Source organism: Chiloscyllium plagiosum, unplaced genomic scaffold (assembly GCF_037043375.1).
Source record: "Chiloscyllium plagiosum isolate Xiang-an unplaced genomic scaffold, Cpla_swu_hap1 HiC_scaffold_22, whole genome shotgun sequence".
Lineage (NCBI taxonomy): Eukaryota > Metazoa > Chordata > Chondrichthyes > Orectolobiformes > Hemiscylliidae > Chiloscyllium > Chiloscyllium plagiosum.
In genome coordinates, this window is record NW_028270160.1 from 58,108,015 (window position 1) to 58,180,103 (window position 72,089).

Here is a 72,089-nt window from a genome sequence, read left to right on the forward strand (position 1 = left end):
ACAGTGTTCACTCACTCTGAGCCTCCCTTCATTTTTTGTAGTTTGGCTGCTCGGCCAGAGATACCAGGCTCACAGTACTGCTGTATTGACATGCTGTTAAGCGTGCAGACTCACAGCCAAGGATCTTGTCATGGTTGTCAGCAGTCCTCAGTCAAGTTAGGACAGCCTTTAGTCAGAGGTTCCTGGCACCGGGGCCAGTACAATGGCTGCTCATTGCTTTCTTTTAAGGTGTGAGGAGCTGAATGTCGGATAGCCCACTTCTGATCTTGACTCTTTATGTCCTACTGGGGAATGAGAAAGAGGCAGGTATTAAGAGAGATGAAGGTGAATGGCACAGCTGTTACTGGGAAAGTGTCTTAAGTTATTGAGTAGGCAGTACAGAGGGCATGCAGGATTTGTGGTGTCGAGGTTTGGGTGAGTGAGATTGACTGAGGGAAGATGTAACCAGACAATTGAGAGTGATAGAACATGAACCTTGGTGGGAAGTGGGTGAGTAGCAGAGATAGAGTATGAGGTGGGTGAGTAGCAGGGATTGAGTATGTATGAGATAGCAGAGAGAAGAGTGAGGCAATTAGGCTGGTAGATTGGAGAAGATCATTCTTCCTATACTGATGGGTATTTCTCCTGATGGCTGAGACTGGCTGGCAAACTAAGACCAGCAAACATGTTTTGGTGCCATGGCCTATCTTGGGGGAAGAGGATGTCACTCCTCAGTGCCACCCCATCCATCAGGACTTCCACATTGCTATTGTTAAAGCAAGGCCACAATTTCCCCTTGTTTACCATGTTCGGGAAAAATGTAAGGAAAGGTGCTGGTCAGCTCTGGACTGACCGTGCTGTTTCAGGTGCCCAATGACCATTTAGAGATTGGCACCAGTTGAAGGGATGCTGGTCCATTCCGTGAAACCTCAGCAATGGCAAGATGTTACGGCTCGGACAATAGTAGAATGGAACTAGAATCGGACTTAAAAGGTCACCATAGTGAGGGGTAGGTAGTTAATGAGGTGGATTTGGTAAGCTATGCTGAAACCCCTTGCTAGGCCTCATGGAGAGAAACCCTCCATGAAAATCGACAAAGTTAATGGTCAAAAAAAAATAAGAGCCAACACTTTATATCTATTCCAATCTGTTCAGACTGAGTACTCAACTGTTAACAATTGATATCTATAGTGTTGTTTTAATCTTTTTATTTGTTTGCAATTATACAGTGTAGATAAACCCATTTGGCTCACTGTGCTGGTGTCAAATCTGTGAAAGAGCTATCAAATTAGTCACTCTCTCACCCCCCACAACCCTACCCCAAAGCCATGAAATTGATCTCTTTTTCAAATATTATTCCACACCATCTTTAGGCATCACATTCCAGATCACAACAGTTTTCATAAAAAATATTTTCTTTATTTTCCTCCTGGTCTTTTGGTCATTTATCTTAAATCTGTCTCCTCTGTTTTTGCCAGTGGAAGTCGTTTCTACTCATCTATTCTATTCACATCAATTTCAAACACTTCCAGTCAATTCTCTTTAAACCCCCTCAACTCTAAGGCGAACACACACGTACACATATACAGTAAAATCCTTAGATACAGGCTTCTTTACAAAGAGGGGTCTGTTAAAATGCTTTAAAACTCTGTCATTGATAAGAATCATTGCTGACCATTGGCCAACTTCTGACTTTAAAATTAGTTATGCAAATTTGAGTAAATCATTGACTGTATCCATTTCCTTCTTTCACTTACTGCCAAGTCTTCTGTGCCAGCTCAAAGGTCAAGTATCATTGAACAGGTACCTCACCCTAGACTGTTTAAGTTCCAATCTGAACATTATTTTTTAAATCAGTGACATAGGCAAATTGTTGGCTTAAATAGTGAGTGGCTGATAGATGTTGCAGAACTTTAATTTTTCCAGTACCGAGTGCCTCTGCACACACACCCTAATATTTACTGATTAATGAGCTGGAATTTTTACTTGGCAATGCATTGGGTGTACTGGAATCCAGTCCTGTGTGGGAAACCCAAATGTTTTAGAAATGCCTTGGTTATTGGCTTTTAACCCAGTCACATTAATAACATCTGACTTTTCAGTTTCCAGACCAATTAATATGAATTGGCCTTTTTTGGATTCGCATTTGTTTACTTCAATTGAAGTATTCAAAAGAGACTCACATAGGATAAAAAGTGAAAGGTTTCCCAGGTGTTTAAACAGACTGAGAAATGGCAGCACAAGTCAGTACTCATATCACTGTTCCAGCCTGAGAGTTGATGCAGAGATGTGAGGGTTTGCAGGAAGGTTCTGTTCCCTGCTCACATTAGAAAGAAAGTTCCCAAAAAACAAGAAAGTGGATCTGGGAATTTACAATGCTGGAAAAGGTTTAATGACCTAATCAGGACAAGATAGGTAAGTGGCAATGGCACATTCAAGTATATCCTGATATCCTGCTTTACCCAACCCCATTCACTCTTTGCTTTCTCAAGTCTATTCTTGTACTTCATTCTCAAACTAATTTACCTTGCAGGAGCACCCATCATTTTCTGTCCATGCACTTCCTCATATCCCTGTCTGTCCATCCACTATCAGTGTACTATAATGTCACACCTCTCTTCCACAGTGCCTCTCAAGAAATATTGTCCATCCATCCACTCAAGGCATTCCATTATTCTCACTTATGGATCTCTTGTCTCCTTGATGTTTGGGGAAGAAATATAACTTATGTTGCAAACACCGTAGAAGGTCTCATGCTTCACTGGAAACAACTAGAATAATTCAGTTTTAAAAGGACTCAAATTTCCAAAAATCCTCCCGTTGAAAAGAAAATATTCTTATTGACTCATCATAATCTAATTCTTAACTACCTTTTATAAAACTAATTTGTTTAGTTTTTGGACCAGACATTGGAGAAGATCCTGCTTTAAACAAAGAAAACTGTGTAAGAAGTTGTTTACAATCTTAAAAACAAGTTATTTGAACACCTCATGAATTGTATCCACGACAGTGTCTTGTTCAAAAGCACTTCCTGTTATGTCTGGGAAAATTTGCCCAAAAACAGTCTTTTGATGAATTTTTAAAGAGGGTCCAGTTGTTGTGGCTTCAGGAGTGCTAAGCATAGCAACAACTACTTTATTGGGTCCTGGACAAATAGCTACAATCTTGAGTGTAACAATACAATAGACATGTCCAGCCAACAAAGAGAAATCATCCTCTCTCTCTCTCTTTCTCTCCCCCCACCCCCCGCCCGTTTCTGTGAAGAGGCAAAAGTAGTTAGCTACTCTCCCTCACCTTTCTCTATAACTTGTATTCTCTATTAATCCCCCATTGAAAACAACCTATTTCTCCCCACCCCCAATATTTGTGCCTTTTCTGCTTGTGTATAGGTATTTTAAGAAAGGGCTGAAAATGTGTTGCTGGAAAAGCGCAGCAGGTCAGGCAGCATCCAAGGAGCAGGAGAATCGACGTTTCGGGCATGAGCTCTTCTTCAGGAAGGAATTATTCCTGAAGAAGGGCTCATGCCCGAAACGTCGATTCTCCTGCTCCTTGGATGCTGCCTGACCGGCTGCACTTTTCCAGCAACACATTTTCAGCTACAGTCCTCACTTTCTCCTCGAAGATTTTAAGAAAGGGATAGAGTTTAAGTTATAGAATTATGGCTTAGCAATTCAACTTTTCTAATGTTATCACTGGTTAAAAGAAAACTGTTTGATTACAATAAATAGTTATTTTCTTGTTAATGGAAAGAAAACACTGATGTGCATACTGTTTTAATCTGACAGTAGGGTAAAATTGGGCAATTTAGTAGCTTGATCAAAGTTTCACATTGTGATAACTCCAAACACAACTAGATGTGATTTCCAGTGCATTGCCCCAGTGAGAGATGAAACTGTCAATTTGTAAAGCACAGGTTAAGATCTTTAAATTCTTAATTATATAGTATGGATAACATACTAAAGCTATTAGAACTATTAGTATCAAGCTCCATGCAGCTACTAACACAATGCTGATGTCTTCATATAAAGTTAAAAATCACACAACACCAGGTTATATTCCAACAAGTTTATTTAGAAGCACTAGCTTTCAGAGTGCTGCTCCTTCAAGAATCTGATGAATGTTATGTACCATGTTATACCAACTTTTATCATAAGATCCAACTTTATGAATACTGAAGAACTAACTCTTTTTCTAATCCATTTAAGGGACCAGGAGGCAATGACCTGGTAGCCTTCACAGCTATTATGGTTAATTTATCTTTTATCCTTGTTTGGTGAAGGGATGTAACTGCTGTAGCATTCACTACATGAAGTCTCTTGCTACACAGGAAATAAGTAGAAAAACACAGTTTTAAAGGAACTCCAATTTCCAATGAGGTATAATTGACATGGGTACTTTATTAATATTTAAATTGCTTCATGTTGGGTGATGGCGTGGAGGTAATTGGGTTAGGTTCTATGCACTGCTTTGATGTAACTATGCACTGCTTTGATGCACTGGTTTAATCTAATTGATTTTGAGTCCTGTTCCAGAATCTTCAGGATTCAGATGCCAATAGTGAACAAAATCTGATACTAAGCCACTTGAAAGTTGTTTCCTACACTTTGGAAACCATTAATAGTCTTTCATAAACCACTTCAAAATCCCAGGGTGCAGTGAAATGAAACTATTTGTGAATGACATAGAAGGAGGTTATATCATGTTGGGACAAACTGGGGACATTGGGTTTGTGGTTAAAATCCTTTTAATTAAAATATGCAAATCCCAAATCTCAATTTATAACATGGGTCCTCATGTTGTCCTGTGACTTGCAAGGTACAAATGACCAATATCTCTGAACAAGTGGAGAGTAAATATACTTTACAAAAAGCATGAAAATGGAGTGATCAATTCTTATCCCTGGATAGCACAGGTTTCATTAAGTCCTATCAGCACAGGTAATGTCAGTTGTTCTTTTATTATGTCTTCAAACCATTTCTAGGACTGTGTCTTTTAAAGCATGGCCTTCAAAGAACCTGTACTAGATGAAACTTATTATTCACTGCAGGTGATAAATAGGAGGCAATGTATATGCCATGTATTCCAGACATGGCATGATTTTCTTTTCAATTAATGGTGTATTTTATCCCCCAAATTTCAAATATTAAAATCATCCTTCTATTCCTCAACTTAGTATGTTTTTGTTTAATAAAAGAATGTTGCATGAGTTCAGAATCCAGACATACAGATTATAGTTTACAATACTCAGCAACATCCTAGACTGTGTCTGGGATAAAAGGAGGGAGATCAAAGGCCGAAGGCCAGTTGTTTTCTTGGCCAAAATGTATGCCTTAACCAAAATCCCTGAAACAGATCATCTATTCAGGAAGAAATCTGAGGACAGTCTACTGATGTTTAAGAAAATAGTGGCAGTGTGAAGAAACTTTTGACAGTGGCAAGAGAATCAGAATATTGTTGTCAGCTGTGGCTCAGTGAGTACCAATCTTGGCTCTGAGTTGCAGAATAATTGATTCAATTCCCACTCCAATGACTTGTGCCCAAAATAGACAGAGTATGCTGCCCTGTCAGGGTGCTTTCTTTCAGATTTGAGGTCAATCTAAGGACCCTGACTACTGTCTCAGATGAGCATAAAAGAAATCCCAAGTTCTATTCAAGGAATAGCAGAGGAGCTCTCCCTAGTGTTTTGAGGGATAACAATTCTTCATTAATATGATCAAATAAATGATTTGGTTGCTACCACATTGTTATTTATGGGAGCTTGCTGTGCACAAATTATCTACCATGTTTCCTACATCACAATAATGATTGTACTTCATAGATAGTTCATTGGCTTGAAGTATTTAGCAATGTTCAGCAGTAGTGAATGGCGCTATATAAATGCAAATCCTTTCTTTCATATTGGATTCCCTACAATGTGGAAACAGGCCCTTCAGCCTAACAAGTCCAAACCAACTCTCCGAAGAGTGACCCACCCAGACCCGTTTCTCTCTGATTAATGCACCTAACGCTATGGACAATTTCACATGGCCAGTTCACCTGACCTACACATCTTTCAACTGTGGGAAGAAATCGGAGCACCTGGAGGAAACCCCTGCAGACATGGGGAAAATGTGCAAACTCCACACAGACAGTCACTCGAGGTTGGAATCGAACTCGGGTCCCTGGCAAATGAGGCAGCAGTGCTAACCACTGAGCCCGTGTTCTCTTTTATGTAGGAAGATTTACTGAAACATTTCTTTTCACCCGATAGAATGTGCACTTATATCGTATGCTAATCACATCTTTCAGCCACCCCAAACCATTTTGCATCGAAGCAACTAAATTGCTTTTAAAATGCAGTTACTGTTGTTACATAGGTAAACATGACAATTCACACACAAACAAGCAATCAGACAAATACTCTGCTAATTTGTTTTTGACTATGTTGATTGAGAGTGAAATGTTTAAACAGGAGATTTGAATGCAGTGGAGTTTTTTCGATAACGTGAACTACCCAAACAGACATGTATGACTTCAGTTTATCATCTGAAAGAAGGCAGCTCTAACAGTGTAACAGTCTCTCAGAACCATACTGGACTGTCAGCCTAGGTTGCCCCAGCAGATTCTCCAGTTGAATTTGAGCCAAAGTTTTCAAACCGAAGGCCACAAATTCTATACTTTGGATCTGAGCTAACTGACCTACCCTTTCCCGAGCTACCTTCTTGCTCCTTAGCACTTGGAAATTTCCCTTAACCCTGCTTGCCAAAGACATTTCATGGCCTCTTTTAGCCCTCCTAATTCCTTATTTGAGTTCTTCCCTGTTACCTTTGCATTCTTTGTGGAGGTTTGTCTGTCTTCAGTTTCCTAAACCTTAGATATAGAACATAGAACATTACAGCGCAGTACAGGCCCTTTGGCCCTCGATGTTGCGCCAACCTATCATACCAATCTGAAGCCCATCTAACCTACACTATTCCATGTACATCCATATCCTTGTCCAATGACAACTTAAATGCACTTAAAGTTGGCGAATCTACTACCGTTGCAGGCAAAGCATTCCATACCCTTATTACTCTCTGAGTAAAGAAACTACCTCTGACATCTGTCCTATATCTATCACCTCCTTATTCTTTTGGATTAAGCTCTCAATTTCTCATTATCGTCCAAGGTACCCAAATTTTGCCATCCTTCATGTTTCTCGGGAACATACTGGTACTGAACTCGAAACAACTGACTTTTAAAAGATTCCCACATGTCAGATGTGGATTTGCTCTCAAACCAGCAGCCCCAAATCTACTCTCCCCAGTTCCTATCTATTATTGTGTACAAAGTTAAAAATCACACAACACCAGGTCATAGTCCAACAGGTTTAATTGGAAGCACACTAGCTTTCGGAAGCGATGCTCCTTCATCAGGTGATTGTGGAGGGCTCGATCGTAACACAGAATTTATAGCAAAAATTTGCAGTGTGATATAACTGAAATTTCAGTTACATCACACTGCAAATTTTTGCTATAAATTCTGTGTTACGATCGAGCCCTCCACAATCACCTGATGAAGGAGCGTCGCTCCGAAAGCTAGTGTGCTTCCAATTAAACCTGTTGGACTATAACCTGGCGTTGTGTGATTTTTAACTTTGTACACCGAAGTCCAACACCGGCATCTCCGAATCATGACTATTATTGTGTAGTTAGCCTTCCTCGAGTTTAGTTCCTGAGGGGAGTTGCAGGAAGATAGGATAGTGAACAAGGCATTTGGTATGCTTTCCTTTATTGGAAGAGTATTGGGGGGGGTGGGGGGGGGGACTGAGAGGAGGAGTCCAGAGACCATAGGTTTAGGGTAAGAGGGGAAAGATGTAAAAGAGACCTAAGGGACAATCTTTTCATGCAGAGATTGGTACGTGTATGGAATGAGCTGCCAGAGGAAGTGGTGGAGGCTAGTACAATTGCAACATTTAAAAGGCATCTGGATGGGTATATGAATAGGAAGGGTTTGGAGGGAAATGGGCCGGGTGCTGGCAGGTGTGACTAGATTGGATTGGGATATTTGGTCGGCATGGACAAGTTGAACCAATGGGTCTGTTTCCATGCTGTACATCTCTATGACTCCATGACTACTCTTCTCCTTATCCATAAATAACTTGAAGCTTATAGAATTATGGCCACTGTTCCCAAAATGCTTCCCCACTGAAACTTCAATTACCTGGTTAGGCTCACATCCTAATCAAGGTCTAGTACGGCTCCTTCCTGAATTGGTCTATTTATGTATTGTTTCAAAAACCCATCCAGGACTAACCTAACTAATTCTACTCTTGCCCAAGCCCCTGGCATTAAATGAGTGCCTATTAATATAATGAAAGTTAAAACAAACCACCACAACAACCCTAATGTTTTTACATTTCTTCATAATGAGTCCACGTAAGTGTTGCTCTACACCAGCTGGCTGTTGTGTGGCCTGTAGTAAATCCCAAAATGATTGCACTCTTCCCAAGGAAGAGAATGCTGGGCCCCTTGCTGAGATATTTGTATCATCGAAAACCACGGGTGAGGTGTTAGAAGAATGGAGGTTGGTTAACGTGGTGCCATTATTTAAGAACGATGGTAAGGAAAAGCCAGGGAACTATAGACTGGTGAGCCTGACATCAGTGGTGAGTAAGTTGTTAGAAAGGATTCTGAGGGGCAGGATTTACATGCATTTGGAAAGGCAAGGATTGATTAAGGATAGTTAGCATGGCTTTGTGTGTGAGAAACCTTGTCTCACTAACTTGAATGAATTTTTTGAAGAAGTAACTAAGAGGATTGATGAAGGCAGAATGGTAGATGTTGTCAATGTAGACTTGAGCAAGCTGTTCTACAAGATTCTAAATGGTAGACTGATTAATAAGGTTAGATCACATGGAATCCAGGGGGAGCTAGCCAAATGGATACAAAATGGCTTGAAGGTAAGAGACAGAGGGTAGTGGAGGAGGATTGTTTTTCTGAGTTGAGGCCTGTGACCAGTGGCGTGGTGCAAGGATCAGTGCGAGGTCCACTGCTTTTTGTCTTTTATATAAATGATTTGGATGTGAATATAGGAGGTATGGGTTGGTAAGTTTGCAGGTGACACCAAAATTGGTGGTGTTGTGGACAGTGAAGAAGGTTATCTCAAAGTACAACACGATCTTGATCAGATGGGCCAGTGGGCTGAGAAGTGGCAGATGGACTTTAAATTAGATGAATGTGAGTATTGCGTTTTGGAAAGGCAAATCAGGGCAGTACGTGTACAGTTAATGGTGGGGCCCTGAGTAGTGTTGTTAAACAAAGAAACCGAGGTGTGCAGCTGCATAGTTCCTTGAAAGTAAAGTCGCAGGTGGCAAGAATGGTAAAGAAGGCATTTGGCACGCTTGCTTTCATTGGTGAGTGCATTGAGTACAGAAGTTGGAATATCGTGTTGCACCTTTACAGGACATTTGTGAGGCCACTTTTAGAACATTGCATTCAATTTTGGTCTCCCTGCTATAGGCAAGGTATTATTAAACTTGAAAGGATTTGCTGGGATTGGAGGGTTTGGGCTATAGAGAGAGGCTGAATAAACTGGGACTTTTTTCTCTGGAGCTTCGAAGACTTTATGGTGGCTTATAAAATCATTAGGAGCATGGATAAGATGACAGCCAACGTTCTTTTTTCTCCATGATAGGTGAGCCCAAAACAAGAATGCATAGGTTTAAAGTGAGAGAGGAAAGTTTTCTAAGGGACCTGAGGGGCAATGTTTTCATGCAGAGGATGGTGCATGTATGGAATGAGCTGCTCAGAGGAGGTGGTGGAGTCTGGTACAATAACAATATTTAAAAGGCATCTGAATGGGTACGAATAGGAAGGATTTAGAGGCATATGGGCCGAATGCCGGCAAATGGAGCTAGATAAGTTTAGGGTATCTGGTCAGCATGGATGAGTTAGACCAAACAGTGTTTCTATGCTGTATAACTCAATGACTTAATGACTCTACCTAGGAGCTCTACCCATATGGCCTTGCTGGATGAGCCCTCCAAGATTTCCTCCCTCAGTACAGCTGTAATATTCTTCCTAATCAGTAATGCAACTCCCCCACAACTTTTACATCCCTCTCAATTTCACCTGAAACATCTAAATCCAAGAATGTTAAGCTGTTAGTCTTTCCATCTTTTAACCAAGTCTCTGTAATAGCTACTATATCATAGTTACATGTATTAACCCAAGCTCTAAGTTCATTTACTATACCTTTCATTCTCATTATGTTGGAACAAACACACCTCAGACTGCCAGTCTTGCTATGTTCAGCAACCTCTCCCTGTCAATTCTTCTGCTTAGTCCTACTGGTCTTAGTCTCGGATTCCTCCTCAATCATTTTATTCACTGATGTACTGCTCTAGTTCCCACCCCCTGCCACACTAATTTAAACTGTCCCAAGTGTCACTAGCAAGCCTCCCTGCCAGGATATTGTTGTCCCTCCCATTTAGGTGCAACCTGTCCTTCTTGTACAGGTCCCACCTGCTCCAGAAGACATCCCAATGATCCATATACTTGAATCTTTCCCTCCTCCACCAGATCTTTAGCCATGTATTTAACTGTACTATCTTCCATCCCTAGCCTCACTGGTATGTGGCACAGGAAGTACTCCCAAGATTACAACCCTTGAGGTCCTGCTTTTCAATTTTCTACGTAACTCCCTGAACTCCCTTTGCAGGATCTTATCTCCCTTTGCATGTATTGTTACTACCAATATTGACAGAAGCTCTGGTTAACTGATGCCACCCGCCCCCCCCCCCCCCCCCCCCCACTCCCTCTTTCAGAATACCATGTGCTTGCTCAAAGACATCCTTGATCCTGGCATCAGGGAGGCAACACACCATCTTGAGTGAACACTTGCAGTACCCAAAACTGCCCAGACAGACCTATTGTTTCTGCCTGCTGCTGCTCCATAGAACTCATCTCTTTCTACCTCAACTTTTTTTTCCTCCCCTTATCCAGTCCCTTCCCCATTGCATGTGTAATTCCTCTGAGACTTTACTTCAGTTTCAGAATTTACAGTTCGTGGGCTCCAGCGACTCCTCTTTACCATGGATATGCAATCCCTTCATACATCAATCCCTCATCAGGATGGTCTCAGGGCTATCTGCTTCTTCCTAAAGGCCTGAGCCATCCCCGTTCACCACCACCCTCCTCTGTCTATCCAAGCTCGTCTTCACTCTGAACAACTTCTCTTTTAACTCCTCTTACTTCCTTCAGGTCAAAGGGTTGGCCATGGGTACACACATGGACTCCAGTTATGCCAGCAAATTTGTCGGGTATGTGGAACATTCCTTCTTCCAGTCCTACTCCAGTGCCCAGCCACAACTACTTCTCTGATATATCGATGATATCATTGGTATTGCTTCCCTCTCTCGTCGGAATTGGCAAAATTGATCAATTTTGCTTCCAAATCCACCACTTTACTCTCACGTTCACCTGGTCCATCTCTGACTCCTCTCTTCCCTTCCTTGACATCTCTGTTTCCATTTCTGGGTATATGCTGGCCACCAATATCCATTACAAACCAACCGACTCTCACAGTAACGTGGACCATGCATCTCAAACGCTGCTTCCTGTAAAGACTCTATTCTGTTCTCTTAGCTTCTCCGACTCCTTTGCAACTGTTCTGATGATGCCAACTTTGACAACGGGGCCTATAAAATGTCCACCTTCTTCCTCAACCAAGAATTGCCCAGCACTGTTGTTGACAGAGCCCTCAGCTGGGTCCAACCTATCTCCAGCACTTCAACGCTCAAGCCCTCTCTTCCGTTCTTTTCCACACCTACATCCCACCAGCATCCTCACCCAGAGGATCATTAACCATTATTTCTGCCACCTCCAGTGAGATGCTACCACCAGACACATATTGCCCTCCCCTCCCTTGTCAGCCTTCCATAAGGACTGTTCCTCAGGGACACCCTAGTCCCCCTTCTCCTTCACTCCCAACAACCCCCCCTCAGCCCCATGGCACCTTCCGCTGCAACCACAGATGGTGTAACACCTGCCTGTTTGCTTCTTCCCTCCTCAGTGTCCGAGGCCCTAGACACACCTTCCAAGTGAAGCAGCGCTTTACCTGCACTTCACTCAACCTAGTCTACTACATTTGCTATTCACAATATGGTCTTCTCTATCTTGGGGAAACGAAGCGTAGACAGGGTGACCACTTCACAGAACACCTACGTTTTGTCTGTAAAAGAGATCCTGAGCTTACAGTTGCCGACTACTTCAATACACCACCATGTTCCCTGGCCAATCTCTCTGTCTCAGGCTTACTGCAGTGGTCCAGTGAAGCTCAGTGCAAGCTGGAAGAACAGCACCGCATTTAACATTTGGGAACTCTACAGCATTCTGGACTCAATATCGAGTTCAAAATTTTAGGGTTTGAAGCACCTTCTCCCATGTCCTCTCCCCAAGCTCCACTCACCAGGCTTTGTTATCACATGCTGGATCAGTGGTGCTGGAAGAGCACAGCAATTCAGGCAGCATCCGAGGACAGGCAAAATCGACGTTTCGGGCAAAAGCCCTTCATCAGGAATAAAGGCAGAGAGCCTAAAGCGTGGAGAGATAAGCTAGAGGAGGGTGGGGGTGGGGAGAGAGTAGCATAGAGTACAATAGGTCAGTGGGGAAGGAGATGAAGGTGATAGGTCAGAGAGGAGAGGGTGGAGTGGATAGGTGGAAAAGGAGCTGGGCAGGTCGGACAAGTCAGGGGATCGAGTTGCTGGAGGTTAGAAACTAGGATGAGGTGGGGGAAGGGGATCTCCCACCCACAGCTTCCAACCACCTCAGGAGATCTCCCACCCACAGCTTCCAACCACCTCAGGAGATCTCCCACCCACAGCTTCCAACCACCTCAGGAGATCTCCCACCCACAGCTTCCAACCACCTCAGGAGATCTCCCACCCACAGCTTCCAACCACCTCAGGAGATCTCCCACCCACAGCTTCCAACCTCATAGTCCGGGAACCCCACACTGCCCGGTTCTACCTCCTTCCCAAGATCCACAAGCCTGACCACCCTGGCCGACCCATTGTCTCAGCATGCTCCTACCCCACTGAACTCATCTCTACCTACCTCGACACTGTCCTATCCCCCCTAGTCCAGGAACTCCCCACATACGTTCGAGACACCACCCACGCCCTCCACCTCCTCCAAGACTTCCGTTTCCCCGGCCCCCAACACCTCATCTTCACCATGGATATCCAATCCCTCTACACCTCCATCCGCCATGACCAGGGCCTCCAAGCCCTCCGTTTTTTCCTCTCCAGACGTTCCCAACAGTACCCCTCCACCGACACTCTCATTCGTTTGGCCGAACTGGTCCTCACCCTTAACAATTTCTCCTTTGAATCCTCCCACTTCCTCCAGACCAAAGGGGTAGCCATGGGCACACGTATGGGCCCCAGCTATGCCTGTCTCTTTGTTGGCTACGTAGAACAGTTGATCTTCCGTAATTACACCGGCACCACTCCCCACCTCTTCCTCCACTACATTGATGACTGCATTGGCGCCACCTCGTGCTCCCGCGAGGAGGTTGAGCAATTCATCAACTTCACCAACACATTCCACCCTGACCTTAAATTTACCTGGACCATCTCTGACACCTCCGTCCCCTTCCTGGACCTCTCCATCTCCATCAGTGACGACCAACTTGACACTGACATCTTCTACAAACCCACCGACTCCCACAGCTACCTGGATTACACCTCTTCCCACCCTACCTCTTGCAAAAATGCCATCCCGTATTCCCAATTCCTCCGCCTCCGCCGTATCTGCTCCCAGGAGGAGCGGTTCCACCATAGAACACACCAGATGGCCTCCTTCTTTAGAGACCGCAATTTCCCTTCCCACGTGGTTAAAGATGCCCTCCAACGCATCTCATCCACATCCCGCACCTTTGCCCTCAGACCCAACCCCTCCAACCGCAACAAGGACAGAACGCCCCTGGTGCTCACCTTCCACCCTACCAACCTTCGCATAAACCAAATCATCCGCCGACATTTCCGCCACCTCCAAACAGACCCCACCACCAGGGATATATTTCCCTCCCCACCCCTCTCCGCCTTCCGCAAAGACCGTTCCCTCCGTGACTACCTGGTCAGGTCCACGCCCCCCTACGACCCACCCTCCCATCCTGGCACTTTCCCCTGCCACCGCAGGAACTGTAAAACCTGTGCCCACACCTCCTCCCTCACCTCCATCCAAGGCCCTAAAGGAGCCTTCCACATCCATCAAAGTTTTACCTGCACATCCACTAATATCATCTATTGTATCCGTTGCTCCCGATGCGGTCTCCTCTACATTGGGGAGACTGGGCGCCTCCTAGCAGAGCGCTTTAGGGAACATCTCCGGGACACCCGCACCAATCAACCAAATTGCCCCGTGGCTCAACATTCCAACTCCCACTCCCACTCTGCCGAGGATATGGAGGTGCTGGGCCTCCTCCACCGCCGCTCCCTCACCACCAGACGCCTAGCGGAAGAACGCCTCATCTTCCGCCTCGGAACACTTCAACCCCAGGGCATCAATGTGGATTTCAACAGTTTCCTCATTTCCCCTTCCCCCACCTCATCCTAGTTTCTAACCTCCAGCAACTCGATCCCCTGACTTGTCCGGACTTGTCCGACCTGCCCAGCTCCTTTTCCACCTATCCACTCCACCCTCTCCTCCCTGACCTATCACCTTCATCTCCTTCCCCACTGACCTATTGTACTCTATGCTACTCTCTCCCCACCCCCACCCTCCTCTAGCTTATCTCTCCACGATTCAGGCTCTCTGCCTTTATTCCTGATGAAGGGCTTTTGCCCGAAACGTCGATTTTGCCTGTCCTCGGATGCTGCCTGAATTGCTGTGCTCTTCCAGCACCACTGATCCAGAATCTGGTTTCCAGCATCTGCAGTCATTGTTTTTACTTTGTTATCACATGGTCTGCTAGTACACAATCCATTGTTAGCCACAAATGGTCCCCATTAGCAGCTATTCATTCTCCCAGGCTGACCATTAATCCACACATTATCTGTCCAACTTCTCTTTCTTTGGACCCATCGTTTACTCCTTACTCCCTCGTCCATCCTATCTTCTGTGTAATAAACAACTTTTTCCTAGCTACCATTAGTTCTGAGAAAGGGTCACTGGACCTGAAACATTATCTCTGATTTCCCTCTACTGATGCTGTCAGATCTGCTGACTTTTTCCAGCAATTTCTGTTTTTGTATTGATTTTTGAGAGGGGAATTGCCACAAGGGACTCCTGCCCACGCTTACCCGTCTTCTTGGAGGACACCCAACTCTTCTCCATCTGTATAGCCCTTCTGGTGGTGTGGCCAGCTCACCAAACATGTGATCCATGACATTCTCATTCTCATGGATGCTCCATAGTGAGTATATCTGTAGCTTCAGTGTTCCATGTTGCAAACCAGGAGTTGCAGCTGAACCGACTTCCTGCATACTAGTCACCATGGAGACTGCAATTATCCCTGATTACTCACATATTGTAGGAGGACCATTTCACACGGCCAGTTCTGCCATTTCAAACCTTATTGACTAAATCAATCTTATTAACTGCAGACATTAATCTAGGAACTGATTCCATCCTTAATCACTTATCACCAAACTTAGGTCTCCCTCTCCTGCTCTCTATTTCTAGCAAACTACAATTATGAAAAGTATGTACTTTACCTCTCTCCAGATACTACTCACTCAAGCGGCAAAGCTGCTTCCTGAGCAGCCAAGCCTAGGTCACTTTTTGAATTTTGATGTCACCTCCAGAGCTCTGTTCTCAGATTCAGCTCCGCATTCTCTCTGATCAACCCCATTCCTCAGGTATTTATCATTGAAATCAAGGCCAGGTTCACTGTGACTGACCCCACTCCTCAGGTATTTATCGTTGTATTCAACTCCAGGTTCACTGTATTTATCCTGCTGTTGCTGCTCACACCTAGATTCGCTCTAACTGACCCTGCTCCTCAGGTATTTATCCTGCTGTCTTTATTCACCCCCATATTGGATCTGACTGATCTGCTGTTCAAATATTTATCCTGCTTTTCACCTCCAGGTTCACTGTGACTGACCCCACTTCCCAGGTATTTATCCTGCTGCCACTGTTCTCACCCAGCTTTCCTTTCCTTTGCTTTGTTGCTGCTGCTGCTGTCTCTCTTCAGATTGACCTCAAGGATTTCAGTGGTTTAAGACGGCAGCTTAGTTCTACCTTCTCCATGGTAAATAAACTCTGGCCTTGCCAGTTGTGCCCACATTCTGTGAATGAATAAGAAAGTCTATGTAATGGAGTGACACTCACATGGAGGGGGTTATGGGATTTTGACATGGTGGCGATGTAGGAACAGTGGAGCTTTCCATGTGAAGCAGAATACTGGTGACCAGAAGGGAATTTGGAGCTGATTGTGTTCTCATGCACCAGGATTCCTCGTTCCTCTAGCAATGGAGACAACCAATTTGGTACAGTTGACTTGGTAGAAGCACATTTGGAAAGCTTAAAATGTGGAATTTTTAAATGGAACTGTGGAAAACAAAGCTCAGATGAGAAACAAGTGATTTTTTTTTTTGTAATTTTAATGACTCAAGATGAACTACAATGAATACTGGAAAATTAAAATGAAGTCAGTGGGTCATTAATACCTGATTTATCGCTATTTCTTTAAGGCCCCAATGAAGTGTCCCCCAAAGCCCCACTGATCTGCCCACTGCTCACAATCTATTTAGTGACAATCCGTTCAATAAATCTTTGTGTGCAGATAAATTCAAATGTTTACTACAGAGACCAAATTGGTGTGGGTGTTTTCAATAATCCATCACAGCACTTAAAGAGAGACATTCTCTTCCAGGAATGTGTGTGAAATCCACTGGAGGTGTAGTTGAATAAGGGGTCGAAATAGAGAAGTGAGGTTGACATTGAAATAAAATAAAGAACTGCAGATGCTGGAAATCTGAAACAAAAACAAATAGCTGGAGAAACTCAGCATCTATGGTGAGAAAGCAGAGTTAATGTTTTGAGTCCACTGGGGGGTTAACTTTAATTTCTCTCCACAGATGCTGCCAGACTTGCTGAGTTTCTCCAGCAATTTCTGTTTTTGTTTGAGGCTGCCATTGACATCCCTACCAGAACATCCCTTTGTCCTCATCATGGTGTACCAGTATCAAGAACATTTTACCTCTGTGTTTGAAGAGGTCCATCCCGAGTCATTCCCATGGTTGTGATAAGAAGGAAGATGACATCAACAATCTTCATCTCTGATGATAAATAGCACAACTAATACAACTTGACATCATCCGTTCCAATGAGATAGAGAGTCCTGACCACTATTAGAATAGTGATCTGACAATTTGTGAAACCCAGATGTCCTTGGAGTCTCAGGGCTTTCACATTGACCAGTTTCATATCGTAAACAAGTAAATAATCCAATATGCAGAGCTGTCTTCTCTGTTCGTAGTACACTCTAAGAATGAGATTATGAGGCTTGTGCACTGACCATTCTTTGACGCAGTATTCTAATCTGAGCATATTTTTTGTTAACTGTCTTGTGCATCTCTGATTTCATTCATTCACCAAGTAGTTGCTCGGTCATAACTGTGTTGTAGTATTGTGGTAGGTATCAATGTAAAGGTTTCTACTTCTTCAGCCAAAGTTGCCTCAACCTTGTTTGGGCCTTATCACTAAGATCTGCAGTAGTCTGCTATTTTCCCAGAAAATACCCAGTTTTACATCAAACATCAGTATCCTCAGACTGAACTCTTTAGAATTGTGTGTGATACAGAGTGAGTGTGAGTGCAAATTAATGTGTGTAACAGAGTAAGTGAATGAGTGAATGCAAGTGAGTGAGTGAGTGTGAAAGTGGGAATGTGAATGAGTATGAGAGAGTAAGTAAGTATCTGTGATAAAATGCAAGTGACAGAGTATGAGTAAGTGAATGAGTGGCAGTGTGTATGATAGTGTATGTATTTCACAGAATGAAAGACAGAAAGTGTTAGTGAGTGTCATGCAGAGTAAGTGAACATGTGTGATAGATTTTAAGAGAAAGTGTGAGTGTGACAGAAGAGTGAGTGAGTGTGTATGACAAACTGTGGGAGACATTACAAATATGTGATTGAAGGAAGTGATGCAGAGCACGAGCAACTGAGTATCTTGACAGACAGTGAGTGTGTGTGAGAGAGTAACAGACAGGATGCAAGTAACTGAATGCTGCATGATGGCAACATCTGCTCACAAACTCAACTGCATCCTCAACAACCCCAGTCCCTCACTCTCACATGTCTGACTTAGGGTCCCAACAACTTTCAATCAGTGGTCACAGGGGCATAAAGTTTGAGAAGTGCTGTTAAAAGATGAACGTCAACTGCTTTGTTCAGCTGTAAGAGTGATGCAGATTCGCAATATTCCCAGGCAACAGGTTACTGGTTCTATGACAAATGAAATAACCTGTTGCTTCTACATAGAGTCAATTTCTTTCTTTACTTTTGCCAAGAGTGGATGAGGAATGTTTCTGGGTGTAAACAATTTCATTGTCTTTATTTCAGGATGTAAAGTGATGTAGTACACTGTATTCACCTTCCCTCGTCTCCTCAGATTTCCAGTACCTCTACTGTATGGATCAAATGTAAGATTGTATAATCTTCCCAGTTTAAAAGTGAACAACTCAGCTTTGGAATCACATATAATATTTCAGTGATTTTTCCCTTTTAATATTGAAGGGTTGAATTAAGTTGTTCTATGACTTTGAGTTCTGTATTTTTTGGATTGTATAGACTTTTGCATGATAGCTAAAGAGAACTTTTCTCTAACCACTGTTCAGCATCAGAAAGTGGGCGGCACGGTGGCACTGTGGTTAGCACTGCTGCCTCACAGCGCCAGAGACCCAGGTTCAATTCCCGCCTCAGGCGACTGACTGTGTGGAGTTTGCACATTCTCCCCGTGTCTGCGTGGGTTTCCTCCGGGTGCTCCGGTTTCCTCCCACAGTCCAAAGATGTGCAGGTCAGGTGAATTGGCCATGCTAAATTTCCCGCAGTGTTAGGTAAGGGGTAGATGTAGGAGTATGGATGGGTTGCGCTTCGGCGGGGCAGTGTGGACTTGTTGGGCCGAAGGGCCTGTTTCCACACTGTAAGTAATCTAAAGCATCAGAAAGAATCCAAATGGCTGTGTTGTACTTAAGTGTCTAACTTAAGGCATGTCTTTTTGTCCCTCTGCCATGATAACAACACTCCTGCAGCTGCCTCTTAGTTCCTTGATCTCACTAAGGAAAGAGTTAAAAATCACACAACACCAGGTTGTAGTCCAACAAGTTTATTTGGAGGCACTAGCTTTTGGAGCGGGGCTCCTTCAACAGCTTCCAAATAAACCTGTTGAACTGTGGCCTGGTGATGTGTGATTTTTAACTTTGTCCATCCCAGTCCAACACTGGCTCCTCCTCCACATCATCACTAAGGAAAGACATCCCAAATCATTGATATGTTTTATTCCATGAACTACCGCTGCCTGACAAAACCAGGTTCAGTTCCAGCATTGGGCAACTGGCTTTGTGGAGTTTGCACTTTCTCCCCATGTATGTGTGGATTCCTCCAGGGGCTCCAGTTTCTTCCCTCAATCCAAAGATGTGAAGGTTAGGGGGATTGGCCATGTTAAATTGTGCCATAGTGTCCAGGGACATAAGGGTTAGCCATGGGTAATGGAGGGTTGTGGGCTGGAGTGAGTCAGGTGGGATACTCTTCATAGGGTAGGTGTGGACTCGATGGGCTGAATGGCCTGCTCCCACATTGTAGGGATTTTATGATTCTATAATCTTGAGGCTTTCTTCTTTGCTAATTCTGTACGGACTTCTAGCTGTGACACATAGCTTAGGAGTGATCCTTCTTCCTTCAAAAACAGTGTTTGTCTTCTTTGATGGACAGTTTTCATGCCTGTGTTTTTTTTCCTCTCCATATTCAAAACAGATGGCTGGGGCAATTGATGTAAACACTTCCTGTTTCCCCGGTTTTGTGCTGTCACCATTCTGGTTTTTAAACTTAACGTACTCCTACTGAGTCAGTCATTTTTAGCATACGGCTCTTCCTATCACCCCCAAATCACCAATCATGTTTGCTTCTTGACCTCAGCTTGCCTGCTCAGTTGACATGACTTTGTTCAGGTTTCTCAACAGTAAGTGGTCAGACAAATGCTTTATCCGAAGCTCGGAGTACAATTCGTCCCTGATTAGTTCTTGTTTTAAGCTGCTGTAGTCACAGATTTCTGTAATAACTTTATGAAACTTTGGCACTCACTCAGCCATGATTCTGCTGGAAACCTGTGACCTGCCTGAAGCTTTCCAAAAATGGCAGAGACTTTTCTGTATTTGTCCCTTCATTCGCTGCCACCATAAAATATTCTTGGTCTTATTGTACTGCTAAGGAATATTTATGGAGGCTGCTGAGATAAGAAAACATTGACAATATTTAAGAAGCATCTTACTATGATTTTATCTTGCATGAGGCCGTAAGACAGTGTGAAATCATGGGACTTTGCATCACTTCCTGTAATGATGTACACTGTGTTTCTTTAGTATCACACAGTCAGATTTACCTTCTTATGGCACAGTTATCACATTGCAGTTTGTGATAATCTGCTGCTAGTAAATGTGTTTCCTACTTTACAGCAGGGATTTGCTTCAAAGTACTTAATTGGATGTAAAGTACTTTGGGTGACCCCATGGTTATGAAAGGCACTATATAAGTGCAAATCTTTCTTTCAGCAGAGATGTCAATTGACCTTCTGTGCATTCGCAGCAGTTTCTCTTTTTGTTCCAAATTTGAACTCAGCTGCTTTAAAATTCCTTTCTCTCAATAATTAGCAAAGGAAAGAGTGAGCTGGCTGTTTTAGAAATCTCAGATGCTTTGCTTCTGTCTTATCAGTCCAGATTCACTGCATATAGTCTATGTAATAAGAGTTGCCACACTAAATCCTGGTGATTCTGAAACTAAGCAATTCTTAAAAAAAAAAGATAGGTACCAGATGTTAATTAACAACTGAAGCCAGAGATAGCTGATTATTTTACAGTCACTGATTGAGTCCAGATTCTTGTTGCAGTATAACACCCTTGGAGCTCCAGACCATTCACTGTACTGACATGTGAAGTTCTACGCTGCTTGTGAATGATATTTTCAAACATTCAGGCTAGGGTTTGTTACGATGACATGAAGAATCTTCATCAAGGAGCACATTCACTTTGAGAAATAAATAAAAGGGTGGTAAGGAAGGTATACAGGATGCTTGATTTCATTAGCCAGAGTATAGAATATAGAAGCAAGGAAGTTTTGTTACAACTTTATTAAACATTGGTGTGGCCACAATGTGCAGTTCTGGTCTCTACGTTATCAGAAAGATGTGATGAACTGGAATGGGTGTTGAGGAGATTCACTAAGATGCTGCCTGGGATGAGCAGTCTCAGTTATGAGGACTGACTGGATAGGCTGGGTTCTGGATTAGTGGTGCTGGAAGAGCACAGCAGTTCAGGCAGCATCCAAGGAGCAGCGAAATCGACGTTTCGGGCAAAAGCCCTTCATCAGTAATAAAGGCAGAGAGCCTGAAGCATGGAGAGATAAGCTAGAGGAGGGTGGGGGTGGGGAGAAAGTAGCATAGAGTACAATAGGTGAGTGGGGGAGGGGATGAAGGTGATAGGTCAGGGAGGAGAGGGTGGAGTGGATAGGTGGAAAAGGAGATAGGCAGGTAGGACAAGTCCGGACAAGTCTCCTCCCTGACCTATCACCTTCATCCCCTCCCCCACTCATCCATTGTACTCTATGCTACTTTCTCCCCACCCCCACCCTCCTCTATTTTATCTATCCATGCTCCAGGCTCACTGCCTTTATTCCTGATGAAGGGCTTTTGCCCTAAACGTTGATTTCGCTGCTCCTTGGATGCTGCCTGAACTGCTGTGCTCTTCCAGCACCACTAATCCAGAATCTGGTTTCCAGCATCTGCAGTCATTGTTTTTACCTGGATAGGCTGGGTTTGTTTCCTTGGAGCAGAGGAGGCTGAGGGAGGATCGGATTGAGGTTTACTAAACAATGAAACATAACAGGGTCAATTGTGAGAATCTTTTCCCAATGGATGACGTGTCTAAAACTAAAAATCATAAGATTAAGACAAGGGATAAATTGTTTAGAGGAGATCTGAGAAAAAAATTTGTTTCACCCTTTAGGTGGTAGAAATATGGAATATGTACCTGAGAGGATGGTGATTAAGCCTCTGGGTGAGCACTTAAAATGTCAGGGCACGGTAGGCTATAGACCAAGTGCAAGTACATGGGATTAGTGTAATTTGGTGCTCATTAGTTGGCATAGACAGTGACCCTTCTTCAGAACTGATGGTAGCTACGAAAGCATTGGTATATCTGCTGAAGATGGGATGGGGAGTAATGAAGCCTAGAGAGAGAACAACAGTTGGACAGACAAAGGAATAAATAATGGGAGAATCAATAGTTGCTAATTGGGACCATTAGTAAGATCATTGGGACTAGAGTAAGGATGTATGAGAAGGTGCTCAGGTCCTAAAATTATTGAATTCAATATTGAGTCCAGAGGCTGCAGGGCCCCAAAGGATCATTGAAGAGTCTGTAAGATGAAGAGTCACTGGACCTGAAATGTTAACTCTGCTTTCTCTTCACAGATACTACCTAACTTGCTGAATTTTTGCAGCAATTTCTGTTTTTCTTTCTGATTACCAGTATCTGTAGTTCTTTGGGTTTTTAAAAAATATTTCCTAGAATTTGGAAGGGTCAGATTCACTTGAATGAATTTCTCAACATATTAAGGTGAACAGATAGGGTCAAAAATGTGAAACAATTTCTGCTGCAGTCAATTTGGAAAACTTTGTGCTCTCTACCACAGTGAATTTGGTGGCAGGGTGGGCATTTAATTAGGTTAGAGTAAGGTGGGTGAGGACCCTGCTATCTTACCACCTGATCAAGCCAATGGTGGCTTCCTTAGCGTAGTCACCAATGGAGCCCTCAACCCACTCCTGTTGGAGTCCACCCTGTAGCAGGCAGGAGACTTGCCATGCACAGCATGTTTGCTTGTAGGTTCTTGGAGCAACTGGGTTAGGAAGTTAATTCCTTGTTTGAAGGCATTTAGTGCTGGGTTGAGAGACTAGTATCAGGAAAGAGGTAGTCTGCTGGCCTCCAACCTTCTACCCTTGCTGCAGGCAGGCCTCAATGGGTGGAGCATCTATTCCCTGTGGTCCTTGATCTTCAGGGTAAGCCTGCAACTGGCAGGATGCAAGAATGATGCAAGATTCTACAGTTTTTTTCCTTAAAAGAGTCAACTTGGGGCTCTTGGGCACTCTTCAGCTGATGGTCAAAACTCTATTGCCTCCACAAGATTCCAGCCCACTTCTCTGTGTTACCTTTCACCCAATATTAAGGTGAAATAATTGAGAAGATTGTCTCTCCTTGTTCCCTTGGTTTGGAATGTGTTTAGGGTTCTGCTATGCCTATATCTCTAACAAGTGGCTTCCTCATGATCTCCCATGTTGTTGAGTGCTTTGACTCAAAGCACAAGTGACATGGCAAGGCCGAGTTCCAGGACAGCAGACGTGGATTGATGCCTATCGGGGGCTTTGTAACTGTGTAGAGTGCTCCCCGGCCCTGAGTTTTCTTATTACCAGAAATCAGCAATGATAATGAATGCCTCTGTAGTTCAGTCACAGAGCTATGGATCATTTGACTCTTAACCACAATACTGGGGAGTCAAATGCCAAAGCTATCTGCCATTCAAATCAATCTGTTTGAGGTTTTAGTCAGGCCATTTGATGGAAAGTTGTATAACAGTTGTCCTGTTTTCCAAGAATTACTCCATTTAAAGGAGACTAGTGTTGTCAATTGACCCGTGAGAATAAATTGGAGAAAATATGTAACAAACTGTTTTACTAGTACACCTCCAATAACCACATTTTTTAAATCAAAAATTTTAGCAATCATATTGAGATGATCTCAATACTGTCCCTGTCCTCAAGGTGCCTCTCCTTTGAATGGATCTGCAGTTCCTTTTTTATAATGATCCCAGTGGGATAATTACTGAGAAGAATTACTGTATTTCTTCCCACACATTTCTTGGAAGGATTTTGCCAGACGTGCATCCAACATCCCAGATTTGGATAAAAATGAGTCTGTTACTGCCAGATTTTTCCTTTCTTTACAGGAAAGGCCATGTTGAAACGTCTGCCCAGCTGTTAATAGCCAATGGAGAGAGCTTGAATCAACTTTAGGGTTTATTACAGGCCTGTCTGAGAGAGGGAGTGAAGGGAGATTGAGGAGGTGGGGGAGGTGGAGGGATAGAAAGAGGAGGGAGGCTGATGGGGGAGGAGCATGGCTGGGGGGAACAGAGGGAGGGAGAGTGAAAGAGGAGAAAAGATGAAGGGGAAGAGAGAAAGGGAAGATAGGAGGGGATAACAAGAGAGAATGAAGTTGTAGGGAGCTATAGAATCTCAGAGGCTGACTCACATTGGAGAATCAGTTAAAACATAGTAATACTTGGAAATGGGTGTACTAGTTGTACTGGGGATCAAGATGAGCCAGACCAGTCTGTCACATTCACCATTTTTACTGATTTTTTTTTTTGTTCAAGACTGATGATGGAGTGGGAGAAAGGGAAAAGGAGAAATGATTGCAGGGAGGGAGGGGGGAAGGAGGGAAGGGTAGGATTAGGTAAGGATCCCAGAATTAGAGCACTTCATTATGTTAAATACAGAGCTGGCTTAATCTTGTGTGAATCTATTATCACATTTGTTGAACAGAGGAGGACTGTGGGGATTAATATTCCTTCATTCAATCAGAACAATTTTCCATTCACTGCACCACAGTCACAACACAGGCCAACTCCAACAGGGTAAAGGACAAATACCTGGCCACATTTACAACCCTTTTCCAGATGTGCAAGACACTCTTACAGTTAAGCTTCATAGTTTTCTAGCTAAACTGGTGAGTGTTGCTGTGTTGCAAGGGTGAAAGGAGGTGGGGGGGCGGTGTGAGGAAATGGTTGTAGGATCATGTAGATTGATCAAATTCTAGTTCTCGGAAAACAGGAACTACTGGCAGTGGTTCGCAAACTGAGAACTGAATGGGCAACCATTCTCCCTGGCTTTAAAAACTTCACCAATCATGCATGTTTTTTTGTCCAGTTTTTTCTCGAGCTCTTAAAGTGCTAGGATCCAATCACTTCTTTGTGTTAGAAGTAAAGGGTACTGATAGGGCTAAGATTAGGCTGGGGTAGAGTCTCCTATGGAACATTAGCACTAGCAATGACCAGTTGGGCTGTATGGTCTGTAATGTGATGTAACTCTATGGTCTGAAATTATGAAAATCTCAATGTAATTGCAAGTGGATTAAAATATCCAGTAGATGGCAATCCAATGTAAATATGCAAGCAAACATTCAGAACTAGGTTGCAATTCTTTCCTGTATTATAATCACCTTGTATAGTAATCCATTAACAAAAAACAGTTATAATGTCATCATTAATATACTGGGATAAAGTTAACCCCAAGTCCACTTGCTTTGTCCAAAATGTTACCACAGCATCTAACTCTTCAAAGCATTAAATCCTATATTTAAAGGAATGAAAATACAGTGAGCAGTGATTAACTATTGCATTGTATCTTGTAATCAATTCAGCCTAGTTATCATCATTGCGGTTTCTGCTAAAGCTCAGCTATCATCATTTTGCGATAGAAACAGCCTGTGTTTGAGGTATCTCTATTACTGTGTGAGACAGAAAGGAAAAAGAGCATTAAAAAATGAAAATTAATTTCATCCAGAAATAGCTATTTAAATGATAGTGATTTTAGCACAGTTTTTAATTCATAGCTCTACTGACCGTTATTGGAATAACCGTACTTCATTCAAAAACAATAGGTTAAGTTAATTTTGTGCCTATTAAGTACTATGTCCCTTTCTGGTATTTAACAGCCCAATATACAGTACAGCAGCCCAATATACAGTACAGCAGCATGATAGAATACACCCTGCTGCTGTTAAAGAGCAGACCCAACCCACAACTGCTCAGAATGATATTTAAGGACATACTGTATGCAATGACACTGAATTCCTGCTGGTTTCTCCTGATCTTCTGTGATCAGTAGTCGGTGCAAATCTGGAGAAAAACCATAATGAACCACTTTTAATTGTTTATAGAAGTTTGTTACAAAAGCTTTACTAGAGAACCACCATGACAATTCCAAGCAAACAAAACTATGCCCTGGTGAGAAGCCCTACTTGTGGGACAGACACATTAGAGTAAAATTACAAGTTGATTCTATAATTGTCTGGTGAGAGCCAGAACTGGCAAATCAGCTTCTCTAAGTGAACCTTATACCCTTCAGCCTTTCATCTCTTAATGTTTGAGATGGGTTTATAGATTTAGATCTGAGGCCACAATAACTTGCATTTCTATAGCACCTTTAATGTAGTAAAGTATTCCAAGGCACTTCACAGATCAGTAACCAGCCAAATTTGACTCCAAGCTAAACCATTTGAAGAGATATTAGACAGATGACCAAAGGTTTGATCAAACAGATAGGTCTTAAGGTCGTCCTAAAGGAGGAGAGAGAGAAAGAGAAATGGGAAAGAAAAGGGAAGGAATTTCAGAGCTCAGGGTCAAGACCCCTCTCAACCTGTCCAAATGATGAGTTCAACTTTCACTATTTAGAATTGCCATTGCTTTAACAGGAGGTAGATGCAAAGGAGATTTACTAGAATGGCATCAAGGAGGATGAGGGACTTAAGGAACATTGAAATGCTATAGAGGTTGGCATTGTTTTCCTTAGAACAGAAATAGGGAGATTTACTTCATTTGTTTAAAATTAATAGGGTAATAATTGTTTCACCTGGTAGGAAGGTTGTTAGCAGAGGATACAAATTTAAGATAATTAGCAAAAGAACTAGTGGAGAGATGAGGACATTTTTTCAATGCAGTGATTGGTTCTGAGCTGGCAGGATAACCAACCAGCCCAAACATATAGGGGCAGGCCCTTTCTTGATGTGATGGTCTCAACAGGACAGCCTTCGCCTGTCACCCATACACACTGTTGTGATAGCCCTCCACCACAGAACACGCTTCCACACCCAAATCACTCACACACTCTGGATAGCACTGTTTCTCTGTACTTCCATAGGCTGAACAGCACTCTCTCACTACTCTGTGGCTCCACTCCCATGATTTGGACAAAACACCATGATCCCCACCACCCTCCACCCTCCTCCTCTATTTGTACGGTCGTTGCCACATTATCTGTTATTTCCAGCCTCCAATCTCTGAGAGTTAGTCATTCTGGATCTGAGTTGCATTGACTGAAAAGGTGGTGGAATCTTACATATTCAACTGTCATGATTTGGAGGTGCCAATGTTGGACTGGGGTGTACAAAGTTAAAAATCACACAACACCAGGTTATAGTCCTGGTGTTAGTTGGACTATAACCTGGTGTTGTGTGATTTTTAACTATATTCAACTGTAACCTTCAAAACATAAGTGGACATACGTATATGTTCAAAAAGGAACTTACTTGTATGGGAATAAAGCAAGTGATAGGATTAATTTCAAAGAGCCAACATGATGAACTGAATGGTTGTATATTTCCATGACTTAATGAATCTAGTTTGAAACGCCCTTACCTCTGAGATAAAAAGTTCGGGGCTCAACTCTAGAGCTTGGGTAAAATCAAGACACTCCAGTGGAGTGCTGCATTGCCAGAGATGCTGGGTTGACTTTACCCATTCTGTGGTGGTGCTTTCTCATGAAATTCAGGCAGATATCTGCCATAGCTCATGCCAACTTTTCTCATGCAATTCTCTGCTGTACAGCTCATTAACCATGAACACAAATCATGGAATTGTGTGGCACGACAGGCCAAGTTAAAAGAAATGCCCAGCAGTGCAGAGGAAGGTGACTGGTCTTCAGCACTCCACAAGGTTAAGTGGCACCATCTTCTTCCGTAACCCACAGAGTCGCCACTGTACACTCTAACTCTGCTACTGTGCACACCTCTCACCAAGCCTCATGGATTACATTACTTACTATTGCATACAGCATGTCCACTCAATGGTGCTCGGCTATCTCATCATCCCAAAAACTACTGATCCTTCCTCTTTTTGGTGCTTAGTCACTCAATGGAATCATCTTGACACTTGTTTTGATCCTGCATTAACACTAACAGCTTTCCCATCCACTTCCTTCATTCAACCTTCCCTTTGGTTCATTAAGAATAGGCTCATGACTGTACAGAGAGGGCAATGCTGAGATATCATATACTAAGTGAAGCCTTAAATGCCATCCAACCTCAGTACCATGTGATGTGAGTGTCCTGTCTCACTGACTGCTGCTTTCTCCTTGTAATGGTAGGGACAGACTCTAAGATGGGATCAGCCAAAGGTCCCATACATATAATCATATGAATAAGTAAACACTTATTCATCAACAACATAGTTCAAGGAGTGCAGAAATGAACAGGTGCAATAAAATATTATTCTGGATTACTGGTGCTGGAAGAGCACAGCAGTTCAGGCAGCATCCAAGGAGCAGCAAAATCGACATTTCGGGCAAAAGCCCTTCATCAGGAATAAAGGCAGTGAGCCTGAAGCGTGGAGAGATAATCTAGAGGAGGGTGGGGGTGGGGAGAAAGTAGCATAGAGTACAATGGGTGAGTGGGGGAGGGGATGAAGGTGATAGGTCAGGGAGGAGAGAGTGGAGTGGATAGGTGGAAAAGGAGATAGGCAGGTAGGACAAGTCCGGACAAGTCATGGGGACAGTGCTGAGCTGGAAGTTTGGAACGAGGGTGAGGTGGGAGAAGGGGAAATGAGGAAACTGTTGAAGTCCACATTGATGCCCTGTGGTTGAAGTATTCCGAGGCGGAAGATGAGGCGTTCTTCCTCCAGTCATCTGGTGGTGAGGGAGCAGCGGTGAAGGAGGCCCAGGACCTCCATGTCCTCGGCAGAGTGGGAGGGAGAGTTGAAATGTTGGGCCACGGGGCGGTGTGGTTGATTGGTGCGGGTGTCCCAGAGATGTTCCCTAAAGCACTCTGCTAGGAGGCGTCCAGTCTCCCCAATGTAGAGGAGACCGCATCGCGAGCAACAGATACAATAAATGATATTAGTGGATGTGCAGGTAAAACGTTGATGGATGTGGAAGGCTCCTTTAGGGCCTTGGATAGAGGTGAGTGGGGAGGTGTGGGCGCAGGTTTTACAGTTCCTGCACTGACAGGGGAAAGTGCCAGGATGGGACCGTGGGTTGTAGGGGGGCGTGGACCTGACCAGGTAGTCACGGAGGGAATGGTCTTTGCGGAAGGTGGAAAGGGGTGGGGAGGGAAATATATCCTTGGTGGTGGGGTCTTTTTGGAGGTGGCGGAAATGTCGGTGGATGATTTGGTTTATGTGAAGGTTGGTAGGGTGGAAGGTGAGCACCAGGGGCATTCTGTCCTTGTTATGGTTGAAGGGGTGGGGTCTGAGGGCAGAGGTGCGGGATGTGGACGAGATGCGTTGGAGGGCATCTTTAACCACGTGGGAAGGGAAATTGCGCTCTCTAAAGAAGGAGACCATCTGGTGTGTTCTGTGGTGGAACTGGTCCTCCTGGGAGCAGATATGGCGGAGGCGGAGGAATTGGGAATATTTTTGCAAGAGGTAGGGTGGGAAGAGGTGTAATCCAGGTAGCTGTGGGAGTCGGTGGGTTTGTAGAAAATGTCAGTGTCAAGTCGGTCGTCAATAATGGAGATGGAGAGGTCCAGGAAGGGGAGGGAGGTGTCAGAGATGATCCAGGTAAATTTACCGTTCCCTCCGTGACTATATGGTCAGGTCCATGCCCCCCTACAACCCACCCTCCATCCTGGCATTTTCCCCTGCCAGTGCAGGAACTGTAAAACCTGCGCCCACACCTCTCCCCTCACCTCTATCCAAGGCCCTAAAGGAGCCTTCCACATCCATCAACGTTTTACCTGCACATCCACTAATATCATTTATTGTATCCGTTGCTCGCGATGCGGTCTCCTCTACATTGGGGAGACTGGGCGCCTCCTAGCCGAGCGCTTTAGGGAACATCTCTGGGACACCCACACCGCCCCGTGGCCCAACATTTCAACTCCCCCTCCCACTCTGCAGAGGACATGGAGGTCCTGGGCCTCCTTCACCGCCGCTCCCTCACCACCAGATGCCTGGAGGAAGAACGCCTCATCTTCCGCCTCGGAACACTTCAACCCCAGGGCATCAAAGTGGACTTCAACAGTTTCCTCATTACCCCTTCTCCCACCTCACCCTAGTTCCAAACTTACAGCTCAGCACTGTCCCCATGACTTGTCCGGACTTGTCCTACCTGCCTATCTCCTTTTCCACCTATCCACTCCACCCTCTCCTCCCTGACCTATCATCTTCATCCCCTCCCCCACTCACCCATTGTACTCTATGCTACTTTCTCCCCACCCCCACCCTCCTCTAGATTATCTCTCCATGCTTCAGGCTCACTGCCTTTATTCCTGATGAAGGGCTTTTGCCCGAAACGTCAATTTCGCTGCTCCTTGGATGCTGCCTGAGCTGCTGTGCTCTTCCAGCATCTCTAATCCAGAATCTGGTTTCCAGCATCTGCAGTCATTGTTTTTACCGCAACAAAATATTACACAATGAATGAATGGCCAAAATCTGTTCATTCCTCTGGAGCACGGGTCGCAATGAATTTCAGTCTGGCCTCTCACAGTTATGGTGTATTGTCCTGACATGGTCTCTTGTGTATCCCTCCCTGTCAATGCCCTTGATCCTCATCGTCATGAGAATTGTTCTTAATCCCTATTTCCTCTGTATTCAGAAGTTCCTCCCTGACCTCATTAAGTCCAGTTGTAGCGGAAGAAACATGCTCCGGTGATGTGGCACACCCTTTCTGGGCTATCCTACAAGGCTCGAACAGTGTAGTCCAGGCATCGAGACATCATCTAAAGGCAATTTAAGGTCCATTTCACTATGGTCCTAGTAGAAGCATGAGCAACATTGTATCTTTGTTCAGCATTATTCTGAGAGTTTTGTAAAGGAGGTTTTAGCTGTTGTCTCCCTATTTGGCCTGAAGAACCTTGGAAAGAAGCAGGAACCTGTGAACATTATACTATGTACACAACATGTCAGCTCCAATCATGGCTGATGGAGACCTCCAAAATGTGGCATTGATGGTAAAGATGAGCAGGATATTGATGGAATGGAAGCCTTTTTTGTTGTTGAAGTTTGCAGGTTGGGAATGGGGTTCTTTTAAAGCCATGTAACTGTCGTCTACAGCAGCCTGCAGCTGGAGAAAGGCAATGATGTTGGATAATCCAATTGTCTAATCCTTGACCCTCCTCATCACAGTGTAGGACATAAACTGGTGTAGTCTGGAGAAGATGCATTTGTCAGTGAAGGATTGGGAGATACCATACTGGTCCTTGGAATGAGCTGCTGGCATATTTAGAGCTTGTCGCCTTGTGAGGCAGAGATTACTTCCAAGTACGTGTCCTGCTCCAGTTTGGTGAAAATGGCCCAGGACATTTTGGTCTCAGGCTACGCTTGGTTTTTGAGAAGTATAGATAATGACAACAAAACCATAGATTCAGGGTCTGATGAATTCCCTCTGCCTCCCTGGAACATATTCACTTCACTGCTTTCCACTCTGAAAGCTGTGTGACAGCTGCTAGAAGTTAGTGTTCAGGTTAGGTATCACATTTCCAACGCCCCTCCTCCAAGTCCCTCCTCCCTACCTTTTATCTTCTCCTGCTGAACACTCTCTGCTCATTCCTGAAGAAGGGCCTGTGCCCGAAACGTCGAATCTCCTGTTCCCTGGATGCTGCCTGACCTGCTGTGCTGTTCCAGCAATAAAGTTTCAACTTTGATCTCCAGCATCTGCAGACCTCACTTTCTCCTATTGTCTATTAGCTATTGTGGCTGTCAGATGATAAAATTTCTACTGAAAATATACACCTTCTATTTCTTTGCTTGTTTATCTGATATTCCATAGATTCATGTGATAACAAGAAAGACTTGCACGTACAGTGTATATGGTGTCTTGCATGACCAGATGTCTCAAAGTGCTTTAAAGTTATTGAAGTTTGTAAGTGTAGTTACTGTTGGGATGTAGGAAACTTAACCACCAATATGTGATCAGCAAACTGTCATAGACTGCAATGGTACAAGGAGCAGACATTCTGTTTTTTTTGTGATAATTTGACTGAGGGGTATATGTTAGCCAGGGCATAAAAAGTAAGTCTCCTTCAAAACAATGTCATGGGATTTTCTGCATGCACTCGAGAAGGCAGACTGGCCTCAGTTTTAACATCTCATCCAAAAGATTACAGTCAGAATTTTCCACTGCCTTGAATCGCATGGGAATTAGCAAGAAAGTTTAGAAAATATAAGAATGGAAAAATCATATTCTCAATATTGAGAAAAAAATTTCAATTTTTCCTTTGACAGTTGAATGAGTAATCTTAATTCCATGTATTTGCATCTCATTATTAGCTAACCTAAGTTTTACGTAGCACCTCATTTTTTCTTCCCTCTCCCCAAAAAACTAATTGGTGCCAAGTCCCAATCTGATACTGTCTTCACCACAATGTCCCTCCATGCTAGATGGAAACCGGCCCCTTCAGCACACAATTGGACATCAGCAAACTGCCAGTTTCATCATGGCTGCTTTCAGACCAACAAACAAATCACTTAAGTCCTGCCAGACCTCATTTTAGAGCTGAGGGCTACTTATATCTAGCACACTTATGTCAGGTCATTGAGCAAGCAGGGCCACATGCATCTCATGTAGCTACACAGGATGCATCTTCTGGCTCTTAGCTTACTTTCTTAGTGCTCACATTTTGCACTCTTTTGCATTGATTTTCATGGCATAGATTCTTCAGTCCTAACTCTCAACTTTTGGGCTTGCATCGATGTTCAGTGCACACATGGAGACAGATAGCTTGTCACAGTTCAGAGCACTGAACAGTCAAGGAAATGTTTCTCCATACAGCATCATGCTACATCAATGCCAGACCTTCAGCATGTGCCAGTAGCTTACGCAGTAAAAGCGTTCTATGTGCTTCAACCAACTGATCACGTCTGAACGTCCTCAGTGGAGTAAAGGGAAACTATGTTCAGCAGGGGGTGCTGCCTCAATCAGTGAAGGAGTTTGTCCGATTATATTCCAGGGGTTGGCAACAGTCAATCAGATGCTGGTCTGACTGTAATCCAGGAATCAGTGTCCTTGCAGCATGGGGTGTGGGATAAATCCTGTAAGTTAAGCTAATCTGTCTGGGGATACAAAGCAGGTCAGTCAGGAACTGTGGAAATATCTGCTTGGTGGCTGGGCAGTGCTCAGCTGAGGCTGTTCTTCCAATCAGTCAAGGGGATAGGTATTAACAATCAGGGGAAGTGGTATCAGGAGCAGGGGAAGGGTGTGGGGGGAGGGGGTTTGTGATTTAACTCAGTCAGCTGGATGGCTTGCTTGCGATGCAGAGTGGCATCAACAGTGTAGATTCAATTCCCACAATGGCTGAAGTTACCAAGAAGAATCTTCAGCCTTTCCCCTTACCTGAGGCATGCTGATCCTTAGGTTAAATCACTACCAGTCATCCCTCTAGTAAGAGACCAGCCCTATGGTCTGGTAGGACCATGGCGACTTTATCTAATGGGGGTAGTCAAGAGAGTTCTGGAAAAGTGGGATGCTCACTCCTGTGGTTAGGGTTCATTGGACTGGATCATTGACTGAAAGATTTCAGTGAAAGCTAGCAATTCCAGATGGAAGGGTGGGATCTCATAGAACATAGGTGAGGATCGGGTAATTCCACAATTTTTAATCATGAAGCCATGAGCTTGGGCATAAATGTGGGACATTAACAGTAAACCAAGGGGTTGAGCAGTTATCAGCCTCACATGTGTCCTTTCTGGATATACAACATACATCTGCTTAAGGTTACAAAGCTCAGAATTCCTGAAGAAGGGCTCATTCCCAAAACGTCGATTCTCCTGCTCCTTGGATGCTGCGTGACCAGCTGCGCTTTTCCAGCAACACATTTTCAGCTCTGATCTCCAGCATCTGCAGTCCTCACTTTCTCCTCAGAATTCCATAGCAAGACATGAGATTGGCCTCCTTGCGAAGGCTTGAGAACACATTGTTAGTGCTTTACATGTTACTTCATAGTGATTAATGTGAAGAATCAGGAGTCTTGCTGTTCCATTTCTGACATTTCCTATAAATTATCAGTTCACATATGTGAAATGTAAGCAGCACTCAAGGGATTCCTTGTGTTTTCTATGAGGACAGCAGTGAAGAAGATGTCAATTACAATGTCATCAGTAAGTCCAACCTGAACACTAACTTCTAGACTTCTAGACTTCTAACTTCAACTAATAGACAATAGGTGCAGGAGTAGCTCATTCGGACCTTCAAGCCAGCACCACCATTCATTATGATCATGGTTGATCATCCACAATCAGTATCTTGTTCTTGCCTTATCCCCATAACTCTTGATTTCACTATTTTTAAGAGCTGTATCCATCTCTTTCTTGAAAGTATCCAGAGACTTGGCCTCCACTGCCTTCTGGGCAGAGCATTCTATATGTCCACCACTCTCTGAGTGACGAAGTTTCTCCTCAACTCTGTTCTAAATGGCCTACCCCTTATTTTTAAACTGTGTCCTCTGGTTCTAGACTCACCCATCAGTGGAAGTTTGCAGATTCTCTATATTAATGTAGCATTCTTCAGCAATTTACATTTTACATACACTGTGATGATTATCTCTTATTCTTGTGGGAACAACACTAGCTGACCAAAAGACCAGCTTGCACTTCTTTAGCAACTTTAATATAGCTGCACATTCACAGACAGCATTATTGAATGCAAGTTGACACTGAACCACATAATAAAATATTGCATCACATTTTAAGGTGTTTTAGATCAGGGCCCAGGCAGCTGAAGGCATGGTCACCAATGGTGAAGTGATTAAAATTCAGGATATCTCTGTTACAATTGTTGCAGCTCCCTCAAATTAAATAAGATTCTGAATGGGAATAAACAAGGGCAATTATTTACAAAGCTTTGTTTCTATTTGATACCCTCAATAACAATAACTTGCACTTATACAGAACCAGGAATATTGTAACAAATCACAGATCAAGGTGCTTTCTGGGAGGATTCCTTTTAAAAATTGACACTGGCTCACAAGGGGAATATCAAGAAAGGTGAGTAGATAAGTTTTAAGGTGCATCTTAAAGAGGAAAAAGTAGCGAGGTTTGGGGAAGGGATTTTCTGAGCTTAGGACCTAGGCTGCTGGTAGCATGGAGTGATAAAAATTGGGTCTATGTAACTTTGTGGAGAGGGGTATAAGCCATCAAAAGAACTTGAAAACAAGGATCAGAGTTTCAGACTTGAGTCATGGCTGATTATATGGAAATGTCAGCTCATAACACCACTGCTTATGGTGAAGGTTGCTGCCACCATCCTCTAAGTATAGGAAACTACGGAGCCTTGCTTGGTCTAGTGTGGTCAAAGCAAACTATTTCTGGGTCTAAGTAGAAGAGTCTCTTGTAGGTAACAGGATATAGTTAATTGCATGTTACCAACTAGTTACAGGCTATGATTTAGAGAAGCCAGTGTTGGATTGGGGTGTACAAAGTTAAAAATCACACAACACCAGGTTATAGTCCAACAGGTTTAATTGGAAGCACACTAGCTTTCGGAGCGACGCTCCTTCAGCAGGTGATTGTGGAGAATCCACAATCACCTCATGAAGGAGCAGCTAGTGTTTCCAATTAAACCTGTTGGACTGTAACCTGGTGTTGTGTGATTTTTAACTTTGTACACCCCAATCCAACACTGGCTTCTCCAAATCAGTTTTATGATAGACATTGTTCCAGAGATTTTGAGGAGGACCAGATGTTTGGTCTTACTCCTTCAAGGACCTATGCTGTTCTGTCCACAAGTCCTTAGGACATCATTTAGAGTCGATGATGTTTATTAACATCAGTATTAACCCTTTCAAATACATGTACAACACAAACCAGTGTAGGTCAGTTAACATAGGGGTAATGGGTGAATATAAGTTTGGATACAGCTGACAGAGTTTAGATTAGCTCAAGTATACAGATTGTTATTGGCTGGCCAGGGCATAATTGGAAAAGTAATGCCTAGAAATACCATAAACACAGGTGACAATTTCAGCAGCAGATAGCTGAGGCAGCAGTGAAAGTAGGTGAGGTTACACGGGTGGAATGAGGCAGTCACAGTGATGGCAAGGAAATGGAGTCAGAAGCTCAGCTCAGGGACAAACAGGATATCAAGTTTACTAAACATCTGGTTAAGCCTAAGGCCGTTGTAAGGACAGGAATGGACTCAGTGACGAAATATGGAGTTTGCAGGGAGGCCGGGTGTTGGCCTGCCTGATATTTAGTTGCAGGAAATTCTGCTCATCTGGACTTCAGACAAATAGTGAGACAAAGCAATGTTGAAGGCGACTGACCTAAAATCTTGCAAACATTTGGACTGAGGGTGAGGAATTGAACTGCAGCTGGCTTTTATATATTGTTTCGAGTTACAACAGAATTTAAAGGAACAGCCAGTGATTCAGAATTGAGTAGTAAGACTTTATTCTTGTCATACTGGAGACTTGATGTTGTGCTTAAAACTGCTGCTATCACCGTGTGACATGGGTCTTGAGTATCTCCCAATGTAAAATTGCTATAACTTGATGATGGTGGGCAAAGTGAAAGATCATGTTTGATGGGGCCCTGTGTAAGAGTACCCTAAATTGTCAGTGCACTTGAAATCACTCAGGGAAATGGGTTTGGGGTAGGAACAATATTTCAGATCTCAATTGCAAGAGCTGAGCTCAAAGAGACAGCTGGGCTGCAAATCCTGTTACATGCTCTTTGGTGACATTAATAAAGATCCCCCTGTAATGTTCGTGGCCTGATGAAGTTAGCAGCATTTTAGTCTTTTGACATCAAGTTCCAAAAAAATGACAATAAAAAAGATTAAAGTTAATCGCAATTCTTTTCAACTTGCTTTGAAGGGGGTGCCGAATGTGACACTTCTCTTTAAGTGGGTGGGCTGCTTTAATAGTTCCCATGACGACATGTGAAGAGGCCCTGTCCAGCTCAGTGGCCACAGTAAGTCTCTATGGAGCTCAGTCTGTGTCTGGCTGCGGGACAGAGGAAGTAAAGTAATTCAAATTAATAACAGGGATCGGCAGTGTCTGATGTATCATATGTAGTGGCAAGCCACAACAACAAAAAGCCTCAGTGTTTGCCTTTTTCTCCTGCAAGCAATGTCGTTTTTGTTAGAGGATCCAAAGCACTCTTTTAACTAAGGAGTATTTGACGTGCGATCCATCTGATGTGATGTAAATTCCCAAGGTCACGTCTGCCCTTTCAGCTAGGTTTAAAAGATCTCATGCCAATATTTGAAGAAGAGCAGGAAAGTTCCCCAGTCACTTGGAAAACATTTATCCCCCAGATAGTATCAATTAATGGAAATTCTGTGGTGTAGTAGATAGCATCCTTGCCTCAGAGCCAGAAGCTCTGGGTTCAAGTCTTTGGTTGACAAGGAAGTTTCATTCATGACGTGGCCAGCCTAGTGGAGTATCAACTTCAAAATCTTTCCAACACGCACCTGTGGCAGCCGGTTAGAGTGGGGCAAATATCTGCCAGGTGATGGAAAGAAATTAGAGCCTCTGCCATCTATAATAACTGTAACAAACTTGAAAGTACATAGAAACATCAAAAATAGAGCAGGTGTAGACCATCCTGCCCTTTGAGCATGTTCGACCATTCAATATGATCATGGTTGATCATCCAAATCAGTTCTCTCTTCCTGCTTTTTCTCCATACCCTTTAATCCTTTTAGCCTAAGAACGATATCTCACTCCTTCTTGAAATGTATATTGCTGCAGGACATTGGACATCTTGGGAGTTTGGTTTGCTCCATTAGCTATGATCAGATTGGTGACAACAACGTGGTGTTTGATCCCCATTCCCATGTGGTAGATTCACAATCTCCTTCTTTGCCAAACCTTTGGTAGAGGTGGTGGTGGTGGTGGTGATGTGGTTTGAACCTTCCTTTGGGCAACGAACTGAAGAGGAATGTTAATGAAATAGATGATTTGGTGACTTATAAGATGACTACTATTTAGTTGATATCCTTAATCATGACATCACAAGGTGTTTAACAGCCAATGATGTATTTCTGAGGTGAAGTCACTATTGTATTTTAGGAAACATAGCAATCTATTTGAGCACAGCAAGCTTTGACAAAAAGTGATGTTATATAAGGTTCAGATCATCTGTTTTTATTGGAGATATGCAGTTGTACATTGTGTACTAGCTGGTTTGCCATAGTCATGTGTCATCTAGCCTTACTATTTGTGGTTTACTTTACTTTTACAGCAGCCATTAAAATCATTGCATGCAATGTAATCTCAGAAGGGGTTGACAGAGATTGAGTGAGATTTGAATGGATGTAAAAGATTCAGCTTTTAAAAAGCAGAAAATAATAATTAAAATGATGGTCAGCAACGTTGAAGTATTCACTGAGTCATGGGAATCAATTTTCCACTTTCTGCTACTGTAGACATGAAAGGAGATACGAGACAGCATTGGAATTCTTTCCCTAAAGAATTGCTGTCTCGTGGCAAAGCTATGAAATAGCTACAGAATTGAATAAAAAGTCTGACCAAGCAAAAATAGCAATCTTGTAGTGAGTGCCTGGAAGTGCTACAATCTGTATTGTATCCAATGAGAGGCAATGTTAGGGGAAAGCTATAGAGGAGACGTCAGAGGTAGGTTCTTTACGCAGAGAGTTGTGAATGCATGGAATGCGTTGCCAGCGGTTATGCTGGAAGCAGAGTCATTAGGGACATTTAAGCGACTGCGGACAGGCACATGGAGAGCAGTGAGTTGAGGGATGCATAGGTTAAGTTATTATTTTTTACATTAGGATTAAACCTTGGCACAACATCATGGGTCTAAGGGCCTATTTTGTGTTGTACTTTTCTATGTTCTATGTTCTAAATTCAGACTGATTTTGAATTCCTTGATGATATACTTTGAACCCTATATTATAGCCAGCTCAATCCTGTGAGTTTAGACATCTGAAAGATGATCTCACCAGAGATAGGATTGTCTTAGGCATAACTGATCAGGCGGTGAGAGCAGGTTTGTTGAGAGAGGAGATGCTTACTCTCAGGAAAGTGATTGACATGTGCAGGCTCTAATGTTGTTAGCCATTAGCTACAATATATTGAGGGGAGAACAGACAAGAATTTATGTTATACTGAGTGACATTCCAGGCAAAACACAAGCAGTGAGATTAAGGACCATGTCAACCAGTGCGGTGCTTGAACAAATACTAAGTTAAGCAAGCTGAGGAACTGCTTATGACACATGATATCCCAGACTAGACCATGGATAATGTTTGTCAATGACTGCCAGTGAGAATGCCTGAAAACACATTTCAGTTGTTACAGCATTCTCGACATTGTGATGAATGAAAAATGGATCTCAGTTCACTAGCAAAGAATTCAAACACTTCATAATAGATTGGTAAAGTCAACACCACAAATCATTTCCAAATCACTCCCAGTAAAATGAAAAGGTTGAAGCAACAGTGAAAATTGTAATTGGAAACATAGAGAAAATAAGTAAACCCAATAGACACTTTTATAAGGCGATCCTAGTGTAGAGAGAAAGTGAGTACTGCAGATGTTGGAGAGTCAGAGTCGAAAAGTGTGGTGCTGGAAAAGCACAGCAGGTCAGGCAACATCTGAGGAGCAGGAGAGTTGACATTTTGGGCAAAAGCCCTTCATCAGGAATCCTAGAGTAGAGAAACACTCCAACTGGGAGCATTAAAAATAGTTTAATTCATATCCGAATATTGTGCCAGGTCCAAATTTTCTTGCAATAGCAAAAAAAAGGCTGCTGCCAGAAGTTGTAATAGGTGTGAGTGACAAAATCAATGTGTACAAAGTTAAAAATCACACAACACCAGGTTATAGTCCAACAGGTTTATTTGGAAGCACTAGCTTTCGAAGCTCTGCTCCTTCATCAGGTGGTTGTGGAGAAACCACCACCACCTGATGTAGGAGCAGTGCTCTGAAAGCTAGTGCTTCTAAATAAATGTGTTGGATTATAACCTGGTGTTGTGTGATTTTTAACTTTGTCCACCCCAGTCCAACACTGGCACCTTCACATCAAAATCAATGTGAAATGGCAAAAGGACAAGTTTCATTTTGATAAAACTGCCAGAGTGCAAACATTCAATACTCTCAACAAGAGTCAGTCCTCACAGCAACCTGAGACCTGTGTCACCTTGATTGTTTGCAGTGCATGTGAACAAACATATGGTATTGCATCTGCATGCATTCACATACAGCTAGAGCAGCTGTTCCTTCATTGTGGGCAGCTGAACAGGAAGATGTGATCTCACTCATGGCACAGAGTATAGCATGACCCATTAGTTTTAAAGCTCCACAATTCCCCAACAACAATACTTACCATGGCAGCAGCACTTGCCACAGCAATAACACATCCTGGAATAGGAACATTGCCCAAGAAATAAGCAGATACCAGACGAATAGCAATGACAATGTTCATGTGTACCATTGGGAGATGTGCATGAACTATAGATGATATGTGCAATGCAAATGCAGAGAAGCGTGTAAATGAGACTGACTAGAATTAACACTCGAGGGTGGAATCTTGTAGTGGTCTGAGTGGTGTGGGCTATGGCAAGATCTGTGACAGAATTAGATGAGAAGTGTGATGAGGCTTATTTCAACATCGGGGGCATCTTATTCCATCTTTTACACTTTTCACAAACAGTGTGGCGAATTTCTCTTTAGTCAGCACCACGTTGCAATTAAGCGGGATTATTGCTTCTTAACTGCCTTGTTGGTGGCCCAACTCGAACCTCATTAATATCCAACTTCCTATCTTTTTAAACTCACTAAATGAGCTAGATAGTAAAAAAAACTTGACATGGAAGCCAAAGTGGGTACTTGGCAGATTCAACTTGCTAATCCAAGTAACCTCCATGTTGACACTGGGCATTGATCTCTTAGGGCTCGCTCCAAGGGCACAGGTCGCATACGCCCCATATTCACAAACATTGACATCCAATATGTGGCAGCCTTGAAGAACTCTCATAACACTTCTGCATTTCAATGTTGCTCTATGGGAAACAACTGCACACTCAGGGAAACTTGTCCAGCAGGCTGGATCTCTGGGCTCTTCACTTCCTGTCAAAGTACAGACTCACTCTGAGAAAACCTGGATGCTGAAAGCTTTGTGTTAGCTTGTCTTGACAATTTGTGCTTTGCACCCTCAGCCAGAGATACCAGGCTCATATTAGCTCTGTCTTGCCTTGTTAGTAATGCCGACACAAAGTCAGGTTGACAGCAGTTCTCAGTCAAGTCAAGGGAGATAGCCTTCTTGCTGGCATAGTAAGGCAAGGGGAACCTCTGATATTAGTCTAAAGTTTGCACACGGTCAGTCAGCCTCTTGGGACAGTCAGAGTCAGGATGTTGCCCACATAAGAGGGGGGGAGAAGCTGAAGGTCAGGCAACCCACCACCTGACTGGACTCTTCCTGCCCTATTGTTCCTTTCAGGAATGACAGCAGGGCAGGTATTACAAGTGGTAAAAGTGAGTGGCATGACTCTTGCTGTTGGTGTAGTACGGAGCTGTCCTGATGAGGGGCTTATGCCCGAAATATTGACTCTCCTGCTCCTTTGATGCTGCCTGACTTGCTGTGCTTTTTCAGCACCACACTCTTCGAGCTGTCCTGAGTGAGTGAGTGGGCAGCACGGATGGTATGCAGGGTAAGTGGTGTCGGGGGTGGGTGAGAGTCAGAGGGAAAATATTGCAGGCTAGTGAGAATGGTAAAGCATGGGCCTTGTTGGGGGTAGGTTTGGTACTAGAGATAGGATGAGTATAGGGATCAGAAAGAAGCTGGTGGCATTTACAATGCAATGCTAGGAATTTCTCCAGGTGACTGAGACTGCTGTGACCTGGTTTGCAACTTTGGATCAGCCAGACACAGTCTGGTGTCATGGCTTCCTCTGCTGGTGCTGAGGAAAGAAGAGGTCCTATATCGTCACCACACTATTGACCACGACCCCAGGTACCTGCCTGTACAGTGGGCTGATGTTTTTCCTGTCTGTCAAGTCCGGGGCAGATGGAAGGATCTATGCAGGACAGCTCTGGACTGAGAGTGCTTGTCCAGGTGCACAATGGGTTTTTAGAGTTGGTACTGGCATAAGGGATGTTGAAGAATTTTTAAATATGCACTGAGTGGCAAATTGTTCTGGGAATGGTGTGTGATGAAATGTGGCTAGAATTAGATGTGAGGGATGCCAATCTGGGGGGAAGGGAGTAGGTCATTAATGAGGCAAGATTGGTAAGATGTAGCAAGGAAGATCGCTAGGCCTCACAACGGAAATCCTACCAAAAAACTCCACATGGAAAATAATGTCAAATTTAGCCAACAGTTTTGCTAATGAATGACAATTAAGATAATTTTCTTGTATATGAAATTGGAACTACAAATGTGATTTTTTTTTATTTGAAAAGATAAAGTCACTATAGTCATACTCTCCCATTACAGAGTGACAACTGGTGGTGGTGGTTTACTTCAAGGATCAGGGGAGAAATTGAGAAAGACAATCTTTCATGATAACCTAAACTGGTGCAAGATTTGAACCTACACTCAGCCATCCAGCCAACTGAGCTAACCAACTTTTAATCTTTTGAAAAGAGGGATGTTTGAGGAAATGTAGTTGTGCAGAGTGTAATTGCTGGCATGCCACAATCTTGAAACTTCTACCTCTGCTGTAAGTGGTTCACTTTAGTTTAGTGGCTGCCATTAAGCATACTCCATGAAACAGGGATGTTGGTTAGGAGGTAAATATTGATGAGGAATTGCCATCTTGGATAGTATGTATCTCATGTGAAAGTGTCATCTCTGGCACTGCAGCACTCATCATGTTAGCCTAAATTGCCTGCTCAGTTTCTAGACTGTGTCTTGAAACCCAACCACTTTCTGACTCACAGATGAGTCTTCGAAACAACACCACCCCCCCAGTCTCTGCATTCAACGAATCATCCTTAAACAGTTCCAACCAACTCCAACTAGACCCCATTACCAAGAACATCTTCCCCTCCCCACCCCTCTCTGCTTTCCGCAAGGACCATTCCCTTTGCCAATCCTTGATTTGCGCCAATCTCCCCACCAAACCCCCCAAACATCCTTGTACCTTCCCCGCATCAAAAAAGATACAAAACCTGTTGGAAAACCACACCCCTCACCTCCATCCAGGGCTCTATCATTCCTTCCAGGTGAGACAGAGGTTCACCTGCCTCTCCAAACTAGTTTACTGTATCCGGTGCTCCCAGAGTGATCTTCTCTACATTGGGGAGACCGAACATAAACCTAGGGAATGGTTCATCAAGTATCTCAGCCTGGCCTGCAGGGGCCGACAAGGCCATCCAGTCACCGCCCATTTCAATCCCTCTTCCTACTGCCTTTCCGACATGATCATCCTTGGCCTCGTCCATTGCCACAATGAATCAGACCGCAAATTGGAGGAACAACACCTCATCTTCCACCTGGGCAGCCTCCAGCCCGGAGGACTCATCATTGAGTTCTCCAATTTCAAATAACCTTCCTTCCCAACCCCCGATTCCCTTCCCAGTCCCTCCCCCTTCCTTCCATTTCTCTCATTGACCCTTACTTCCAGTACCAACTGGATTCATTCCTCCCATTGACCAACCAGGTTGCGCCCTCATCTGTCCCTGCCTCAGACCCTGCCCACCCACCCCCTTTATCTGCAGCTCCCCTAACACCCACCCCCTGTCCTGAAGAAGGATTACATCCAAGATGTTGACTTCTCTATCTCCTGATACTGCCTGGCTTGCTGTGTTCTTCCAGCCTCCTGCTTATCTACCAGAGATGAGTCTTGGCTGCCACATTTTCCTAGTTACAGCAATAGCTACAGAAATCCTTTGAAACACCCTGAGATTAAATAAGGCTCCACAGAAATGCATTTCCTTCTTTTAAATAGCAGGTTTATATTCTTGCCTTTCTATTTTGTTCAGTGTTTGGATATTAGATGTTGTGACTTCAATAGTCAAAATATTAATTAACATTACTTTGACTAACAAATTGGAGGGTTCTCAAGCAGTGATCAACACAAACATAAAGGGTAGGTAAACATTAAGTGATTAACTAAGATTCATTCATGGTTTTCACAAAATAATTGTCCAAGTGTCAGAAGAAAAAAAGTTTGCAGGCCTGGGAGGAATAGCAGATGAGTGGGGCTGGGTGAGTTGTTCTTGCAGAGGACTGTCACAAGCTCTGTGGGCTGAATGTCCTCCTTCTGTGCTCTTTTTTTATTCATTCATATCCATCTCTAATTGCCCAGAGGGTAATTAAGAGTCAACCACATCACTGTGGGTCTGGCGTCACATGTAGGCCAGACCAAGTAAGGACGGCTGTTTCCTTCCCTAAAGGACATTAGTGAGCCAGATGGGCTTTTCCTGACGATCGACAAGGGATTCATGGTCATCATTAGAGTCTTAAATCCAGATTTTTATTAAATTCATATTCTATCACCGACTATGGCAGGATTCAAACCTGGGTCCCCAGAACATTACCTGGGACTCTGGATTAATAGTCCAATGATAATACCACTTGGCCATTACCTCCCCTAAACTATACCCTTCCAACCTGTTCTATTAAAGAGATGTACTCAGTCTATCTATTTGGGAACTGTTATGTGTATCACTTATCAGCGGACTGAAACCAAAGAAGTTTATTCTGGTGTCAGACTGATTGGATAAGTAGCCTTCCCAGTGGTTAATTAATGTGTTCTTCAATCTTGTGTAGAATTGTAAACATTACATTAGACAAAAAGCTTAAAATGTTAATCAAACTAGAATGAAGTAACTGTAGAGATTACAATTAGTTTATGATGTTCGGCAAGAAAATCATGATTTGATGACTGCCTGATTTATGTGGGTGTGATTTCAAGGTCTGTTTTCAATGTTTAATACAGTTAACCCTGCACTTTAGCAAAGGGGTTGATTTTCACTGCCCTTTTTTATAATTCTATAGAGTTGAGGGGGTCACTGGCAAGACCTGTCGTTCTTCCCTAATTACCTTTGAGAAAGTAGTGGTGAACAGTGATATGGATACATACGCACTTAGGAGGAGACTATCAGGATTTTGATCCAGTAATGTTGAAGAAACAGTTTTATTTAATAGTCAGGATGAATTGTGACTTGGAGAGAACCTTGCAGCTGGTAGTGTTCCCATATATCTGCTGCCCTTGTCCTTCTAGATTGTAGAGGTCACAGATTTGGAAACTGCTGCTGATATAGCCTGAATGAGTTGCTGCGGTATATCTTGTGGATGGTGCACCCTAATGTCACTGCATATCAGTGATGGAGGAAGTGAATATCGTAGGAGGTGGCTGCAACACCAATTCGTCAGGCTGCTTTGTCCTTGATGGTGTTGAGATTCTTGATTGTTTTTGGAGCTGCACTCATCCAGGCAAGTGGAGAGTATCCCATTACACTACTGATTGTGCCTTATAGGTAGTGGCTAGATGTGAGGAGTCAAAAGGCTAATTACCTGCTACAGAATTCCTAAACTCTGACATGCTCTTGTAATTACAGTTATTTATAAGGTTAGTCCAGTCCAATGTCTGGTCAATGGTAACCCCAGGATGTTGAGTAGAAGATTCAGTGATACTAATACCATTGAATGTCAAACGGAAATGGTTAGATTCTCTCTTGTGGAGGTAGTTGCCTGGCACTTGTTGGCACCAAATATTACTTTCTCAATAAATTTGACGAATGTTTCCATTTGTAGGTAACAGGGCTGGAACAGTCTTAGAATGGTGATAGTAGCCTTCCCACCCTATTAAGACCAGTCAGTTTGGCAACCCCAATTTTGAATAGGCCTACTATTGGATGACCATGGCACCTGACTGTTTTGGTATGAAAACTGGGATTTTATGATGTACATAGGGCCCTGATTGTTACCTCAGGTCAGAATTGGCTGAGGTCTGTGCAGTGGCCATTCTAATCAAAGCCATGGGTGATAGAACCAATAAGGCCGGTTAAAGGTAAGTGTTCTAGTAGCTTTGCTGACAGCTATGTGGTCTTTCAGCTTTCAATGCCAATTTGCTTCCTACAGTTTGCCTAAATCATGAATGCAGTCAGGGGGTCTCTTCACCATGGGAGCAGACCACTGACCAGGGAGCTCCACCAATTACCTTCCCTAAGGTTCAAACTGACCCCATTTAAAAAACACATTTGTGATATGACAAATAATTTTCTACGGCATGACATGCACTCAATTACTGACTCACAAAATGTACTTAGTTTGTCATACTGTATGAGAACTTTTCAAAAGTGCGTAAAACAATTAATTACACCTCCTCCTGCATGCTATGACCTAGAAGACCCAGCCAGCTTGGTAAATGGTGACACTATGACGTCACCCTTGGTGAAACCCATTGAGGCCCACATTACATTCAATACCCTTGCCACCCTCTGTGCTACGTCCAAGTGGAGTACTGATTCATCCAGGGGATTGGTGGCTAGAGAGTGGTGATAGGTCATAATCATCAGGGAGCTTGACAAATTCCTGAATAATGCATGAGAACTTTATTGTAGGGCTAGTGAATTAGGTGTAGGGAGCCTGGAATTTCCTGTACAATAGAGCTAGCTGGATGAGGAGGTAACCATTTTCTCCCTTATCTGGTTGTTGTTTGTACACAAAACCTTCACAGTAAATGATGAAGTGAAAATCTCCACATTTTCACAGTGAATAAAAGTAAACATTTGTGGTGCTTTTTGGTACACATTGACAGGGTGAGTAAATCATGATGCATTTGATGACATACCTCATAGGTATTTATGTTTTGCTTTTTTTTAAAGGATCAATGAATGTGCAGCTAGCAACTGGACTTTTCAGCAGAGAATCTTTTCTTTGTGTGTATCATTTATTGTGTGTGGTTCATTTGCTGGCTATCCACATTGGTCACAAGAAGAATAAAGCTACTGAATTAATTTATTTTCAGATGGAAGTTTGCAATTGGGCAGCACCAACTGAACAATCCTGAGGGTTCCAATAGCTACACCAACAATCAATTTATGATAATCAGGCTCATAAGATGGCTCATTTGCACATCCTAGAAATGACATATGTCCATATGTAATAAATTGTTTTGTCTAAAGAAAAGGAATTTGTTCAATTTTTACACTTTTTTCAATTGCTTGGGAGCTTGGGGAATCTATAGTTTCCTATTGTGTTCCTTGTGGCAACACCTCAGCATTGACTAGCCAGCCAAGCAGGATCATTTTTTGCTCTTGTATAAATTTTTGAAATTGCTTGAAATTTGGCACTCTTGCATTTGTCCTGATGAGTTCAAGATAAAAATCTTTGGCAACATATATTTTATTTTAGTAATATTCAAGATCAAGCAATGTGGAAAAGATTATTTAGGTTGGGGTTGTTTACTTTTGAACACAGGAAGTTGGGGGCGTAATTTAATTGCTGCATAAAATGTTTTAGAAACACCTGCTAGCAAGACCTATTTCTCTGAGTAGCAAGGTGAATTACAAGGGACAAGATTTCACGTAATGAGTGAAAGGATCAGAGAGGAATTGAGGAGACATTCTGATCAACCAGAGGTAGGATGGAGGATGTGGTCTGAAACTCAACATGGAAGTGTGTTAAAGGCAGAAAGCTTCCTTATATGGATAAGCATTTAATATGTTGTAACTGTCAGGGCTATGAACCAAGAGTTGAAAAATAGGTTCGATTAAGTGAATCATTTTTCGACTAGCACTGATATGATGGGCCAACAATCTTCTTCTGTGCCATAAATGTTTCCAAATGTCTATTTGCTTCTGGGTTGACCAATCCTCAATATGAGATCTGAGTGTTATGGAGTCAGCTATGGATCGGTGGGTAGCACTCTCACAGTTGAGTCAGAAGGTCGAGAGCTCAAGCCTCATTTCAGAGACCTGAACACAGAATCCAGCTTAATATGCTCAGTGCAGTTAGAATGTATAGCTGTGACAAAGATGCGATCACTGAGATGAGGTATTAAAATAGCATCTCATGAATGATTTCACAGAAGAACATTGGACTTTTCCCCTGTGGCCTACTCATATTTATTCCTCAATTAATTTTAAAAGTAGACAGACTGTCTGATGATTGATCTCGTAAACAGTGTCCAGGAGGTTGAGAGTAGTGACCAATATCCAGAAGGTTGAGAGTAATGAGGTCAGAAATGAAGTTTCAAGGTCGCAGGAGTTCACCGGCAAGCAGGAAGGTGGTTTGAAATGCGTCTGTTTCAACGCCAGGAGCATCCGGAATAAGGTGAGTGAACTTGCAGCATGGTTTGCTACCTGGGACTTCGATGTTGTCGCCATTTCGGAGATATGGAGAGAGCAAAGATAGGAATAGTTGTTGCAGGTTCCAGGATTTGGATGTTTCAGTAAGAACAGAGAAAATGGTAATAGAGGGGAAGGTGTGGCATTGTTAGTCAAGGACAGTATTACGGTGGCAGACAGAGTATTTGATGAGGACTGAGGTAGTATGGGCTGAGGTTAGAAACAGGAAAAGAAAGGTCACCCTGTTGGGAGTTTTCTGTAGGCCTCCGAATAGTTCCAGAAATGTAGTGGATAGGATAACAAAGATGATCCTTGATAGGAGCGAGAGTGACAGGGTAGTTGTTATGGGGGACTTTAACTTTCAAAATATTGACTGGAAATACTATAGTTCGAGTACTTTAGATGGGTCAGTCTTTGTCCAATGTGTGCAGGATGCTTTCCTGACACAGTATTTAGACAAGTCAACAAGGGGTGAGGCCACAATGGATTTGGTACTGAGTAATGAACTAGCCCGGGTTTTAGATTTAGAGGTAGGTGAGTACTTTGGTGATAGTGACCACAATTCGGTTATGTTTACTTTCGCAATGGAAAGGGATAGGTATATACCACAGGGCAAGAGTTATAGCTGGGCGAAAGGCATTTATTATGGTGTGTGAAAAAGTTGCCCCTTAGGTCTCTTTTATATCTTTCCCCTCTCATCCTAAACCTATGCCGTCTAGTTCTGGACTCCCCGACCCCAGGGAAAAGACTTTGTCTGTTTACCCTATCCATTCCCCTCATAATTTTGTAAACCTCTATAAGGTCATTGAAGTCAGTTTTGCTAAAACAAGATTTTTTTTAATGAGTGACAGAAATATCTTTATTTTAAATTGAAATCAGTCTTACTTATAAATGTCCAACATGTAACAGAATAAGAGAATAAAGGACTGCAGCTACTGAAAATTTGAAACAGAAACAGAAAATGCTGCAAGTGCTCAACATATCAGGTAGCATTTCTGGAGACAGAAGTAGAGCTTTTGTGCGTCAGTCCTATGATCTGCATTAGTTTGAACAAAGGATCGCTAATTTTGATATCTCCCTAGTCAAATGCAGAGTATTTTCACCACATTTTTCTACTAATCCAAAGATAATCTCTTTTTCTTGCCCTTCAAAAGGAACATGTATAAGTCTAAGTCACTTCCGTTCTCACATCCTCACCATTGAGATAGGATAGAGATCAGGAGTGAACATAAGAACACTGAATCCTTAGAAGAGTGCATTTAGTTTAAGACCCTGCAGTAATAGCTTTACCCCTACATTCTGCTGATCCAGCACCTGTTCTAGCTGAGAATTCTAGGTGTTCTCATGAGCTTCAACAACAATAAGAATTTTCCATGACTGGTATTGTCCCAGCATTCCATCTTGTGATGCCAATGGCCAACACCACAGCCCAGACTGGAGACAGAATCTGAAATATGGTTTCTATGCACAAGACCTTGTGATCAGCAAATTAGCGAATGGAAGGGTGTATATCACATGGTCCAAGTCCAGATCACAATTAAAATAAACCAGGGGATATAGAAATGCTGCACACAATCTGTGTGATATCCAGGAAATAAGAAACTATTCTTTTGCTTCATGATACTGATGAGAGCGCTGAGGAACTATATTATCTACAGGAATAGTGCCAGAAGACTGGAGGATAGCAAATGTTGTTCCCTTATTCAAGAAGGCGAGTAGAGACAACCCTGGTAATTATAGACCAATGAGCCTTACTTCGGTTGTGGGCAAAGTTTTTGAAAGGGTTATTGGAGATAGTATTTATAATTATGTCAGAATAAGTTGATTAGGGATAGTCAACACGGTTTTGTGAAGAGTAGCTTCTTTGAGAGGGTGACCAAACAGGTGGATGAGGGTGAAGTGGTTGATGTGGTGTATATGGATTTCAGTAAGGCATTTGATACGTTTCCCCACAGTAGGCCATTGCACAAAATATGGAGGCATGGGATTGAAGGTGATTTAGTGGTTTGGATTAGAAATTGGCTAGCTGAAACAAGACAGTGGTGGTGATTGATGGGAAATGTTCATCCTGGAGTTCAGTTACTAGTGGTGTATTGCAAGGATCTGTTTTGGGGCCACTGCTGTTTGTCATTTTTATAAATGACTTGAATGAGGGCATAGAAGGATGGGTTAGTAAATTTGTGGATGATACTCAGGTCAGTGGAGTTGTGATAGTGCCAAAGGATGTTGCAGGTTAAAGAGAGACATGGATAAGCTGCTGAGAGGTGGCATATGGAGCTTAATGTAGAAAAGCGTGAGGTGATTCACTTTGGAAGGATCAACAGGCATGCAGAATACTAGGCTAATGGTAAGATTAGATTAGATTAGATTAGATTAGATTATTTACAGTGTGGAAACAGGCCCTTCGGCCCAACAAGTCCACACCGACCCGCCGAAGCGCAACCCACCCATACCCCTACATTTACCCCTTACCTAACACTACGGGCAATTTAGCATGGCCAATTCACCTGACCTGCACATCTTTGGACTGTGGGAGGAAACCGGAGCACCCGGAGGAAACCCACGCAGACACGGGGAGAATGTGCAAACTCCATACAGTCAGTCGCCTGAGGCGGGAATTGAACCCGGGTCTCTGGCGCTGTGAGGCAGCAGTGCTAACCACTGTGCCACCGTGCCGCCCAATTCTTGGTAGTGTAGATGAGCAGAGAGATCACTTTCCATGTACATAGATCCGTGAAAGTTGCCACCCAGGTTGATAGGTTTTTTTAAGAAGGCATACAGTATGTTAGCTTCTATTGATAGAGGGATTGAGTTTTGGAGCCATGAGGTCATGTTAAACAAAACTCTGGTGAGGCCGCATTTAGAGTATTGTGTGCAGTTCTGGTCACCGCATTGTAGGAAGGATGTGGAAGCTTTAGAAAGGGTTCAGAGGAGATTTACTAGGATGTTGCCTGGTATAGAGGGAAAGTCTTAAAGGAAAGGCTGAGGGACTTGAGGCTGTATTAGTTGGAGAGAAGAATATTGAGAGATGACTTAATTGAGACATAGTGTTAGCATTACAGTCATCTCCAGTAGGATTGTACCTGACCTGTGGGAAGGGGTGTGATTCTGTAATGATAATGTATTGAATGTCAAGGGAGGGTGGTCAGATTCTCTCTTGTTGTTAGATTATCATTGTCTGGCACTTATGTGGTGCTAACATCATTTGTTACTGTCCAAAAGCTGAAAGCTGTCTGCATCATGCTGCATGTGAGCACAGACTGCTTCATTATTTGCAGAGTTGTGAATGATGCTGCACATGCTGCAGTTATCAATGAACAAACTCACTTTGGACTTTATAATGGAGGAAAGTAAAGAATGGATCTGTTGAAGATGCTACTATCCTGAAGGAATATTGCCCAGAGGTCCAGAGATTGAGATGATTCACCAACAAATACACCAATGTTTCTTTGTAGTATGAATTACTTCAACCATTGGAGAGTTTTTCATCTAATTGCCACAGACTCCAGTTTTGTTCATTCACATTGATGCCATTATTGGTCAAAGGCAACTCTAGCAAATGTTGGAGCTATATTGGAACAGACTGGCTAGAGACAAAGCTGGCTTGGAGCACAGGTCTTCAGTATTAACACAGGAATGTTATAAGGGTCCATTGCCTTTCCAGCATCCAGTGCATTCAGGCTATCTCTTGATATCATGTGGAGTGAATTGAATTGACTGAAAACTGACATCTGTGGTACTGAGGACCTCTGAGAGAGGCCAAGTGGATCATCCACTGGGCACTTCTGGCTGATGATGGCTCTAACTGGTTATGCCTTGCCTTTTGTAATGACTTGCTGGACTCCCCTGTTGTTGAAGATAGAGATGGTTGTGGAACCGCCTCCTCTTATTTGTTAAATTGTCCACCACCTGAATGTGGCAGGTCTGCAGAGTTTAGATCTGATCCATTTCCTGTGGGATCATTTAACTCTGTTTATTGCATGTTGTTTCCCCTGTTGACATGCACGCAGTCCTGTTTTGTAGCTTCACCAGACTGACACCGCAATATTAGGTATGCCTGGTGCTGCTCCTGCATGTTCTCTTGCACTCATCATTGAACCAGGATTAATCTCCTGGCTTGATGCTAGAATGGCAGATATGCTGGGCATTGAGTTTGAATACAGTTCTGAATCTGCTACAGAGCCTAGTGGATGCCTGGTTTTGTGTTATCAGATCTGTTTGAAATCTATCCCATTTATTGCAGTGGTAATGCCACATAACATACTAAAGGATATTGTCACGGTGACAATAAGATTTTATCTCCACAAGGATTGTGTGGTGGTTACTGTGATGGACTGATGCATCTGTGGTTCCTGGATTATTGAAGACTAGACCAAGTTGGTTCCCTCACCACCTGCCACAGACCTGTTATTTCTGTTCTGATTTGACCAGCCTGGTCATTAGTGGCATTGCTGAATAACTTGTGTTGACATACATTGAAGTATCTCACACAGAGTGCATTCTGTGCCTTTGCCAATTTCAGTGCTTCATCAAAGCGTTGTTCAACACAGAAAGGAAATTGATTAATCAGCCAAAGGGGTACAGTAGGTGACCAGTCAACACTGAGGACTCACAAGGGAGTTCCCTCCTGACTGTTTATCACCGTGCCATTATGTCCGGTGGATGTGTTCTGTCGGAGGGTCAGGATGTATCGAATTCTCTTCCATGAGCATGGCAATATCAGACTGTTGCTCGACTAATCTGGTGGGACAGCTCTCGCAATTTGACATAAACCCCCATCTTCTCTTGAAGAGGACATTGTAGGGTTAATAAGGCTGTGTGTGCTGTTGGTGTTTCCAGTGTTTAGGTCAATGCCAGGTGGTCTATTCAATTATATTTCTTTTCATAGAATGATGACATTATACAATGAGTGAGGCTATTTCAGAGTCAACGCATTACTGTGGTTGGTCAGACCATATATTCTGGCACCAGGTAAAGTCAGCAGATTTCCTTCTCCAAAGGATATTAATGAACCAGGTGGGGTTTAAACTGCAGCAGGTCATACAGCATCCGAGGACCAGGAGAATCGATGTTTCGGGCATAAGCCCTTCATCAAGGCTTATGCCTGAAATGTTGATTCTCCTGCTCCTCAAATGTTGCCTGACCTGCTGTGCTTTACCAGCACCACACTCTTGACTCTGATCTCCGGCATCTGCAGTCCTCACTTTCTCTGGGTTTTAAATTATAATTGACATTGCATTCATGGTGAACATTTGACAAAGAGTCCCCCTTATTCCAGATGTTTTAAAAATAGAATTCAATGTTCATCACTGGTAGGATTTGAACCCATGTCCTCAGGGAATTGAGCTCAGCCTCTTGATTACTAGTCCAGCTACATTAGCACAGTGCCACCACCTCCCACCACATGCCAAGGTTCCTCCAATAGTACCTTCCAAACACCCAACCTCCACCATCTAGAAGGCAGCAGATACATGCAACACCACCACCTGCAAGTTCCCCTGCAAGCCATATGCCAACTTGAGTTGGACACAGAGCAATGTTTCTTCTCATCTGCTAGCACTGAGGGAGGAGCTTCATCATATGGACTGCATGCATCACTTCAAGGAGGCAGCTCATCACCATCCTGCTCAAAAGCACCAAAGAATGGACATTAAGTGTTGGCCTTGTCAAAGATGACCAAAGCCTGAAACTGAATTTGAAAATCTACAAGCTCATTGCTTTCAGATCAGAGATGGTGCCAGGAAAAGAAAATTATGTCAGAACTTTACCACAGTTTGAGACTTCATGATTAGTAGCAATGTAAATGTTAAGAAATCTCTATATGGAACCTGCTTCAGAAGATTGGTTGTAAAGCAGCATGTCCACTAAACAACCTCTTTAATTGCTCCAATGGACAGGAGGTTGGACCAAGAGAGTGGTACTGGAAAAGCACAGCAGGTCAGGCAGCATCTGAGGAGCAGGAAAATCGACGTTTTGGGCAAAAGCCCTTCATCAGAAATGAGGCTGGGAGCCTCGGGGTGGAGAGATAAATGGGAGGGGTTTGGGGCTGGTGGGATTGTAGCTGAGAGTGCAATAGGTGGATGGAGGTGGAGGTAAAGGAGGTTGGACTGGCTATGAAAACTGGCACATATGTTCAGTGACATGGATTTCCTGGACATGTGATTCTCTGTGCGTTTGGATCATTTAAGTGGAGAACTGATCCTTTTAATGTTCACATTTCATCTGGTCATAGAAATATTTGAACATTTTGTAATCTGGGCACAAAACCAGGCAACTGTAAAGAGAGGGAATACATGTGCAGACCAGTTTGTTTTTCTGAAAACCATCGACAAAAGAAAGAAAACAATGTTGTTTCAATTAATGATGTTGCACTGGCCTCCAGCCAATCTGAATCATGACAGTATCCGTACAATGAATGATGAAGGAGTCAAAGTGGAACATTTCAGAGAACTCCAGTCCTCAGAATGGTCAATAACCCTACTGTCAACAGATCTCAAGTTACATCAGTGTTGAAGGGCTTGATGCTGTGTTACATGTCGATGCGGTAACTGGTCCACACCACATTGTATGACCTAACAGGAAGGTTAGAAACATGTGTGCTATACAGGAAGTTTTTTTGTTGAGGCCAATGCCTCAGACTGTTCCATGTCCCCAAATGACTTAATTCAAAACAACATCTGTCTGCAAGGACATAATTCAGTTTTTGATTTGCATTCCAACTTTTTAAACTCAGGTCTGAATGTATATAGACAATGATACCTGGATATTGTTCAGCAATAGGACTCATTTAACAGGTTTCCATACAGCAACAGAACTGCACACACTGACTATCACATGTCTAGCCTGAACACATACCAGCAATAGCCTTGAACTATGTGTTGACCACTTCACTGATATTGGCAAACTCAAGTGTTTTACATGTAAGTTGGATGTTGACCCTAATGTGCCCTCAGTCATGCATCAGCATAGACAAATACCATGTCCCATCAGAAAACAGACTAAGGCACTTACTCCAGATTGACATTATTGTCCTTCATGATGAATAGAACTGACAGTTGGCAATGGATGTTGTAAAAGATAGTCCGCTGGATCGAGCTTGCCCGGCTGATAACTCAATATGGAACTTATGCTCTTGTTATTTGAATATCCAAAGCTCTCTTTGAATGGGCGGTTTGTTATGTGGATGCTGAACACATCTACAAATGGAGTTCTGAAGAAGAGTCATATCAAATTCGAAATGTAATCTCTGTTTTCTGACCAAAGATGTTGCCCGGTCTGCTGAATTCTCCAGTATTTGTTGTTTTTATTTTAAATTTTCAGCATCCACAGTATTTTGCTTTTACACAAATACTCAATGATAAGTTGTTACTTCAAACTCACTTTGACACTAGTGAGGTGTCAAAGGTGAAAATATAAAATATTGCATGTGACTGAGATTGCTTCGCTCATTGTTTGCCAATAATGTTGCTCTATGTGTGTTAGTAATCTGTTTGACCTTTTAGCGACTGATGAGTTTCCTACCTTGTCTTTTCACAAGAGAACTGTGCATAAGCCAACTAGGCTTGCATTCACGACCAGCAATTGGTGGCTTTCACTAGATGGAAACCACCAGTTATGCAACTTGCTGATAAGTGTTGTTTGGTCTGTTCAGCTGGCTTATGTGATTTCGCCCTCTCCCACGCGGTGATCTCTTTTGTCAAATTGCATAGCACAGGTAGAGTGTAGCAAGGCCAGGAATGAAGCACCAGGTCATGTGATAAATCCTAGCAAACTCCAGACCTTCTGCATGTTTGCTGATTCCACAGTGTTTGCAATGGCTTCAGCTTTCAGTGATTCAGGTGATACTCCATCACCACTGAACAGATGTCTGAAGAATTTTCTGCTGCTTTCATTGAATAAACATTTATCTTTGTTCATAGTGAGATTCCATTCTCTAAGGGGACATGCGTATTGTTGTATCTCAAGTTCACTTGCAGGCTGACACTAGATGACAGTGTCAGGACTGATGGTCAGCCTGTCCTCCAGTCCTGGAAGTGTATCATCTGCTGAAGTTCATGAATTGGCTCCAAAATTGACCTTCTTAATTCGAAAAACTGTGCTTTTTAATTCCTTCTTCATTTTCATGGGAATTGGGTGTCACTGGCAAGGCCAACATTTGTTGTCCATGTCTAATTACTCTTGAACTGTATGGTTTATTTGGTCATTCAGAGGACAGTTGACACTTATTCACAGAAAATATGCTGGAGGACTCAGCAGGTCTGGTAGTATCTGTAGAGAGAGAAATTAAGTTAATGTTTTGAGTCCAGTATGACTTTTTTACACTGGACTTGAAACATTAACTCTAAGTCTATTTCTCTCCACTGATACTTCCAGAACTGCTGACTTTCTCCAGCATTCTCTGTGTTTGCCTCAGATTTCCACCATCCATAGTGTTTTGCTTTTATAATAGAATAGAAGAATCTCTACAGTGTGGAAACAGGTCTTTCAGCTCAACAAGTCCACACTGACCCTCTGAAGGGTAACCCACTCCAGACCCACTCCCCTCCCATATTACTCTACACTTATCCTTGACTAATGCACCTAACTCACACATCCCTGACCACTATGGGCAATTTAGCATGGCCAATTCACCTAACCTGCACATCGTTTGGATTGTGGGAGGAAACTGGAGCAAACCCATGCAGACATGGGAAGAATGTGCAAACTCCACACAGACAGTCGGCCAAGGCTGGAATCAAACCCAAGTTCCTGACACTGTGAGGCAGCAGTGCTAACCACTGAACCACCGTGCCGCCCACAGTGTCAAGCATATTATGGTCATCAGTGCCACCGACCTGCTAAGGATGACAGATTTTCTGAAGATTTTAGTGAAGCAGAATTCTGACATTTGATAATAGTTTCACAGTCACCATCACTGAGCCTTGCCTTCAATTTTAAATATTTACATTAATTAAATTAACACCAACTGCCATTGAGGTTGTTTGAACGATATCCTGAGAATCTTAATTAGCCTGGATCTTGAAATTATTAATCCAATGACATTACCACTGAGCCCCCACTGATTACAGAGGTAATTACCAGTGGATGGAGAATACTGTAGGATACCTTGTTTCTTCTTCAAACTTGACATGATGGTAACCTGCATTGAGGTCAAGTTTAGCAAAGTATTTAGCACCATTCACTTTTTCTATGATTTGGAGATGCCAGTGTTGGACTGGGGTGTACAAAGTTAAAAATCACACAACACCAGGTTATAGTCTAACAGGCTTAATTGGAAGCACTAGCTTTCGGAGCGCTGCTCCTTATCACCTGATGAAGGAGCAGCGCTTTGAAAGCTAGTGCTTCCAATTAAACCTGTTGGACTATAACCTGGTGTTGTGTGATCTTTCACTTTTTCTATGACTTGATTGATTATCAGCATCAAACGTTTTTCTTGTGTGGAGAAAGTGAGGAAGTGCTGGAGATCACAGTCAAACAGTGTGGTGCTGGAAAAGCACAGCAGGTCAGGCGGCATCTGAGGAGCAGGAGAATCAATGTTTCAGGCATAAGCCCTTCATCAGGAATGAGGCTTGTGGTTCAAGGTGGCTCAGAGATAAATGGAAGGGAGTGGAGCTGCGGGGAAGGTAGCTGAGTATCTATGTAGGTAATTGTGGGGAGTGAAAGTGATAGGTCGGAGAGAAGGGTGGAGCAGATAGGTGGGAAAGAAGATGGACAGGTCGGACCATTCAAGAGGGTGTTACCAAGTTGGAAAATTGGAACTGAGATAGGGTGGGGAGAGGGGAAATGAGGAAACTGGTGAAATCCACATTGATCCCATGTAGTTGGAGGGTCCTAAGGTGGAATATGAGGTGTTCTTCCTCCTGACGCCTGGTGGTTTGGGTTTGGCAATGGAGGAGGCCCAGGACCTGCATGTTCTTGGTGGAATGGGAAGGGGGAGTTAAAGTGTTCGGCCATGGGGCGGTGAGGTTGATTGGTGCGGGTGTCCCAGAGATGTTCACTGAAATGATCTGCAAGTTGGCATCCTCTCTCCCCAATGCACAGGCGATCGTATCGGGTGCAACGGATGCAGTAGATGATGTGTGTGGAAGTACAGGTAAATTTCTGTCAGATGTGGAAGGATCCTTTGGGAACTTGGACGGAGGTGAGGGGGAAGATGTGGGTGCAGGTTTTGCACTTCTTGCAATGGCAGAGGAAGGTGCCAGGAGGGAAGGGTGTGTTGACAAGGAAGTCGCAGAGGGAAATCTATCTCTAGTGGTGGGGTCTGTTTGTCGGTGGTGGAAATGGCAGAGGATGATGTGGTGTATCTGGAGGTAGGTGGGGTGAAGGTGAGGACCGAGGGCTCCATCCTTTTTGTGGTTGGAAGTGTGGGGTTCAAGGGCGCAGGTGCAGAAAGAAAAGGAGATGCTCTGGAGGGCATTCGACCACATGGGAGGGGATTTTTCTTGTGTGGGTTGGTTTGGTAACTGCAGACTCTAATCTGACTCTTGCTCTCAAGTTTCCTCATGATGTGTATGATGAGATCAAAAGAATGTGATCATCCTCAACTTTCTCAAGCATGTCATGCTCAAGTAAGTGTGATCATTTTTTGTTTTCTTTTTAATTTAATTTGACTTGATTGTAAGATATCTAAGAATAAGATCCACTGTAAACAGTTCACAAGGAGTTGTCACACTGTGGCTCCACTTTTCTGACATGAAATGGTATTCAACCATACTGCTGCATGGCTGAAAGTACATTAGAGTTTACATGCAGCTTGCATCTAAAATGCTTGAATTTGCCAACACCAGTGAACTGGTCAGCACACAATTCAAGACTGTTGTTAGTATGTGTAAGAGCCAGGTATGTGGCAGCAATCAGGTACACATCTATCATTGTGTGGAAACTGATAAATGTGTCATGTTCTGTAAGCATAACATAGAATATAACATTCATTCTGATATCTTTGAATGAATCTGGTGTATCAAAAGTCCCAAAAGTTTCAGTGGTTTGTTTTTATTGTATTCCCTGTATTGCAGTGAATGTGGTAGTTCGGAAACAAAAATAGGAATTGCTGGAAAAACTCGGCAGCCTGGCAGCATCTGTGGAAAGGAAGCAGAGTTAATGTTTTAGGTCCTTCATTCTTCAGAACAGAACCTGCTTTCTTGGTTTGGGCTTTTTTGTGGTTGTTCTGAAGTTTGTTGAACATTTTATCTCCCATGACATTGACAGATGCTCCTATCACAATGTGAACATCCATTTCTGAGCAGCCAGTGATCATTGCCACATATGGTGGGGTTTACAGTGTTCCAAAGAGGGTACAAAGGTGTTATCAGGGAAATCCCCTCGACACTGGCTTGACTCTCACCCATTTGCTGTGGTACATATATGTGATAGCCTTCTGTTGGTATTGATCTTTGTATTCGGGTTCACTGCTGAGTGACAAATGCAAAAAAAGTTACGGAGTTCTCTACAATCTTTACATTGTTTACCAGAGGCAGGACACTCTATCTGGTGTGGAGAAGCACAGTCACAGTGGAAATATCATTTGGAAGAGTCAAAGTCTGTTTATGAGATGCAAGTTGTTGCTTTGTAGGGGTTTCCTTGCACATGAGCAATAAAGCGTTTGCAGGAGTTGAAGTTGGATGCTTTGGTTACTGTTAGCACCTCAACCTCAAAATCTCTGAACTCAAAAAGCGATTGTCACCTTGCTAACTCCAGAGGCTCTGGCACCTTTCTGTATTTCTTGACTGTTTTAGGACATAGTTCACTACAGAACTTTTGATTATGATTAGATTCCCTACAGTATGGAAACAGGCCCTTTGGCCCAACAAGTCCACACCACTCCTATGAAGAGTAACCCACCTAGACCCACTCTTCTAACCTACATTTACTCCTGACTAATGCACCGAACACTATAGGCAATTTAGCATGGCCAATTCACCTAACCTGTACATCTTTTGGATTGTGGGAGGAAACCGGAGCACCCAGAGGAAACCCACACAGACATGGGGAGAAAGTGCAGACTCCACATAGACAGGCTATCTATGATTATTTCTGACATGTTCTACATCACTGAAATCACATTTGTTTGCTAATGCATTACCGTAACTGGGTTCTGCCTACCTGTGATGGAAGAGGGCTAGGAACCACGTTATTAAAAACTGATCAAGACTTATTAATTATTTACTGTATTCTCAAGGTAGTCAGATATAGGATTCATCAAAACCTTCCTGAAGTTTCTGCTGCATGTGATCTGATATAATCTGCTATCAGTGATGATGCACTGATTAGCATAACAGATGCTGGAGTAGGCCATTCGGGCCTTTGAGCCTGTACCACGATTCAATATGATCACAGCTGATCACGTAATTTCAGTATCTCATTCTCGCATTCTCTTCATACCCCTGCATCCCTTTAGCTGCAACGGTCACGTCCAGCTCCCTCTTGAATATCTCTAACAATGCCTCCCCAAATTATTTATTTCTATCCGTAACCTTTTTACCTTTTCTTGCTATTCCCATTTCCACACTCTCTGCCCCATTTCTTTTTACAGAGATGTCAATCCAAGCTGTATTCTCAGCTCTTGCGTATAATGTGTAGGGCATTTTTTTTTGGAAGATGCCAACATTAGCAGGCTCAGATTTCTGCTTCTTAATCCCTGTGAAATGACGATGGACAAATTTTCGTCTTCTCTGCTTTCCTTTTACTTGTGTAATGTGGAAAGGCTATGCTGTTAGGAGGTGGCAATGCATATGTCACTGGACCAGTAAGTAAGAACCACAGACAAATACTTCTAGGGGAGCTGGGAGATCAGATTCATAAACAGTGGCAGAGTGTATGGAATCAGCAGCTTCACAAAGAGAAGAGCAGACCCCCATGAGAAGGGCAGCAACAGCTGGAGATAAAACCCAGTGACGGAAAGCCCCCTTTAACTTATTGCTATCTACAAAAGCCTAGGAAACCAGGTAAGTGATTGGTGGGTATTTGTTTGGTGTCTCTTCTTTGACTTGCCAAGTAATTTAAATCAGGAAATTTATTATAGTTGAAGAGCAAAATTAAGACGTTCAGTTTGATAATATCTAACTTCCAACTGGCCAACACCAGTACATCTGCTGCAAGTATTGGCTGCTGAAGGCTCAGATTTGATAATCTGGTACTGGAACTATGGACACTGCAATATGTCAGGGAGGGTAAGAGGTACCTGGACAGGAGGCAGTCGCGTCCCTTACATTAATTATATCATATTTGTTTTGTGGTCATGGACATGAGGGTGTGACTGTGAGTGAGGCAGTTATGGATATCCAGAGTTAGCTTTGGAAGAGCCTCAGCCAGGGTTTTGGCCAGCTAGTCTGAGCTTCTACCCACTGTTGTGAAAGAGGGAACAGACTGCAGAAAGGATGAATGAACCGACTACAGAACTGTAGTCCAGACTCATTCAACTATGGGGGGTTAGTGGTGGTGTTGAAGTGAAACCGCAAATGTGGTGTTGATAAGGGATAGCCTAGTTAGAGACCAGATTTTGCTTTCTGCAGCAAAAATAGAGAGGCCCAATGTCTGTGTTGCCTATGTGATGCCAAGGTAGGCATTTAAGAGGGCACTGGATGATTATTTGAAGAGAAATGTTGTGCATGAGTGTGGGAATGAAGCAGGAAATTGGCAGTAGTTAATGATACTCACATGAACAGTGAGGACAGGCAAGATGGGCTGAATGTCCTCCTTCTGTGCAGTAACAATTCTATTATTCTGTGACATCTCTTTCTGGGCTGGAGTGGAACTTGGGGAATGGGAAGGGAAGGATCCAATTGGCATATTCCATATAGATACCAATACCTAGGTAACAATAATAAAGAGGTTCTGCTGAAGAATTATGAGTAGTTGAGGCCAAATTAAAAAGCTGAACTACAAAGGTAAGGATTTCCAGAGCCACATGCAAATTAGCATCAAGTAAAGAAGATTAGTGAGGTAAATGCATGGCTCAAAGTTTGGTTTGGGAGAAATGGGTTCCGGTTAATGGGGCACTGGGAGCAGTACTGGGAGAAAAAGAGTACTGTGCCTTTGGGTCATGCTGGGGCCAGTGCCCTGGCAAATTATATGACTAAGGTTGGAGACAGGGGCTTTAACCTATATTAGCAGGTGGGAGTGTTCTACTGAAGGAATGTTTAAAAATCAAAAATAAGCAAAAGAGCAGAAATGCATGGCAAAATGGTAAAAGATGTACGAAGAGGAGGGTAGCAGAAATTAGAATTAGAACAAGTAATGGTAAAAAGTCAAATCTTAAGACACTTTATCTGAATGGAAGCAGCATTTGTAACAAGCTAGGTGACTGCACAGCACAAATGGAATACATGTATATAACTTGATAGTTGTTGCAGAGACATGGCTGCAGGGTGATCAGGACTGGGAACTTGATATTAAAGGGTATTCAATAATCTGGATGAATCAAGAAAATGGAGAGGAAATGGGGTAGTTTCATTAATGAAGGAAGTTATCAGTAGTGGGGAGTAGTGATATAAGTGCAATAGATCATGTCATGGAATTGGTTTGAGTGGAATGGATGCCACTATGTAAGACAAAATCTAAATAGGAAATAATGGACGCATATAAGAAGGGCACTACATTTGGCAAGGATGATTTTAATCTACATTTTGATTGGATAAATCAGATGAGCAAGTACAACATAAAAGAAAAGGTTGTAGAGTACATTAGGGATTGTTTGTTAGAGCAGTACACTGCTGAGTCTACCTAGGAAAGGCTATTTTAGATCTAGTAATGTGTAATGAGGTAGAATCACTAAAAGATCGTGCAGTTAAGGGGTAACAGTCATAACATTGTAAAATTTTAATTTCAGTTTTGAGGGGGAGCAACTCGGGTCTCAAACCAATGCCCTCAACTTAAATAAAGGCAACTACAAAAATATGAAAAAATTGTTGTCTAAAGTGGGCTGGGAACATAGACTAAGGGAAAAAAAATGAGTAATGAAACTTTTAAGCAGATATTCCATAATGCTCAGCAAAATATTACTCTGGTCAATGAAAAGGACTCCATGAGAAGGATGAACCACCAATGGGAGTTAAGAAAGTCAATTAAAGACAGAATCCAACCAAAACAATGGCATATAAGATAGTGAAAACTAATTGTAGGCGAGAGAAATGAGATTTTAGGAACTAGCAGTTGATGACTGAAAAGCTAATAAACAGGGAGAAAATTGATAACAGAATTAAATTGGCAAGAAATATAAAAACAAACAGTAAGAACTTCTGCAGGTATATAAAAAGAGAGTAGCTAAAGTGTGGAGGATGCTACTTGGAAATTAATAACAGGGAACAGGGAAATAACAGATATTTTAAATTATATTTTGCATCAGTGTTCATGGCAGAGGACACTATAAATATCCCAAAGATAGGAAATCAGCAGGGTGCTAGTAGCAGGGAAGATCTTGTAACAGTTTCTATCTGAGGGACAAAATATTTGACCATCTAAAGGGACTAAAGGCAGAGAAATCAGAGGGACCTGATACAGAGGTATTGGAGGCATTGGTTGAAATATTTCAGAAAACATTGGATTCTGTGAAAGTTCCAGCAGATTGCAAAACCATTGATGTAACACTTATCATCAAGAAAGGAGAGATTCAGAGAGCAGAAAACCCCAGGCCATTGAGCATAAATATTCTTCAGTAGAAAAGTATTAGAGCTCATTATTAAGGAAGAAATACGAGGACACTGTCATCGCTGCAAAGACCTCCTCCCTAACATTTTGGGGGCTACTGCCAAAATTGGGAGAGCTGTCTCACAGACTAGTCAAGCACTAGACTGATATTGTCATACTCATGGAATCATACTTTACACAACAACATCCCAAACAACATCATCATTCCATCGGCTGGACAGATCAAGCAGATTAGATTTATTATCTGGTATAGATTAGTTTATTGTCACATGTACCGAATACAATGAAAAGTATTGTTTTGCTTGCTAGTCACAGTCTCCCCACTCTCCAATGCCATTTGGTACTCTGATTGTATTGCATGAAATTCTAGCAATAGCTTTGGTATGTTTTGTTCAGTAGTCCATCTTTATTGTTTTCTTCTCTCTGTGTGGTTGTTTGTCTAATGTTAGTTCCCCCTCCTCATCTGATGCCCGTCTAGACTCTGCTGTTGGACGTCAATCGGGGTCTTGGTTCTGGGCTCCTCTTCCAGCGTCGGTGGGGCATGGCCTCTTACAGGTGGACATCAGGAGGCGGTTGATTAAAACTGGCAATCCCGGCTTGCCATCTGCTGTTCTGGTCAGCAATACTCCAATAGTTTACTTTACAGTTCATAAATACGAGCAGAGGAGAACATTGGAAAAGCCGTGTTTATGCACAGATTAGAAGGAACATTAGCATTGAACAAGTATACAGTTGGAATGAACTGCGCTGTATCTTCAAAATTTGCTCTAGACCCCATGAAGCCTCATGGGATCAGGTCAAGCTTGGGCCAGGAAACTCCCTACTGATTACTATGTACTGTTCTCTTTCAGCTGATGACTCTGTGCTCTTTCATGTTGAACAACTATGGAGGATGCACTGAGAGTGACAAGGGTGAAAAACGTACTCTAGGTTGGGAATTTTAATGTCCACCAACAAGAGTGTTTTGGCAGCACCACTACTGATCGAGCTGGTCAGGTTTGAAAGGGACTGTGACAGGTGATGAGGAAACCAATAAGAGGGAACAACATACTTCATCGTCACCAATCTGCCTGCACAGGTTTCAGTATCAGTAAAAATGATGACCGTAAGTTCTCATGGAGACAAGGTACTGCCTTCACATTGAAGACATCTTACATGTGTGAACTATCATCATGCTAAATGGGACAGAGTTTGAACAGATCGAGCAGCTCAAGATTGGGCATCCATGAGGTGCTGTGGACCATCAACAGCAGCAGAACCATGCTTCAGCACAAACTGCAACCTCATGGCCTGGCATATCCCCATCTCAACCATTACCATCCAGCAGCAGATCGACCCTGGTTCAATGGAGAGTGCAGAGGATATGTCAGAAGCAGCACCAGATTTACTTAAACCTGATTAAATGACAAAGCAGGACTATTTGCATGCCAAGCAGCTTAAGCGGCAAGTGATAGAGATGAGCGATTCCACAGCCAATAGATCATATCTAAACTCTGAAGTCTTGCCAAATCCAAATCTCTGAAGAAGGAGATGGCTCCACAAATAATCCCATCCTCAATGTTGGAAGAGCCCAGCGCATCAGCGCAAAAGATAAGGCTGAAGCATTTGAAACAATCTACAGCCAGAAATATCGAGTGGATGATCCATTTCAGCCTGCTTTAATGTCCCCAGTGTTAGATGCTAGTCTTCAGCCACATGATATAAAGAAATGGCTGGAGACCTTGGATACTGCAAAGGTCGTGGGCCATGACAATGTTCCAGCCAGTACTGAAAGCCTGTGCTCCAGAACTTGCTGCTCTCCTAGCCAAGCTGTTCCAGCACAGATACAACACTGGCATCTACTCGCCAATGTTGATAACTGCCCTGGTATGTCCTCTACTAAAAAAGCAGGACAACTCCAACCTAGCCAATTATCACTCCATCAGTCTACTCTTGATCATCCGCAAAGCGTTAGAACTTGTCATCAACAGTGTAATCAAGCAGCACCTGCTCAGTGACACCCAGTTTGGGTTCTGCCAGGGCCCCTCAGCTTCTGACCTCATTACAATCTCGTTTCAAACGTGAACAAAAGACCTGAATTCCACAGGCGAGGTGAGAGTGACAGCAGTTGACATCAAGGCTGCATTTGACAAGTCTGACATCAAGGAGCCCCGGCAAAGCTAGAGTCAATGGCGATCAGAAAGAAAACAGTTTGTTGGTTGAAGTCTTAAAAAGCTCAAATGAAGATGGCTGTGGTTGTTGGAAGTCCGTTATTTCAGCTTAGAACATCTCTTCAGGAGTTCCTCAATGTAAACTTTCTAATCAAACTATTCAGAGATGTTGTCATGCACTTTTGAAGCAGGTGGGACTTGAACCCAGACCTCCTGGCTCAGAGATAGAGCCACAAGAACCTCAGGTCCTCAGTGTAGATACTTTCTGATCAACCTGTTCAGAGATGTTATGAGACACCTCGAGGACGTGAACCTGGGCCTCCTAGTTCAAAGCTAGAGACACTACCTATAAGAGCTCCACAGTTCCTCAGTGTAATGTCCTCAGCTCAACTATCTTCAGCTGCTTCATCAATGATCTTCCTCTAACATAAATGGGGATGTTCACAGCTGGTTGCACAGTGATCAGCATTCATAACTCTTCAGTTACTGAAGCAGCGAGATCTGAACAACATCCCACTTGCCTGGATGGGTGCAGCTCCAACAAAATTCAAGAAGCTTGACACCATCCAGAATAAAATAGCCCACTTGATTATCACCACATCCATAAACATCCACTTCTTCTACCACCAACACCAAGTTAAATCAGGGTGTACCATCTACAAGGTCCACTGTAGAAACTCATCAAGACTCTTAAGACAGCACCTTCCAAGCCCATGACCACTTCCACCTAGAAGGTCAAGGGCACCAGATACAAGGGAATGCCACCACGTGGAAGTTCCCTTCAAAGGCTCTTACCATCCTGACTTGGAAATATATTACCTTTCCTTCACTGTCACTGGTCAAAATCATGGGATTCCCTCCATGAGCGCATTGTGGGTCAACCTACAGCACATGGACTGTGGTGGTTCAAGAGGGCAGCTCATCACCACCTTCTCCAAGGCAACTAGGAATGGGCAATAAATGCTGGGGCCAGACAGCGACATCCATGTCCCATAAGTCAAATTTAAAATATGAATATTGCCTCAAGATAAATGCGTCATGTCAGCAGCCAAGAAAGTAGATATAGCCAAGTTTGGTTTGGAGAACATTAATGATTAGACAATGCCACAAATTAACTGCATTTATGAATCATGATTGATTCCTGCTAAGAATAGAGGAACATTAAGACCTGAACAGGCTTATGAGCATTTTTCTTGATTTGATTGCCCATGACATTGGGAAAAATCCTTCATTTAGTATTATAATATTCATTAGCTTTCTGCTGTATAGACAGAAAATGAGATTCATTGCTACCCTTGCAGTTCTGCATCACTCAAGAGATTGAAAGATCAAAATAAAATGGCGTGAAAGGCAATTTCATCAGCTGCTAGTGGATTCAATACCAAGGCCCTGGTGTGTGACAGTGTGACTGGGACACTACAAAAAAGGACAACATCTAGGTATGATCCAAATTCATAAAGTTGGAGAAACTCAACAAGTTTGGCAGCATCCATGGGTAGAAAGTGTTTCAAGTTCTGAAGAAGTGATACCTGATTCAAAACTCTGTTTTGGTGTTTGCTTTAGATTTCCAGCATCTGCAATATTTTGATTTTATCTAAGTTTGGTCTCTGCAGTTAACTGAAGAAGGACAAGGTCCAGTCATCTCCAGACCCAAGACACACAATAAACACTATCAATATCCAGCTACATGAGTGATTGTAAGTTACAGCCAAATGGTACAGGAGTTTCTACAGTTAGTTTGTTGGTTCAATAAATTGACAAATTTAAGGTTGAGATTAGAGTGGTGCTGGAATATTTCCTAATGAAGGGCTTTTTCCCAAAATGTAGATTTTCCTACTCCTTGGATGCTGCCTGACCTGCTGTGCTTTTCCAGCACCACTCAGATCTTGACTCTGATCTCCAGCATCTGCAGTCCTCACTTTCGCCAAATTTAAGGTTGAGCCTAACCCTGTTGGTCACATATATTTTGTTCTCATAGTTCTGGGATTCAAAAACCACTGTAAAAGGAGGGGTGGAGCATTATCTCTTACACAATAGGTATAGTTAACCAGGGCCTAGGCTTTGGAGAAGACTGCAATATCCAGACTCCTTTGTAACTGTTTCTGATTGTCGATGTGAAACATGCTAAAAATACACATTCCAGCAAACCCAGCTTCAGTTGTTTGTTTCATGTAAGTACAAACTGTGGATTGAATTTTATTGCTGATATCTCTGAGGCAGCCCAAAAGATGCTGGAGACAAAGGCATTGAAGCCTGTAATATCCAATAAAGGCAACATGCAGTGCCAGGTCTGGAAGTGGGTTGCAAGTTTTGCTGAGGAGGGGCCATGATAGCATCACTGGAATAGTGAAGGCTCATTTGCACTGCTTCTCTCAAATGTACAGTACGGAAACTTGAGACACGTTCGAGGGCAAAATTCAGTGGAGTTCATTGGGAATCTGAGAGAGACCAGTCCAAACATTTTCTCATTGACAAGGGACTAGAACGGTGGAGCACCAAAGGGATTCAGAGTTTACAGACACAAATCACTTAAAGCCAGCGCACGGCTACAAGAGGTTACCAAAGAGGCTAATTGAATGTTGGATATTATACTGGGAGTGTTAGAAGCCCGAAAGTGGGGATTCCACCTGGAGTATCAGGAAAGATGTTGGCCTCGGTGGGAGGGGGTGTCACTGCTTGATACCAGGGTTAGCAATGAGGCAAATTGATTAAATTGGTTTGAATTCCTTTAGTTCAGATGTGATCTTAACAAGGTGACTAACAAGATAAAGGAATTTGATGGGATTAGATAGAGAGAAAATATTTCTTCTGGTGAGGAAATCGAGAACAAGAGGTCATAGTTTAAATGCTAGATTCAGGACAATTAGGAGTGAAGTCAGGAAACACTATTTTATACAAAGGCTCACATAGAAATCTAGCATTTTTCCTGCACCCAAGTCTCACTCCGGATATCATGGATGCTAGGGATCAATTGAAATGTCCAAGGCCAATACATGTAGATTAGGTGAAGATACTCAGGAATAAAGTGCGAAGTTGGGTGAATAGAGAGAGATTGGTGAAAAGAGAGATCAGGAGGCAGTAATGTGGGAACATTGGGCAGAGTAAAGAGGGAGCGATCAGAGCACAGGTGTACAGATCAGGCAAAAAGCAGGAAAAGAGCGATTGCAAACAGTCAGAAAAATTGGAGGCAGACAACAGGATTGTGGCAGGAAGAAGATGTAGAAGCATGGGCAGAGAGAGTCAGAGATATTCTGGCATAACCAGGGCAGTTAGATCACACAGGGACAAATCCAGAGAGAAAGATTGAGGCAGCGAGAGGTTGGAAGCAGGCAAATTAGGCACAAAGTGAGAGATGGGAGGCAATGGGTTTGGGGACACAGAGATCTGAAAAGAGCGAGCAATGAGTGCAAGGTGCAGCATGAGACATTGGAAGCATGCAGTAAGAGAGAGAGGGAGAGAGAATCTGGAGAGCACAATAGCTGAGGGAACATGGTGAGAGAATGGAGGAACTGAAAGAGACAAGTTAGTAGGGCACTGAGAGAAATTGTAAATGGGAAAAGCTGGGGTGACAGGGCTATGGACAACTGAGATTGGGGCAGCAAGCAGTTTGACAAAGATAAACTTTCTTTTACTAAAAGCGCTCATAGCTCAGGAGCTTCTAGGTTTTATTTTGAAGCTGTTTCCTGTTGCTGATTTTCTAGTTGTATAAGAAGTAAAGTTTGTTACTTCTTTAGCCTTGACCTCTGGCTCAGCTATCAGTTATAAACAACAGTCCTTTGCTCTCTCCCTCTCTTCATGCTTGTTGCTATGGGCACAGATCCCTGACTATAAAAAAAAATTAAATGAAGTTGCTGGTCTGCAATCATCTTGATTTGGTTGTCCAAGAATTTTTACCAAATAATGATGCAAGGCCCTCAATAACAAGATGAATGATTGAGAGCACACAGGGTTTGGGACTTCAGTCTGGAGGCGGGGATTGAGAAAGCAAATTAAGAGTGAAGTTTAAAGACAGGTTTAGAGAGAGTCAGAGATGGGAAGGGGATGAGGAAGAGAGAAGGAACCAGCACAGATAGAGAGAGGGCGATATTAATGGATGGGGCCGAGTGAGGAAATGAGATAGCAGGGGACGGGGAAGAGATGACAGAGATCAATGAACTGGGGATAGAGAGAAGGATTGGGGATGGGGAGAACAGAGAAATCTGGATAGGGAAAACATGGTCAAGGTCCAGGTGAGAGAAAGTGCTCAGGACCTGGGGTTAGAGAAACAAAAAGGAACAGGGCAATAAAGAAAATGAAGGATCAGAAAACAGGGAGACAGACAGAGAGAGAAAGAGAGAGAGAGGGTAGAATTGGGGAGAGAAGAATTGGGATTAGGTGGCGTGAGAGAGAGGGAGAATGATCAATGGATGGGGTAAAATGGGGAAAAAGATATCAGGGTACAGGGAAAGAAAGAGAGTTTGAGAGATTCGGGTCAAGGTGAGATTGGGGAGGCAGGACTCAGAGTCACAATGACAGGGAAAAACACAAAGATCAGGTGAAGAGAATGTTTACCTTGAGCACTCAACTGACATATCTCCTTTTTTAAAAAAAGATAATCAACTCTCATAGTCAATCTCCCACCTTCCAACCTTTGTAAACTTGAACTCATGCCCTAACTCACAGTAAGTCCCATTCATTCATCACCCCATGCTCACTGTCTGCATTGGCACCCACTCTGACAATGTATTGATTTTATGATTATTATGCTTGTTTTCAAATCCCTCTAAGTCTTCCTCCTTGCTATCTTAATAACCTTCTCCAGCCCTCCAAGAACTCTGCCTTCCTCCAGTGTCTGAATTAGTGGTGCTGGAAGAGCACAGCAGTTCAGGCAGCATCCGAGGAGCAGTAAAATCGACGTTTCGGGCAAAAGCCCTTCATCAGGAATACAGGCAGAGAGCCTGAAGGGTGGAGAGATAAGTGAGAGTAGGCTGGGGTTGGGGAGAAAGTTGCATAGAGTACAATAGGTGAGTAGGGGAGGGGATGAAGGTGATAGGTCGGGGGAGAGGGTGGAGTGGATAGGTGGAAAAGAAGATAGGCAGGTAGGACAGGTCATGGGGACGGTGCTGAGCTGGAAGTTTGGAACTGGGATGAGGTGGGGGAAAGGGAAATGAGGAAACTGTTGAAGTCCACATTGATGCCCTGGGGTTGAAGTGTTCCGAGGCGGAAGATTAGGCGTTCTTCCTGCAGGCGTTGGGTAGTGAGGGAGCAGCGGTGAAGGAGGCCCAGGGCCTCCATGTCCTCGGCAGAGTGGGAGGGGGAGTTGAAATGTTGGGCCACAGGGCAGTGTGGTTGATTGGTGCGGGTGTCCCAGAGATGTTCCCTAAAGCGCTCTGCTAGGAGGCGCCCAGTCTCCCCAATGTAGAGGAGACCGCATCGGGAGCAATGGATACAATAAATGATATTGGTGGATGTGCAGGTAAAACTTTGATGGATGTGGAAGGCTCCTTTAGGGTCTTGGATGGAAGTGAAGGAGGAGGTGTGGGTGCAGGTTTTGCAATTCCTGCGGTGGCAGGGGAATGTGCCAGGATGGGAGGGTGGGTTGTAGGGGGGCGTGGACCTGACCAGGTAGTCACGGAGGGAACGGACTTTGCGGAAGCGGAAAGGTGTGGGGAGGGAAATATATCCCTGGTGGTGGGGTCTGTTTGGAGGTGGTGGAAATGTCAGCGAATGATTTGGTTTATGCGAAGGTTGGTAGGGTGGAAGGTGAGCACCAGGGGCGTTCTGTCCTTGTTACGGTTGGAGGGGTGGGGTCTGAGGGTGGAGGTGCGGGATGTGGACGAGATGCGTTGGAGGGCATTTTTACCCACGTGGGAAGGGAAATTGCGGTCTCTAAAGAAGGAGGCCATCTGG